This window comes from Silene latifolia, chromosome Y, assembly GCF_048544455.1.
Source record: "Silene latifolia isolate original U9 population chromosome Y, ASM4854445v1, whole genome shotgun sequence".
NCBI lineage: Eukaryota > Viridiplantae > Streptophyta > Magnoliopsida > Caryophyllales > Caryophyllaceae > Silene > Silene latifolia.
In genome coordinates this window covers 195456367-195528455 of record NC_133538.1, presented here as the reverse complement: position 1 = coordinate 195528455, position 72089 = coordinate 195456367, and the positions used below count along the sequence as shown (strand labels likewise).

At 38.5% G+C, this 72089-nt stretch overlaps 2 long non-coding RNA genes across 2 annotated transcripts; one reads left to right on the top strand and one right to left on the bottom strand.

Annotated features, from left to right (window-relative positions):
- The first annotated feature begins 17907 nt into the window (after nucleotides 1–17907).
- Nucleotides 17908–20066, top strand: LOC141626401 (uncharacterized). Its single transcript, XR_012535984.1, has 3 exons — nucleotides 17908–18477; nucleotides 19221–19283; nucleotides 19382–20066. It is a non-coding gene; the product is annotated as an uncharacterized LOC141626401 (long non-coding RNA).
- A 23317-nt stretch (nucleotides 20067–43383) lies between these two features.
- Nucleotides 43384–44577, bottom strand: LOC141627178 (uncharacterized). Its single transcript, XR_012536732.1, has 3 exons — nucleotides 44476–44577; nucleotides 44260–44339; nucleotides 43384–43460 (listed from the first exon to the last, which is right to left on the bottom strand). It is a non-coding gene; the product is annotated as an uncharacterized LOC141627178 (long non-coding RNA).
- Nucleotides 44578–72089: the final 27512 nt, after the last annotated feature.

Genomic DNA, 72089 nt, shown 5'->3' with positions numbered 1-72089 from the left:
TCAGCTATTCCTTTTCTCTTGTTTTGAATCATGTGGGGGATTGTTGGAAGTGTTGCTTCAAAAGAAGCTCTTATTATCACACATTGATAGAATAAGTTGGAGTATTGTAGTTTATAAATGATCATTTGTGTTTCACTACTAGATGTGTAGTAGTAAAGAGATTCTTTTTAGAAGTAAGCTCACTTATTCTCTATATATCTTTTTCACAATTTCAGAAACTGATTGTTGAAAGTTTAGTCTTCTAGACTGACATTTGTGGATTTTCTATATTGATTGTGCAATCTTCTAAAAACAATTTACAAGACGATATTTAATACGCCTCTAAAATCCTTCCTTATGTACCTATAAATACTACCTATTTTGTCATTTCAAAACACACAACACATTCTCCCATCTACTCTCTTTCAATCCACTCATTCTCTAATATGTTTCATTCATAGCTGATTTTGGCAACGTTCTGGTAGTAATCATCAATATGAATCTTTGTCGTACAGCTTAGACTCGGAAGTCGTATAACCCTGGGAAGTTGGTTGCTAAGAGGCCGTGTGTATCGAGTGGGGCAAATTCAACTTTTAGGGCAGTGATTCTATTACGCAACAACATCTTTCTCTTCAAGTTTTGTAAGTTTCTCTGTTCATTGTTCGTCTAATAGTCATACCGCCTATAATAAATATTTCAAGGGACCCTGTTCATAACTTTTTGTAGGTCCATCACTGAGGTCTGAGTAGAAACCCATACCATCAGAAATGTTTGAATGTACATACTACTAACTAGATATCCTTATAGGTTACCAACATTATTTTATTATGTGCGCTGAAAATTTAGCAAGATCACTACAAAAAAAATAGTGATCTTAGTTCTAGTGATATTGGTATTAGAATTGGAGCAGGGGTGGAGAAAATTCCATTTCTTACTTTTGCGGATGACACTATCATTTTCGCTAAAGCCTCTAATCAGAGTTGTAGACCTATTAAGTCTATATTAGATAAATTTTCCACGATATCAAGACAATTTGTTAATTTTGACAATTCTACTTTTCAATGCACTAGAAATATTGATCGCTCTCTTCGTGAATCTTTTAGGGGTATTCTTCGTATGAACGAAGAAGCTCATTTAGGTAAGTATTTAGGATGTCCTATAATTGAAAGCAGAGTAACTAAAAATACTTTTGAAAGTATTTTTCAATCTTCTTGCACTCCATTATCGAAATGGAAAGCGAATTCATTATCGCAAGCAGGTAGACTAGTTCTGGTAAATGCTAATTTAGCCGCGAAAACAACTTTTCAAATGCAAAGCTTCTTTATTCCTTGAACAATCCATAATAGATTAGATAAAATTAATCGAAACTTTTTCTGGAATAAGAATCCTTCTCAGCGCTCCCCTAATTTGATTGGTTGGCATAAAGTTTGTTTACCGAAATCGGTTGGTGGAATGGGGATAAAATCTTCTGAAGCAGCTAATAAAGCTCTTCATGTAATACCCCCATACTCCAAGTGCCTTACCAGGACCACTTAAGGCATGGAAATGCTACCATCTTGGTTACCCGAGGCAATGATAAATCAAATAGACCATAAAGAAACGTTCTTTAATAATAAAGTTTAAAGCGATACAACCAAATCCGAAACTGATAAAAAGAAATACAAATGTTCTCAAAATGTTAACCAACTAAACAACTAAAAGAATGTTCGACACAGCGGAAGACTTCTACGACAACATCGTGATGACTCAACCCAGCTATCCAATGCGTATCAACTCATACCTGCTCAATAACTGCTCACCATCCCCGAATGGATCACCACAGTTTTTAAAACATTTAAACGGGGTCAGTACTGATTACACAAACAAACAGCTGCAATAAAACAACAATACAAGCTAATCCAATCCACCAACTCCGTCGCACCACCACACACCTGACTACACAGTAAAGTGTGTAGTCCTGCTAGAATACTCATCGCAATAAGTACTCCACACTGCCAGTGGGGGACCGCAGGCGTTCTCACCTAAGCCCCGCTCATCTCATCCGAGCGATAAACCCATGTTCCTTAATGTGCACATCCCTTCTGTGGCGGGTTCCACAGAAGGAGAATCAAGGGCGTGAAACCACTCCCGCAAGTGACTCCACTCAGCCGAGGACGCACCTCGCAAACCACAGACAGTTATACGATAATCACAACACACTACCAACACTCACCAAATCAGAATCCACTGCCAATACGTTATACAACATCAACAGTTAATTATTAACACAACCATGTAATCAATACTGAGTAGGGAATAGCAATCACCACAGACCGCCTAGCAGCTAATCAGAACTTCTCCTCTACGAATGCTCCTCCTATAATATGTATACATACAATTGCCATATACTCATCATAATACCCCCAAAACCCCCAAAACTACCCAATTAGGGTTTAACCAAACTTAACAAAACATTATAAAAATTGTATCAAAAGCTTACTCTCGACACAACGATCATAATGGCGTAAAGAACGAGACAAACCGACGATCCTAGCCTTGGGATTTGCTAATAACGTGAGAGATGTGAACAACGTAACTTTAAATCTCCTCTTGAAAAGTTTTAGAATGATAAAAGTGTTTAGAAAAATAATGACGGAAGCTTTTATATTAATCTCGTGTTATTAACAAAACTCGGCTAATAAAACCCGTAAAACACACTTACTCGATCGAGTGCCCCTTACTCAATCGAGTGTCACACTTACTCGATCGATTACCCATCAGGCAGACTACTATTTTGCGTAAAAAGCTACTTACTCGACAGAGTAAGTCCCACTCGATAGAGTACCCATAGACATAGAAAACTGTAGTATTACACTCTATCCAAAGCAGCTGGTAAAGCTAACCGGTAAGCAACTTCACCCACACAATCTAAAATCTCATACGGTCCGATAAACTTCTGGCTCAGCTTCCCTTTCTTACCAAATCTCATGACCCCACGCATAGGAGACACTTTCAAAAGAACCTTGTCCCCAACCTGAAACTCTATGTCACGACGATGTAAATTTGCATAACTCTTTTGTCGATCCTAGGCCGCTTTCATCTTTTGTTTGATCAGCTTAACCTGTTCAACCATCTCTTGTACCATCTGTGGTCCTAAAACCACTGCCTCAGCTCTATCATCCCAGCAAATCGGACCTACATCTCCTCCCATACAAAGTCTCAAATGGTGCCATACCAATACTCGTGTGATAGTTGTTTTTATAAGAAAACTCAATCAGATCCAACCTCTCCTCCCAGCTACCACCAAAATCCATAACATAAGCTCGCAACATATCCTCTAAAGTCTTGATGGTCCTCTCTGTCTGGCCATCTGTCGCAGGATGGAATGCCGTACTCATCTTCAAGGTAGTTCCTATCAACTCCTACAACTCTTTCCAAAACCGTGATATGAACCTCGCATCTCTATCTGACACTATATCCTTAGGCACCCCATGCAAACGAATCATATGCTTTCTATAAGCCAAAGCTAACTGTATCTTGGTCCAAGTATCTTTCATCGGCACAGTCCAAGTATCTTTCATCGGCACAAAGTGAGCAGACTTAGTCAATCGATCAACTATAACCCATATGATGTTGTTAGCATGTTGACTTCTCGGCAAACCCACTATAAAATCCATATAAATTGACTCCCACTTCTATTCAGGTACCTCAAGAGACTGAATCTTACCTTGTGGTCGTCACTGCTCCCCCTTAACTCTCTGATATGTCAAACAACGAGCCACAAACTCAGCTGTTTCCTTCTTCATCCCAGGCCACGAGAAAGTCTTCTTCAAATCTTTATATAACTTGTCACCGCCTGGATGTACCGAATACGGTGTGCAATGAGCCTCCATCGTGATCATCTTTCTCAATTCCTCATCATTGGGTACACACCACCTACCATCAAATCTCACACTACAATCTGTATGAATAGAGAATCGAGACACTGTCCCTTTATCCACCCCAGCTCTCAACTCCTCGATCTTAGGATCCAAAGCCTGTTTCCTGCGAATATCACCATAAAGATCTGGCTCCACTGTTAAGTCCCCTCTAGCATCTCCTTTCTGTATCATATGTAACCCCATCTTCCCTACCTCATCTCTCAACCTCATCAAAGACATAGCTGTGCAAAGATAATGCACACTCTTCCTGCTTAGCGCATCTGCAACCACATTAGCCTTCCCTTCATGGTATATAATATCCATGTCATAATCCCCAATCAGCTCCATCCACCTTCTCTGTCTCATGTTCAACTCTTTTTGAGTGAAGATGTACTTGAGACTCTTGTGATCTGAAAACACCTTAAAGGTCGCCCCATAAAGTTAGTGCCTCCAAATCTTGAGAGCAAACACAACTGCACCCAACTCCAGATCATGTGTCGGATAGTTCTCCTCGTAAGGCTTCAATTCCCTAGAAGCATAGGCAATTACTTTCCCGTTCTGCATCAACACACAACCCAAACCATTCTTTGAAGCATCTGTATATACCCCAAAGTTCACACACCCCTCAGGTAATGCTAAGATTGGAGTTGTGGTCAAACGCTCCTTTAATGTTTGGAACGCCGTCTCACAACTTTCATCCCAACGAAACCTGTTCTCTTTCCTCATCAACGCTGTCATAGGTCTAGCTATATTGCAAAAATCTTTCACAAACCGTCGATAGTAACCCGCCAAACCCAAGAAACTCCTGATCTCCGCCACATTCTTGGTTGCTTCCCACCGAGTAACTGCCTCTATCTTTGCAAGATCCACATCAACACCCTTCTTTGAAATCACATGCCCCAGAAAAGCAACCTCCTCTAACCGGAACTCACACTTAGATAATTTAGCATACAACTGATTGTCTCGCAAAGTCTGCAACACTATCCTCAAATGCTCCTCATGCTCCTCCTTAGTCTTAGAGTGGACTAAGATATCATCGATAAAGACCACCACAAACCGATCCAAAAACTGACTGAAGACCCGGTTCATCAAATCCATAAACACTGCAGGTTCATTAGACAACCCAAACGGCATCATAACATACTCATAGTGACCATACCTCGATGTAAAAGCAGTCTTCGGTATGTCCTCATTCCGAATCTTCACCTGATGGTAACTCGACCTCAAATCGATCTTAGAAAAGACCTCTGCACTGTTCAACTAATCAAACAAATCATCTATCCTCGGCAAAGGATATCTGCTCTTCACTGTAACCCTGTTCAGCTCTCTATAGTCGATGCATAATCGCAAACTCCCATCTTTTTTTTTTCACAAACAAAACTGGTGCTTCCCACGATGATACACTAGGTTTAATGTATCCCCTCTCAATCAGATCATCCAGCTGTTTCTTCAGCTCCTCCAAGTCCTTAGGACCCATGCGGTACGGGGCCTTAGAGATTTGTCCCGTGCCTGGTTTCAACTCAACACTGAAATCTATCTCCCTCTTTGGTGGCAAACCCGGTATCTCATCTAGAAAAACGTCTGGAAACTCTCCTGCCACTGGTATCTGCTCAACTGTCGGACTCTCCATACTATGGTCTCTCACATGGTATAAGATCAACGGACATCCCTTCCTCAGATAAGACTTCAAGGTCACTGCAACAATCAACTTAACTTTGGGTTTGACAACAAACCCACGATAAGACACACTAACTCCCTTAGGACCTCTCAAAGAAACCCTCTTTTGATGACAGTCTATCTTAGCCTTGTACTTACCCAACCAGTCCATACCCACTATCATCTCAAAACTATCTAAGGGAAACTCTAAAAAGTTCACTGGTAGGTCAACCTGCCCAAAGATCATAGACACACCTCTATACAACCTCCCACAAGATACAGACTCACCCGATTGTATAAATACCTCCTCTTTTACAGACTCAAACTCTCTCAAACCTAAAAGCTTAGCATAACTCGATGATACAAATAACTGTGACGCCCCCAAATCAAACAAAACAAAGGTAAAGACTCCATTAACAAGAAAAGTACCCGTGATACATCTGCTTTCTTCTCCATCATGAACAGTTTACCACTGGTCTTCTGCCCACCTCCCTGGACAGTACTAGCTGAATTAGGCGGCTTAGCAGCCGACCCCTGGTTGTTGTTCGTTGCCGGTCTCTAATATGAATTACCGCCATTGTGGTTAGCCCCACCATTGTTGTTACTCTGACCACCCTGATTATTCCACGACCCAGCCGGTCTGTTACTAGCATAGCTCTGAGATGGACCCTGAGAGAAACTCCCATGTGACTGCCTCTGAAAACCCCTGCCCATAACACTGGTACACTCATGTATCTTGTGGCCCACACCGCCACAGTTAAAACAAAATAAGCCCCAGCTGCTACTACCACCACCACGGCCACGCCCGTAAGAAGCTCCACCACTAAATCCCAACCCCGAAGAGTAAGCTCTCACCTGGTTATGGCCGCCCCTCCTGTAACTAGACTGACCACCTCCCTCACTCTCAGCCTTCCTCTTCTCGGGAGCTCTCTCTGTTCTCCTTAGTCATCTCGACCAACCTCACAGCTCTCCTCGCGCGCTCATATACCTCCTTAACATCAGTAAGGACCCCTACCGGCAACTTCTCCATAATCTTGGGTATCAACCCCTTCTCAAATCTCAATCCCAAGTTCTCTTGGCCCAGTCCCATATCCTCTGCGTACCTAGACTTCTCGTTGAACTTGTGATAATATTCCGCAACTGTCATATCAGAAGTCATCTTGAAGTCATCAAATTCCTCTCTCAGCTTACTACGCACATGCTCTGGCACAAACTCCCGCCTCATAACTCTCTTAAACTCATCCCAAGGTATAGCAGATAATCCCTGTTTCACATATAGATCCAGATCACTCACCCTAACCTTATCCCACCACTTTCCTACTGTTTCCCTCAAGTAGAACGCAGCTTGTTCCACTCGAAAGTCCTCTGGGCAATGCACCATATTGAGTATGTTTTCCATCTCCCTATGCCAATTATCCAGCAGAATTGGCGCCCCAGTGCCCATGTACTGCTTAGGGTTAAACCTCGCTATATTGATACTCATCTTTGCGAAATCTTCACCCGCCTCCTTATCTTTTCCGAACTTCTTTAAAGCCTCAGTAAGAGCATCTTGGTGCTCCAACATCTTAACTATCTCATCTACACTCATGTTCTCAGCCATGGCATATAACGTGGTTCTCTTTGGCGGCATCTTGAAACTATATAAGATAAACAAACATAAACACACATCCCATACTCAAAACACGAAAACAACTTATACAGAACCCACTCGATCGAGTACTACAACCCACTCGATCGAGTTGAGGCCACTCGATCGAGTTGCCCACTTACTCGATCGAGTGCCTCGACTCCAGAACTTCACCAGAATGCATCCAAAAACATACTCGACCGAGCCACGTCCTTACTCGATCGAGCTGACCCCACTCGATCGAGTGCCCAAACCTACTCGATCGAGTGCCCAAAAACAGACTTCTGCCTAGAAACGAAAAACAACCCACTCGATCGAGTCATACCCACTCGATCGAGTCTCTCACCTACTCGATCGAGTGCCCCCCACTCGATCGAGTCATGCTGACTCGTATACTACCCGCATGCGTATCTCAACACTACCAACCAGCTATCTTTGCATATATATATAAAATGACAAACGACAACATAACACCTTATATATATATTTATATATATATATATATATATATATATACCACAAATAACAATCCTACTCCACATGTTTCTAAAATGCCACATTATAAAACATTCATCATACAACTTCATTATCTAACCAACATGCATACATACACTATCATCATCATCATTCACCTCAACACCTCTTATCCTCTACATGCATTCATCCACCAATTCATACCATACATTTCTATATAGATATACAACACACAAGATAAACACATAGCAATCCCGACACACACCCCATAGTGACCGGTTCAAAGTTGTAGGGCGAGATCGCGACTTTAGGACGTCGACCAAGTCTTTGCATTAACTTCTAACAACTCCTCCCAGGGTTCATTTTATTTTGACTCCCTAGATTCATTAAGTTCATTAGTTACAGGTTTTAAAATCGTCGCTCTGATACCACTTTGTAACACCCCCATACTCCAAGTGCCTTACCAGGACCACTTAAGGTATGGAAGTGCTACCATCTCGGTTACCCGAGGCAATGATAATAAAATATACCATAAAGAAACGTACTTTAATAATAAAGTTTAAAGCGATACAACCAAATCTGAAACTGATAAAAAGTAATACAAATGTTCTCAAAATGTTAACCAACTAAACAACAAAAAGAATGTTCGACACCTCGGAAGACTTCTAAGACAGCATCGTGATGAATCAACCTAGTTATCCCACGCATATCAACTCATACCTGCACAATAACTGCTCACCATCCCCGAATGGACCACCACAGTTTTTAAAACATTTAAACGGGGTCAGTACTGATTACATAAACGAACAGCTCCAATAAAACAACAATACAAGCCAATCCAATCCACCAACTCCGTCACACCACCACACACCTGACTACACAGTAAAGTGTGTAGTCCTGCTAGAATACTCATCGCAACAAGTACTCTACACCGCCAGTGGGGTACCGCAACCGTTCCCACCTAAGCCACGCTCATCTCATCCGAGCGATAAACCCATGTTCCTTAATGTGCACATCCCTTATGTGGCGGGTTCCACAGAAGGTGAATCAAGGGCGTCAAGCCAGTCCCGCAAGTGACTCCACTCAGCCAGGCATGGACCTCGCAAACCACAGACAGTTATACGATAATCACAACACACTACCCACAATCACCAAATCAGAATTCACTGCCAATACGTTATACAACATCAACAGTTAATTATCAACACAACCATGTAATCAATACTGAGTAGGAAAACCCTACCTGGAATAGCAATCACCACAGACCGTCTAGCAGCTAATCATAACTTCTCCTCTACGAATCCTTCTCCTATAACATGTATACATACAATTACCATCTACTCATCATAATACCCCCAAAACTACCCAATTAAGGTTTAACCAAACTTAACAAAACATGATAAAAATTGTATCAAAAGCTTACCCTCGACACAACAATCACAATGGCGTAAAGAACGAGACGAACCAACGATCCTAGCCTTGGGATTTGCTAATAATGTGAGAGATGCGAACAACGTAACTTTAAATCCCCTCTTGAAAAATTTTAGAATGATAAAAGTTTTTAGGAAATTAATGAAGGAAGCTTTTATATTAATCTCGCGTTATTAACAAAACCCGGCTAATCAAACCCGTAAAACACACTTACTCGATCGAGTAAGTGACTTACTCAACCGAGTGCGCCTTACTCGATCGAGTACCCATCAGGCAGACTACTGTTATGCGTAAAAAGCTACTTACTCGACAGAGTAAGTCCAACTCGATAGAGTACCCGTAGACATAGAAAACCGTAGTATTACACTTCAAATGAAACTCTTATGGAAAATTCTTATGGATAAGGAAAGCATATGGGTCAAAGTGATTACTAAATAATACCTGAGAAATTGTTCACTCTTTGATCATAAGCCTAATTCAGTCTCTTCGTGGAAATGGCTTAAACTTATGAGCCTTCGGGCTCTATTTCGAAAAGGGTTGAGATGGCAGGTAGGGAATGGTAGCAATATTAAATTTTGGACTGATAATTGGGTCTTTTCATACCCAATTACCAACAATATTGGTGATTACAGTACCAGCACAAGGTTTGTTCGATCAAAGTCTTGAAAAATGTGAATTTCACTGGATTTGGAAACTGAATATTCCTCCAAAGTTAAAATGTTTCCTTTGGAAAGCCTGTGTTGATGGCCTCCCAACGAAAAGCAGGCTTCTTAAAAGTCATATTAATGTCCCACCTACTTGTGTTTTGTGCAACCATCATATTGAAAACAAAGATCATTTCTTTTACGAATGTCCCTTGATTGGTTCGGTTATCCAAGACATGAATATTATTAGCTTTAACATTTTTTTGTCAATTTATGACAATATTACAAGTCAAAGCTTTCTTATGAAACTTAATTATCTCAAAGACTTAATTCCAAAAGATAATTTCATTAAAATTATCTTTATTTGGTGGAATGCATGGTTTTATAGAAATGACATTATCTTTAATAATGTTCATATCAATAGCAGCAAAATTATTAGTTTATGTAATAATAGCTTTAAGATCTGGAATGAGACTAGACATAAGGATCTCAACAATCCTGAAAAAGGCAAGTCAACTAGTATCAATTCTAGTAAGGAAGAAATCTGGTGGGAGAAACCTAGAAACAGTTTCCTAAAGCTAAATTTTGACGGTTCGAGAATAGAAGGCAATAAAGCTGCTTTAGGATATTGTATAAGAGATCATATTGGTAAAGTCGTTCTGTTAGGAGCAAAAAAGTGTGGATCAAATAGTATTCTTGTTGCGGAAGCTCTCGCTTTAAAAGAAGGTATTTTAGCCGCTAAACACTTAGGAATCTCAAAGTTAATTATGGAGGGTGATAATTTTATGTGTTATTAATTCACTTCGTAGTACTTGACAAATTCCTTGGAAAATCTCTAGTATTATCAAGGATGTGAAATTAGACCTTCATTTGTTCGATGAAGTGATAATTAAACATTGCTTTCGTGAAGCCAACAAAGTTGCTGACTTCATAACTTCTATTGGAAATTCATGTCCAACTCTTTCAAGGTGGTTTGAAAGCCGGTGGCTTCAACTTATCTCACTCATTCGAAAGGATGAGATAGGTTGGTCCTACCCTAGAGGATCAACCTAGTTTTTTTAACCTATAAAAAAAACATTATTTTATTTACATGTTAAACCCATTTTTTAAAAAAAAAATAGTTGCCTTATACTTATAATAATTATAATATCGGTAATAATAATAATTTTAAGTGTGATAATAGCCTTGAGACGTGTTTTAATGACATCCCGACTCAATTTGAACCTTTGGGCCTAGCTTGGCTATTGGGCCTTCCTCCTACTCTCTTCTTCTCATAAGACTCGTGAAATAAACCCTAATATCTTCATCACCTCAAAAAATTCATCATATATCTTCTTCTTCAGCAAGTCCATTAAACCTCCAACAAACACCAATATTAAGACGGATGCCATTTCTTCGTTTCTCATTGGAATCCGGTGATTTTCGCGCCTACTTCTTCCTCTCGCCGTCCTCCATCTTTCAAGGTAAAAAAGACGGGCTCTTGGTGGGATTTTCGAGATGCTCATCTTAAGGGGGATTTTGACGTTTGGAAGTTTGTAGAGCAAATAAGGTAACGGTGATGGGTTACTTGGTATTATGTCAAATTTGTTTGCTTTTCATGTTTGTTTATCTTTTTAATTGTCAAAAACTGAAATCTTGTTGTGTTTTATCCAAATTTGGTTGAATGTGTTCATATATCGATTTTCTCATATGTTTAGATGAGAAAATTCGTATCTTATGTTACAAGATGATGTTTGGTTATTGTTTTCGTCTCAAATTGATCTTGGAATGGCTTGTTTTGGGTCGACTATTGGAGGCCGAATTGGATGAACTCGGGTGTCGGAATTGGCTAATTTATATATATATAGAGAGGCGGGATCTCGTGAGTTTGGTTCTTATGTTGAGTTGTGAGTTTTAAAATCTAGACCATTGGATCATGGGAAACCGAGCGCTGAGATCAAACTTATATGAAACACAACCAAATCATGCAACAAACCCATTAAACACATCTCTTCAACCTCTTTCCATCCACAAATTACTGTCATCAAATCTTACCTTTCAATTTCTTAACAACATTATTATTTATTAATTATCAATTAAATCAATATAAATTCCAATTATTACAAATTTGATTCGATGCATCCGATCAAACAAATTCTCCATCAAATTCTCTAAATCAACACAAGAACAATTCCATACTAAGTGTAATTCATTTTCATATTCGAGCTCGCATCGGGATTGCTGCTTTGGTTGTTAATTTGTGTATAATGAAGTGATGGTGGACAGCCATGGCGGCTTGGTTTCGATTCCGAGTTCGCGACGAGGAGCTGGTGGCTGTCCGTCTAAGAAATCTGGGCTATTCATGTTCGATAGGACCAGCAGCGCAGGCGCACACTTCAGTGATCGAAATAACTAAGAAATCTGGGCTATTCATGTTCGTCTAGGAAGGCAAAATTGGGACAAGCGTGCTGGCGTTTGGACTTTGTGGTTATGGTGGTTCGGTGCCGAGTTCTCTCTGTTTGTGGCCAGAATAGTGATGGTGGTTCTGTGGTGGTTCGAACTTAGACGTAGATGATGAGTTTGATGTGGTTTTTGGTGGGTGCGTGAAGTATGTGGTGTATATGGCGGCTATATATCCGTGCAATTGGTCGCGGTGATTGATATGGTGGAGTATATGAGGTGCGGAATGAACAGTTGCGAAATTGATGGTGATTTCTGTAATTGTGTGGTGAGCAGTGAGCTTGATAATGGAAGGTGAATGGTGATAATGGAGAGCGAAGTGGAGAAGGAAGTCAGTGGGGGAATTCCAAAGCAAGGATCAATTAATCAATTGAATGAAAGTGAATATAGGAACGAGATGCTCGAAGCAAGGGTCAGGGATCAACTTTTATTTTATCCGTCTACAATGATTCAAGTTCTTATTTGTTGATATAAGATGAATGAATGCGACGGAGAAATAAATCGGCATATGTTTGGATTGTGTCGCTGTTTGAATGTTGAATGTTACTCGTACTACGCAACAAATGTTCCGGTAGGTAGAAAGATGCATAAATATAACTAGTCCATACGATAAGGCATTCAGAGAAAAATCTAAGAAATGGAGGAGTAATTCACAGTACACATTACTGTCAATTATTATCAATTAGTCATATTAGCATCTTAGTCTCTTGTTCATTACTTTGATTCCCAAGGTTTGAATTAAAAAATGTCCACCAACTCTATGATAGTAGTACTCACTTATATGTATGCCAGGTCTGATTAGTTATCATTTGGCTACTTTCACATTTGAAAGTTCAACTTGTTCATTAAAAAGGTACAAACTTGTTTTGCTGTATCTACTTGTCTATGCTCGTTCCGTTAATAACTTCCCTTTTTTTCAATATTGTTTTTTTCATTTTGGTGATCCTGGTAGATGTTAGGTTGTGTTTTGTTTCACTTATTGCAATTGTATGTATTAGCCACCCGTCTCTTCGCATTTGAGGCTCATACTTTGGTATCGGCAGTACGGATTCGAAAGTTTCAACCAATAAGGCAACCTTTCTCTTTCGAGCAATGGCGAGTTGGTTCACTGTTTTCTGGAGTGCATGATCAAGCATCCATTCTTCTGCATTTCTCCGCTCTTCCATGTCTTGGTGCCTGAGATCTACCTTTTCTGCTTCTTGCTCGGGTTCCACAGGTAGAAAGTTTGGTGGTCGCGGGTTGATTTGATTTTTTGCATCTCGTTGATCTCTTTAATTTATTGCAGGAGTCGAAAAGCTCATCAGTGGATTCTATGCCTTTGCCGGAATTGTTAAAAGTTAAAACAAGAGTTAGCCATCTCAAGCGTCGTGGAAATCGCGTCACTCACCTCCACCATTTTCCCACGTAATCTCACTTTTTTATCTCCATAAACCTTGATCGGGACAAAATCTGGGACAAAGCCTGATATTTAACACAATAACATCCGGCGTAACAGCACAATAACACCAGAATAACATCGGAAAAACACCAGAATAACAGCACAATAACACGTGGTAAAAAAGAGTAAAAAAATCAAAGTCGTAAAAAATACTTAAAGTGGCACCGGAATAACATCACAATAACATCAGAATAACAGCACAATAACATGCGGTAAAAAAAAAGTAAAAAAATCAAAGCAATAAAAAAAATCAAAGTGACACCGAAATAACATCACAATAACAGCAGAATAACAGTAGAATAACAACACAATAACACGTGGTAAAAAAAAGAAAAAACATCAAAGTCGTAAAAAAATCCAAGTGGCGCCGGAATAACATCACAATAACATCAGAACAACAGCACAATAACACGCGGTAAAAATAAGAGAAAAAATTCACAGTAGTAAAAAAAATCAAAGTAGTAAAAAAATCAAAGTGACACCAGAATAACATCATAATAACAATGAGAATAACAATGAGAATAACAAAGACAATAACACGTGGTAAAAACGAAAAAAAAAAAATCAAAGTCGTAAAAAATCAAAGTGTCGAGAATAACATCACAATAACAACTAATAACAATCACAAAGACAAGAACATGTGGTAAAAAAAAAAAAGAAAAAAAAATCAAAGTCGTTAAAAAATCAAGTTAAAAAAAGCACAATAACAGCATAATAACACGAGGTAAAAAAAATAAGAGTGAAAAAAAAATTCAAGCAAAAAACAATTTGGTACAAAAAGAAAAAGAAAAAAAGGTAACATAATGAGAAAATTAGAGAAAAACATAAGAGAAAAAAAAAATCAAAGTTGTAAAAAAAAGCATAATAACACGAGGTAAAAAAAGATATAAAAAAATTAAAGTAAAAAGCACTAGAAAAAAGAGAAAATAAATTAAATAACAATGCCTTTATATGACAACTAAGATTAATCTTGGCCACTCATCTCTAATTTAATCTAATGGTTGAGATTAATTCACAACTTTCCATAAGAACCAAAATCACCAAATTCATATATATATATATATATATATATATATATATATATATATATATATATATAGGCGGGATTTCGTGAGTTTGGTTCTTACGGTGAGTTGTGAGTTTGGAAAATCTCAACCATTGATTTAAGGGAAACCAACGCGAAACTAAAAAGAAAAAAAAAAAAAAAAGCCTGACATCGTATATGGTCTTTCTTCCCCATAATTCTATCTTCATTAAACCAACGCCTGATATCTCCTGCAATTTCACGAATTCTACCATTAAATTCAACAATATCGTCAATTTTCTACATTTTTGGTGCCCAAATATGGATTGTGTTGCCTCTTGCGTTTCTTCAAGTGATTTTTAAGCATTTCGAGTCTCAACATTGATGCAGTAAGAATTCAAACATCTGTCATCGTTGTTGGGCGATTCATAACTAAATTTATTTATACTGCCCAAGTCCCGATTTAAGATTAAGGAAGAGATTGGGTTTATTGTCTTAAAATCTGGGTTCGGTTGATGAATAATTGAAAGATTGGGTTAATTAATTAAGAAAGGCAAATGGGGAAGAGATTAGGTTTATTGTCTGAACCTTTTTGACGACTGATGACGGAGCTGTTTGGATCTAGGCTGCATCTGGACTCAATGACTTCGGTCTTCGATTGCAGCGTTGTGGTGGGCTTCAGAGGAGTGCGTATGTGAGCCACGGCTGGCCTCATCGTGGTGATGGAGCATGGGAGACAGGGAGAGCGGAGCCATGGTAGTAGCGTGGTTGAGTCAAGTCGAAGGTCGGGCTCGGAGTTGCAGGTGACAATTGTGGTTATCAGTGGTGTCGAGGCTGGGTTCAGAGGAGAAACAGGTGTCAGCCTTTCTGGTTCTTAAAAGAGTAGTTGTGAAGATTGCTGATGAGTGGAGAAAGCTACTGAAATCATGTCTGTAGAAATTAAACGCTCAATATTATAGGATGTGGGTGGCCAGAAAACGGTAAGAGCTTACTGGAGAAACTACTCTGAGTAAACTGATGGTTTGATATGGGTAGTTGAACTACAAAATTTTTGGTGTGACAAATCCGGGGCATTGCTTAGCAAGTACTTTGATTTTTCGCAACCTAATAGAATTGAACTTGCAATTGGGTACTGAAAGCGACAAGTTGCGATTTGGTAGTGGAGCTGATGGCCTGGATTCGTTCCCATTCGAGTTGCCATCTCAGAGCCTGCTATCTCGTGTCAATATATCGATTTTGTGCAAATGATACTATGTGGAACTAATGTTTTAGAAGTGCTAACTAGCTGATTTGATATGAAGTGTTTGAAGGAGCACGTGATCTACAAGTTCAATATATCGATTCTGTGCAAGGAAGATGTTAGCTACAATGACTCAGAAGCACTCTGAAGCCTTTCCACTCAATTGTTTTTTGCTTGCTCTAACTGCCTCTAAGTGACAATATCAAAGATATTAATTTCATTAAACGTTTTTTTCTTTTATCTGAAAAAAAACCACAGTAATGCCCACTCTTCAGTAATTTTTTCATTGCCCAATGTTTCTGGTGTAAACCTGCAAATTTGTCCAGTACTTCCCGTCAATAGATAATTCACTAATATACCTACTCCTATTTCTTTGCTCATAGGCTTTTCTTGATTTAAGGCGGATTCGTAGTCTCGTAGTTGAGGAATCTGTTCGCTACTTGTTTGCCCTGGCGTCATCCACAGTTTAATTAAGACACATCTTGGTGCTTCTTCAGAATACTCCATATACTTCTAAAACATAAATAGGTTCATCTATTTGTGTTTTGGTGACGTCTCCCCACAGTCCCACTCCCATATCTTCATTAAGTTATACACAGTCGGACACTTGGATTAGTACTTGTGTCCGATATTCGTTCTCTAGTCTGAGTCACGTATATTGTAGATTCATGGTTGAGTCGCCTGTCTACTGTGCCTGTGTTAGGTTCTGTCAGTGTATTCTCAATATAAAGATATTCTCAGTTACGAATGTTCCAGAATTTTACTTTGCTGCTATGTTCGTTTGCTCCTCCCCCTTATGCAGAACAAGCACCCTGTTCTTTGTAATTTGATGTTTGAACTATCTTCTACAGGTTTCTTTTCCTTACTTTTGTCTCATTTAGTATAGGATTTGTTGTTGATATGTTATCATGTACAATGTGTTGATTTACTGATTATAATTAAAATAACAAGATAATGGTAGCAGAATAACATCAGAATAACAACACAATAACACCAGGATAACAACACAATAACACGGGAAAAAAATGAGTAAAAAAAATCAAATTAGTAAAAAAAATCAAAGTGACACCGGAATAACATCACAATAACACCAGAATAACAGCACAATAACACGTGATGAAAAAAAGAGTAAAAAAATCAAAGTAGTAAAAAAAATCAAAAGTAACACCGGAATAACATCACAATAATAGCAGAATAACAGTAGAATAACAGCACAATAACACGTGGTAAAAGAAAAAAGAAAAAAAAATCAAAGTTGTAAAAAAAATCAAAGTGACAGCAGAATAACATCACAATAACAGCAGAGTAACAATAACAGCCCAATAACATGTGGTAAAAACAAAGAAAAAAAATCAAAGTCGTAAAAAAAATCAAAGTGACAGCAGAATAACATCACGATAACAGCGGAGTAACAATAACAGATAACACATGGTAAAAAAAAAAGAGAAAAAAAAAACCAAAGTCGTAAAAAAAAACACAATAACAGCATAATAACACGAGGTAAAAAAAATAAGAGTAAAAAAAAATTGGTACAAAAAGAAAAAGAAAAAAAGGTAACATAATGAGAAAATTAGAGAAAAACATAAGAGAAAAAAATCAAAGTCCTAAAATAAAGCATAATAACACGAGCAAAAAAAAGAGAAAAAAAATTAAAGTAAAAAAAAAGAGTAGCACTAGAAAAAAGAGAAAATAACACGAGAAAAAAAAAAGAGAAAAAAAGTTAAAGTAAAAAAAAAAAGTAGCACTAGAAAAAAGTGAAAATAAGTAAATGACATGGTTTTATATGACAGGTAAGATTAGATCTTGTCCATTCATCTCTAATATAATCTAGTGGTTGAGATTTCAAAGCACAAACTCACAACTCACCATAAGAAACCAAACTCACAAGATCCTCTCTCTCTCTCTCTCTATATATGTATATATATATATATATATATGTATATATATATAGAGAGAGAGAAATAGAAATAGGATCTCGTGCGAACTTAAAGTTCGATGCGAACTAATTTAAACACCCCCATATGAAAGATAATTAACAGGTCCACGTTTCATTTCTCAATATAGACTCATCTTCCCAAGAGTCAACTGCCCTCCTCTACTAATCTCCTCCCCTTCCCCGCAGTAAACTCTCGCCGGAGACGGAGGTCCAGCCACCGTTCATATTCCAGATCTCCGACGACAAGCCACACATGAGACTTTCCTCTCTCGTCCCAACCTCTTCATTTTCTGATGCCATCGACGAGCAACACCGAGCCGCCACCACCTCGCCTCCATGAACCTACCACTTGCCAGATCTTGTGCAATTTCATTTTGTTTTTGTTAGATCTAGCATTTAGATTTCGAATTTTGAAGAAAAAAATAAGATTAATGAGTGAAGCACAACTAACTCTGGCGTAATGTTCGGATGCGATGGTCGCCGACACATTACTTTGCTGACACATTACTTGGATTGTTGACTTGATTAAGTTTTCAGAGTGAATGTTGATATATCAATCTCGAAGTTTAGTAAACTTCTTTTGCAAATGAATGTGGATTGAAGTTACAGTATTTGCTGTCGAAGATGTGGGTACTGTATATCTTGACAGTCAGGCATGGACTGATAAACTCGATATCCCTGTTTTACCTGGTAAAATATTCATCTTTCTTAGGTTTATTTCATTTTATGTTTGCTTTATTTTATTCCTTGAAAACAAATTCGCTCAAGCATGTGTTCTAGTTGACTTCAGAAATTAAGGCATTATATTATTGATTGAACATTCTGTTCTTTGTCATGAAATGCAAGTATGACTCTTTTCCCATCTTTATGTGTTTTGGCCGATGAATGGTTTTGTATCTAGTACTGTAAATTTCGGTTATTTTGCTGATAATCTTATACAGAAGATAGATCATGCGAACCTAACCCAACCTGGACTAACCCGATTCAAACCCATAGTACTTTTTGATGTAGGATTAATGTCTCTAATCTATTTGATCCGACAGAAAACAACTCGACACAAAAACACCCCAACACGATAGATGCCTGTGAAACAGAAGCCTGAATACATATGACCTCAAAACGATCTTACATGTGAGCTGATGCTCCTTATTTGAACCATTCCCTTAATGATTGTGAATCCGATATGGCACAGCCAGAATAACCAATTAAGCTACATATCACAAAAGCAAGTATTTCCAATGGCTACTGCAATACATAAATTCACTAATGTTTTACAATGTTGTCTGATGTCTGATGTGCTACTTTTTTTTTGTCCTTTTTGGTTGTTTGTTAGAACAAACTGAAGATATTCGAAGGTTTTTCGTAATAAACAAAAGGCGGAAAATGATGTCTTGCTCTAATCTCTAACAATCTACTGTCATATTGTGTGCCAGTTTCAGTTGACATCAAGGACGACACCGTAACTCTCATGGACTGCCGACTATCTTATGCCTAAGGTAACATCTGAAATAGCATTCATTGTTCCACCAAAGAAAGATTTCGTTCATTTTTATATTAACACCGAAAGGAAAATATATAATTTCATATATTACAGGCTGATGGAAGTTGCGGAATGGTAGCAGGGGAGAGTTACAGTACTACTTTTCAGTGGACTAATGCTAGCGTCGCTAAGTCGCTGCAGAAGACAAGTTTATTGGATGCTTAATTCATAAACACTTATGCACCATATTGTTGTTGTTTGATGCCGCTACTATGTTAGTTCATTTCTAATATATGTTCCTAGGGGTTGTTGAATTGATATCTATCTGTTTTCACGTTGCCTTATCTTGGTCAACTAAGAATGGGTTCACTCGGTCCCCCTAGGATGTCTTTTTGTCTTGCGGCCTTTCAAATGCAAAAACTAAGGACAGCGGATTCGCATAATCCAACCCTAAACCCTTTTCCGTCCCGTTTTAAGATACTCCCCCTACTTCTGATCCCGTCCCCAAAAAAGGGTTCACTCGACCCTCCTAGGGTGTCTTTTGCTCGCTAGATACACACCTTCAACTAGCTAGATACACCTTACTCAGTAGCTAGATACATACTTTAAGTTAACTAGATACACTTTAGTCAGTTGCTAGATACACAACTCAAGCTAGCTAGATACACTTTAGTCAGTTGCTAGATCCACACCTTTGGGTAGCTAGATACACTTTTGTCTGTTGCTAGATACACTTTATTCAGTAGCTAGATACATAACTTAAGTTAACTAGATACACTTTTGTCAGTTGCTAAATGCACATCCCATGCATTAGAGCTGTTCAAATGCGGGCTTGGGCCGGACATGGGCCGGGTTGTGAAGAAAAAAGTTGCCCTTTAAGATTATAGTGGGCGGGCCGGGTCAGAATTATGGGCCAATTATCCTTGCCCTTACCCGCCCTTTAGTCAAAAGTCGGGCGGCCCATGGGCTAATGGGCCGTAACACTAAACTTTAACTATTAATTACGTATTCGGTATAAAATGACTTCAATTTAAACTATATTTTATATCTCATACCTTGATTTAATATTTGAAATTAGGTGTATAATATATATGTATAGTGAAGGAATACATATAAGGGTAGAGGTAAAAATTGGATGTATACATTATTGTAACGACTAACGTGTAATACACGGTAGTATGCGCTTATTGGAAAGACAATCAAATTTTAATTAGCATGGAGATATTTGGAAAGACAACGGTTTAGGTTCGACTTTATTAAATAAAAATATGCTTTTATTTTCTTTCATTAAAAAAATCATTATTTATGATATAGAACAATTAATATACACAAATAAATTGAAAATTTATTATCTTATATTTTTAGTGGGTCGGGCGGGTTGGCCCGTTTGATAAAGCTCGTGTCCATGTCCGGCCCATTTACTTAATCGGGTCGGGCTTGTCCAGCCCATAGGCCATTTTTTTAGAAAACTTTGTGTCCAAGCCCGCTAAAAATAAGGGCCGGATGGGCCGGGTTACTGGGCGGTATGACCCATGAACAGCTCTACCATGCATCTTAAGCTAATTGCATCACTTTACAATTCATTGTTAATTGTCTCTTAGAAGCATTCATTAAACTAATCTTTGGGTTTTTGCAGGTGTGCGCCGAGGAATGAGCTAGCCTTATATGTACAGAGTGCACCAACAAGCTTGATCCACGATAATTTGTAAAGACAATTAGTGATGAGTGAGAGGAACTAATACAGCAGAGTTAACTAAACTGTAAATAATGTGCCTAACTGCATACTTCGGAAAGCATATTAAACAGTTTATTGCTTTTAAGAAGGTATAATATGCTTGTTAATCACTAAAAGTGTTACTTTGGGCTATGTATGACGTTTCAAATGGTGCTGCCCCAACTGCCAGGTACTTGCGAATATAATATTAGTCGTTTTGACGGTTCCGAGTTTAAATTTGCAAGGTGAGAAGCAAATCGAGTTGTATACATTGTTTAGCCTAAGTACAATGTAAGTCTGTAAGCATGGACTGTTTGTTGATTTTAGACAATTAATAGCAGTTTGTCTTCGGTTAAAAAATAGTGTTGCTCTGAGCATTTAGTTTTCTAAAGTAAATTATTCTTTTGTCGATTGTTTAAAAATTTCTAGGAAAATTTGATCTTCCGTATAATACATACTTAATTATATCCCAGGATAGACGGACGGAGAAGGCATAGTTTTGGGATCCTTTTACTCAGTAGCTAGATACATACTTTAAGTTAACTATCTTTTGAAGTGTGATGTTTTATAATTATAAATTATAGTTGTCATAGATACATCCATTAATATCCCAGGATACACAAATCAATTTGTGTATTTGAGTTAATAATAGAGTAAATTATAAATTACTCCCTTTTAAGTTGCACTTTTCTAAACTTACTCCATTATAAGTTTTTTTTAAAAAATTACTCCCTTAAATTAACCTCAAACCAAAAGTTACTATCAAACTAGTTTTCAGGTAAAAAATTAAGTAAAAGGACGAAATTGCCCTTTGGAAAATTACCCACTTCATTCTCTTCCTCTTGCTCTCTTCATTATCTTTCCATCTCCTAGATCCACCTTACTACCACCACACCACCGCACAACCTCCACCATCATCATCACCCCAAACTACCTCCAGACTCTCCGGCGTATATCCCAACCAGCCCCACCGTAAGTCGACATAAATTCAAAACGCTAGCAAAAACGACGCACAAATTCAATAAGCTAATATATCCGGCGACGTTGTCGGCAAAATTAAAGGCTGAAACTGATTTCGTCAATATTTTTCGTTGTTGAATCGCCGAGGACGTCGCTCTCTAGTGGTCGTTATCGGCAAAAAAACGCAAAGAGGCAAGAAAGAATAGATAAAGGCGGATGGTGAGGTTCTCATGAGGGAGGAGAAGGGTGGCTGGTGGGGTGTCGGAGAGCAAGGTTAGGGTGGCGGCTGGTGGGGTGTCGGAGAGCAAGGATGGGGTGGCGGCTGGTCTCAGGTGATTTAACATAGGGTGATTTAACATAGAGTTAGGGGTATTTTCGTCATGAATTTAGAAAAATGGAGGGAAAATTCAAAAAGAGACGGAAATACACCCCAGAGTTCGAAAATGGTAGCAACTTTTGGCCTGAGGTCAACTTAAGGGAGTAATTTTAAAAAAAAAAACTTATAAGGGAGTAAGTTTAGAAAAGTGCAACTTAAAAGGGAGTAATATATAATTTAGTAATAAAGTGTATCTCGCTTATGAGATGGCCATTATGCATTATGTGTAAGCAAATCCCTGCATTGTTGATAATCAACTTTCTTAGAATCAAGTGTTGCTAAACACTAGGAGCATAATGATTGATTTGGGTTAATGACAGCTCTTTTGCATATGTAGAAACACAAAAAACATAAATGAGTGATGAGAAGGTTTTACACAAGAGACCACCTCATTAACTCTTTACACTCAAATGAGAACACACAACCATATGGGCAGTTTAACATGTGAGACATCTCCTACGAGATTTATTGCTGCAGCTCCTGGAAGAAAGCAAATACACAGGTAACATGTAATACTAATTCACGGAGCAGCACAGAACAACGTCAACAATCACCATGACACATGCTAATAATAACCACCACCAAAGACTTCTGATCACACTCTTTGATTAAGTTCTAGTGCCATCACAAAGAAAAAATACAATGCATTCGATCTTTCAAGGAAAGATACGCTCCTTTAATTTACTAGATACAATTCTTTAAGTTGCAAGATACGCTCCTTTAAATTATTAGATACATACATTTAGCTAGCTAAATACACTTCTTTAAGTTACTAGATACATTTATTTAAGTTGCTAAATACGCTTTGTTAAATTACTAGATACATACCCAAGTTATGAAAGACACTCCTTTAAACTATTAGATACATATCTTTAACTAGCTAAATACATTTTGTTATGTTACTAGATTCATACATTTATATAGCTAGATATACTCCATTAAATTGTTAGATACATTCATTTAGCTAGATAAATAAATTTCTTTAAGTTGCTAGATACAAACTTCTAACTTGTTAGATACACTCATTTTAGTTGCTACATACATACCTCTAGCTAATTAAATACACTTTTTTAAGTTACTAGATACATACCTTTAACTTTTAGATACACAACTTTAGCTAAATAAATATACTCTTTTAAATAACTAGATACATAGTTTTAGCATATTAGAGAGATACATTTACACAATTATACACACCTTTAGCTCACACTTTTCATACTCTTCACACATTATAGTCGTATATATAATATTCCACTTTTTAACAAATCATTTTAATTCCTCCAATTTTTTTTAACCCTCGTCATCAGATTAATTACCCAATACGATTTATATTTTCACTTGTTCTAGTATTTTTCGTAAATTTTAATTTTGGGTGTAGAAGGAAAAGCCAGTGTTTGCTAATATTAATGAACAATGACCCATGCTAATTACAGTTATTAATTAACATTACTTTTCTATCATCATATTTAACTAAAAAATTTCCAACTATGAACAATGAGCAATGCTAATCCCATCATCACCCTCATTTTTATAGACCACCATCAGACTTCATCTTCATCCGCCCTCACCGTGGCACAGCCCAGAGACGCGCGCAACACGAGCCAAACCACCATGGTCGAGCACTGACCTTCCTCTACCACGCACAAACCAGCAGCAACGGAGCTCCGTCCACCGGAAAGCCGTGATTAATAAAATTTGAAATTAGACGCTGTGATTAATCAAATTTAAGCCCAAAATCAATCACCCTATGAATCTGACCTTTTCTCTTTGTCCGTCCACCGGAAAGCCGCCACCGGAGCTCCATTCTAATAGCACAAATCTGAAAAGTAGTAGCTTTAGTGGAGGAAAAGAGTGTAGTATAAAATCTGAAAGTAAGAGAACGTGTTTGTGAGGGGTGCACCGGCGTCAGACGAACAAGGGCAACGTGGGGTGGTTGCTGATGGTTTTTGGCAGAAGGGAGATCGTGTGAGGGTGAAACTCCGGTGACAAAGGGACTAAAATGATTCGTCGGCGATGACCGGAACCAAAAGTGCGCCGGCGTAATGCGTCATAACTCCGGCGACATAGGACGTCGTTGCCGGCGGCTGGTGTTGACGGCTGCCACTATTAGGTGGTTAGAGAAGGGACTAAAAGAGAGAGAGATTTAGAGATAAAAAGTGATGTGCGGGTTTGGAAAGCGAATGGGCCTTTTTTCAACTAATTGGGCTTAGGTGATCTGACTCTTAAGTACACAGTTCGTACAGTTCGCACTGAACTTTAGTTCGCACGGGACCCCGCCCTTATATATATATATATATATATATATATATATATATATGTAGGGTCAGGATCCGGTGAGAACCACTAATATAAGGAGAACCGTGAGAACCCTTACTAAATCATCCTCAAATCTTGTTCCGAAAGTTTTGATGGATCATTTACCCCTTAGTTTAGTTTATTCCAAAACATTTTTACTATAGCTAAACAAAAATTTTTGATTTTATTAACAAAATATAAACTTAATGTACAAAAATACAATTAGGTATACTAAAATGGCTATAGATGCACTGAAACGAATACTCGGTGCATGAAGATTGTTACGTGCATGAAAATGATTACTAGGTGCATGAAAATATCAAGCTCTAGGTGCACGAAAATGAGTTCTAGGTGCGTGAAAATTGTTAAATACATGAAAAATGACTACTAGGTGCATGAAAATTAATAAAATGTTTCTCGTATCGATTCCGGTCAATAATTTTTACATTTTGGACCAAGAGATATGTTATCTAGGCATAAAATTCTATGTCGAATCCAAATATGTCGTTATTTTTAAGAAAAAAAATCTGTAAGGTGGAGTTCTCACGGTTCTCATTATGTTGGTGGTTCTCATAGGATCCCAATTCTATATATATATATATATATATATATATATATATATATATATATATATATATATAGAGAGAGAGAGAGAGAGAGAGAGAGAGAGAGAGAGAGAGAGAGAGAGAGGTGGGATCCGGTGAGAACGACCATTCGGTGCAAACGGTGAGAACGATGACTAATTAAATATCCAACACTCTATCACGTGATCTAAACCCAAATCTCACAGATCATAACATCAAAAATAACCCCCTTTCACTATTCTCTCTCCTCACTCGTGAAATTCAGCACCCACACACCAAATCCCACCGCTTGCCGATTTCACCGGCCACACCACTGCCGATTACGTACTCCACCGGCAATATTGACAACCATTTTAATCGACCTAAATCTTTATTTCATTTTTCGCGTATTACCTCAGGTAGAAAGACGATAATGGGGAAGTGCAGTAGAGTTGTGCGTTGATTATGCTCAGATTTCCGAATTCTTTGATTTCGGAATTCCTTGATTATGTGGTTTCATGGTGTGCTGATGATCTTTCTGGTAAAGGTGACCACCACTGGCGACTCTACAAACACCTCTCCGACTGGACCACTGCCCTTCAATCCCTCCCCTTCACCGTCGCAATAACTCACGATAAACCTCCTCCATTTTTCTGAATATCGACATTAAGATCACGGCCACTGGTCCTCTCAAACAATGTATCTACACCATATTTTCATGTATCTACAAACTATTCTTATGTATCTACCATTAATACACCAAAATTATTCCCAGATACATTAAAAGTGCTTTGAGATGCATCATTGTGAGGAGTATATACACTAAATTACTACAGGTTAATTAAATAATTTTCTTGAAGGAGGGTAGAAGGGATGGCATCAATCGGAAACAATAACGGAGGAAGAAACAGAATAGAAGAAAATTGAGTTAATCGGAAAGTACGCCGAAGACACACCACGTATGGTCGTCGTCGGAGTGACTTGTCGACGTTGATGTCGCCGGTGATGGCGAAATTACTCTTTCAATGGGAAGGACAATTTGGCAGGGGAGGTAACGTAAGAGGTAAGAGAAGATTGGTTAGGGTGTCAGTGCAGGCTGCCGGAATAGGTGTCGGTGGAGGCTGTCAGAGTTAATGTTGCTGGTAGTTGTCGGTGTGGGACTTGTATCGGACGTCGTGTGGGGTGTTTACGAGAGGGACTTAGTGTGTCAGTGTTTGATTTCTTTTTGTTTGTAAATGTTTGGTATTAAAGGCGTTGAATCTTTGTTTGTTGGTCGTTCTCACCGTTCTCACCGAGTGATCGTTCTCACCGGATCCTAGATCTATATATATATATATATATATATGTATATATATATATATATATATGTGTGTGTGTATATATATATATATATATATGTGTGTGTATATATATATATATATATATATATATATATATATATATATATATATATATATATATATATATATATATATATATAGAGGCCGGATCCGGTGAGGTACCTCATTATGGCGAGGCGGCCGGTCTCACCAAATGACTACCTTGGGTGATTTGCATTATACATTGATGGGCCGATTTTGTATTGTTGGACCGAAAAAACAAGGATGAAAATTAGGGGTCAACAAGAAAACTTTTCATTTGGTCCAAAACACTTTCTCTCTCTAAACTAAACAAAAGCCCAAATACCTTATTCTCTCTAATCTAAACAAAAGGCCCAAATTCTTTCCTTCCAAAACTAATGAGCTTTCACGTTATACAAAAACACTCAATTTGGGGCGTCGATTTCAAAGAGAGCTAAAATATCATCAAATTTGTGAGACGATTTCATCAAATTAATCAAATTCTGACAATCAAAGAGGCGAATTCATCAAATTAATCGATTTCTTAGAAGATTTCGAGGTAATTTCCAGGTAATTTCATATTATTTGATGAAAAATTGATTTTCTTAACTTCGTTCATTAATTGATGATATAATGATCAAATTTGAACAAAATCGAACTGTTTTGTAAATTTATAAGGATCAAAATCAAGTATTTCGTTAGTTTAGGGTTTGAATTCGATCAAAACGAGCAATTGAGCAATTTCGAATTCAGCGGGTGTAAAATTTGTTGATTTTGTTAATTCATTCATTAATTGATTATAATTCATTCATTAATAAGGCTCAAATTGACGTTGCGACTTTAATTTCAATGGAGATTACGGACATTACAATAATCGGTGATAATACTGCTTGAAACAGGTAATCTCCGTTTTTTTTCGCTATTTTATGAAGTCAAGTTTTGCTATTCTCCTGATTTTGTGAATATGTGAGGTTATATTGTGAATCTAAGAAGTTATTTCGTAAATCTGAGAAGTTATTTCGTTAATGTAGGCTATAATATCCTGAATTTGATCGAAAATAATCAATTTCGCCCTACTTATTATGGTATTACTGCTGATGTTGCAGGTCTAACTCCTGATACTGCAACGACTCCTGATAATAGTGCTATTACAACAGGTATTCTGTTTTGTCCCTATTTTATGAATTTGAGACGTTTTTTTGTTCTGGTTTTGTGAATCTGAGAGGTTATTTTGCGAATCTAGGAGCTAATTTTGTGCATCTGAGAGGATATTTTGAAAATATAAACTGTTCTGGTTTTGTGAATCTGAGAGGTTATTTTGCAAATCTAGGAGCTAATTTTGTGAATCGAGAGGGTTATTTTGTAAATATAGACTGTTCTGGTTTTGTGAATCTGAGAGGTTATTTTGCGAATCTAGGAGCTAATTTTGCGTATCTATAACATCCTGAAACTTGGATCGTGGCGGTGTTGTTTGACATTGTCTATTTTGTGAATTAGAGTGCTTATTTTGTGAATATAAGAGCTAAATATAATATTCAGAAAACTTAAAAATCTTGTAATTTTTCATCACATAAAATTTCGCAGGCAACATTCAAAAATAAAATAAACTTAAAACAACAACATTCAAAAATAAAATAAACTGAAAAGCTGAAAAATTAAACAAGATATGATATTTGTTTAGTTTATCAATCACCCCTATTTGTTCGAGGCAATGCACATAGAGCAATATTGATATAGCTATAGGTGCAGCGTTCATCTGCATCAGCGAGTGATCTTCCTGCATGTTTAAATGGATATGGGACTCTTCTACATACTGGAGTGTAGCTAAAATATTGTGAATCAAGCCTTGATGCTACCCATAGAAAGGGCCCCTGAACTCGGGAATAGGTAGCCAGCCATTCAGATCTAGTACGCCCAAATTGCTCGAACTTCTCCTGCAACTTAAAAGCCTGTTTGCAGCCATTGTCATTTGTGCCAAATTGTATTAGTACTATTCCCATAAAATGACAAGTCTGTCAGAGATAACGAGGCACCAAAGACTCTATCTCATAACCTTGGCTCATTAAACAATCTGCCAATTTAGAGAGGTCAGGACAAACATACTTCCCTTTTTGATTCATATAACCTGGAACATTCGCCAAAACACAAGTATAGGGAAATACAAATAAATGAGACATTGTGTGCAAGAGGGATTTTTGAAATGTTTTACAGAAGAGAGAAGAGAGGTTATTGGTATATACTATTATGTTTCAGAAATTAGGTATTTATAGGCCTGGTATTTGGCACAACTGTCAAAAGTGCCTGTTCACATTACCCATGTATTAAATTTTTTGATTGAATGCTTGATTGTTCAATGTCAAAAGTGCCTGTTCACATTACCCATGTATTAAATTTTTTGATTGAATGGAACTGTTATTAACAAATCAACAAAATATCTAGATACATACAACCTGACCTTTTCTTAAAAGTGAATTCATAATCTTCACCAAGTTTTTTTTTTAATTATTTGAACTAATAATCTGATACTTTATTTAGTGAATCTCGGATTTTATTTGGTGAATCTCAGCCTATAGTTAGTGAATCTTGGGCCTTATTTTACAATCTCTGTTGTTAAACGTTACTGATGCAATTTATTTATTTCTTATAGTTAGTGAATCTTGGACCCTAGTTTGTGAATCTTGGTCCCTAGTTTGTGAACCTCAGACCCTTGTTTGTGAATCTTGGGCCTTATTTTCTGAATCTTGGGCCTTATTTTCTGAATCTCAGCCTATAGTTAGTGAATCTTGGACCCTAGTTTGTGAATCTTGGACCCTAGTTTGTGAACCTCAGACCCTTGTTTGTGAATCTTGGGCCTTATTTTCTGAATATTGGGCCTTATTTTCTGAATCTCAGCCTATAGTTAGTGAATCTTGGACCCCGGTTTGTGAAACTAGAAGGTTATTTTGTGAAACTTAAATAACTAATATATACAACCTGGGTAAGATTAAAATTAAATAAGATGACAAATTCTGAAAAGTTTGCACAAGTCCGCACCATTGAATGCTTTAATTGTCTTGTATCAGTAATATTGCATGCTTTCTTATCTATGGTTGTCCTTGTATTCATACTTATTATGGTGTTCCTACTATTTTGTTAATTTGAAACATTATTATCGTGAAACTGTATTTGTTAATATAAGAGCTAATAAGGCTCAAATTGACGTTGCAGCTTCAATTTCAATGGAGATTACAGACATTACAGTAACTGGTGATAATATTGCTGTTGAAACAGGTAATCTCCTTTTTTTTCGCTATTATCCTGATTTTGTGAATATGTGAGGTTATTTTCTGAATCTAAGAGTGAATTTTGTAAATCTGATAAGTTATTTCGTGAATGTATGCTATAATATCCTGAATTTGATCAAAATTTATCAATTTCGTCCTACTTATTATAGTGTTCCCGCTAATGTTGCAGTCTAACTCCCCGATACTACAAAATGACTCGATAAGAGTGCTAGTGCAACAGGTATTCTGTTTTGTCCCTATTTTATGAATTTGAGACGTTATTTTGGTCTGGTTTTGTGAATCTGAGAAGTTTATTTGCGAATCTAGGAGCTAATTTTGTGCATCTGAGAGGTTATTTTGAAAAATATAGACTAATATCCCGAAACTTGGTTTGTGACAGAGGAACTTAGATGCTAATATTGTGAAACTTGATTTGTGAATCGCCTATGTTGCTCTGTTTGGCAAAACTTACTAATTGAACCGAAGAAACATCAATCTTTTATGAATTTGAGATGTTATTTTTTTGAGATTGTTTTGCTATTCTCCTTATTTTGTGAATCGATGCTTATTTTGTGAATATAAGAGCTAATTATGTGAATTTGATAGGTTATTTAGTGAATATAGACTATAAGATTATGAAGCTTGGTTTGTGGCAGAGATTGTTTAACATTGTCTATTTTGTGAATCAGAGTGCTTATTTTGTAAATATAAGAGCTAATTATTTGTATCTAGTAGGTTATCTATTGAAATATAGACTATAAGATCCTGAAACTTGGTTTGTGGCATAGATTATTAACCTTATATGCTAATATTGTGGAACTTTATTTGTTAATCTCCTATCTTGCACTTTTGGCTTATTTTGTGAATCTACAATTTTCAGTTGTTGATTCCAATGTTAATTGCGGTGAAGCTTCTACCTCTCTTGTTAACAAGCCCTACAGTACCAACTATTTCCACACCTACTACTCTTATAACTTACACACCGAGTGGCGGCCAACAATGGATAAATAGGATTGATGAAAAGTTTACACCAGCGATTGGGAAAACATTTATTGACTTAGACTCAATGATCTTTGTTTTATGAAACGTCGCCGTTGCTTGCTTGTGGGTTTAAATCAAGGAAATCTTCAAGCAAAAGGTTTCGTGATGATATTATCGAAAGAAAGTGCATGGTTTGCAATCAGGAAGGCTGTAATAAGAAGAAAAGACGACCTGCCCTAACGGTGTTGCGAAAAGGCGGATGAATCCGTTGCATCGAAAATAACAAAATAGGTAGTACAAAGAGCAAACCGAACAAACCAACTGCTAAACGTAGGGTGAAAAAAGGTGGAGGAGAGGCAGAGAGTTCCAACAAAGGGTCAACCACAAGAATAACAAAGATTAGAAGGTGGGGCTGTCCAAAGAATGATAAAGTTCAAGTTCCATGAGAACAAGTACATGGTTGACGTGTTTATTGAGGGTCACAATCACCCGCTTGATGTTGTGAAAAATAAGGAATTTGAGAAACTTCTTTGAAAATATCAATGAATTTCATATGCAAATGATTGTCAAGAATTCAAAAGCAAATGTTGGTCCTAGCTTAACACACCAACTATGCACTCAACAATTTGGTGGTTTTCAAAATGTCGGGCAACAATCAAGCAATTCAAAAATTTTCGTAGGAAATGAAGTGTCTAATGAACAGTCATGATGTGGAAATGTTCAAATCACGCTTAGACACCCTAGCTGAAACAAAAGGGCTCCACTTTGTTTATGAAAAAGATTCCAAGAATGCATTGACAAGGATTTTTACTCGGACGAATTGTGACATGCAAAGAGCGTATGCTCTGTTTGGGGATGGAGTTTCATACGACCCAACTTATGGTACAAACAAGTACAACATGACGTTCACGCCTTTCACGGGCATTGACCATCATAAAAGGTCAATCACATTTGCATGTGCGCTTATAGAACATGAAAACGATGAGTCATTCATGTGGGTATTTGACCGCTTTAAAGCAAAATATGGGTGGAAAGAGCCCAACTACATAATCACCGACGAAGACCCGGAATAATTAAAGCAGTTCTAGGTATGTTTATGAAATTTGCAATTCGTACCTATTAACTTGTGAAACTTCATATTAAATTGTGAATCCTACATTTGTTTTGTTGATTCTAGTTGGCACTCGAAAATAGGATGGTTGTAATAATTTGTTTGGTTTTTTGTTTATGTGAATCGTAGTGCTTATTATGCGAAACTAGATCATGAATTTGTGAAACTGGGGTAAAAATATGTTTCACGTACTTATATCGCGAATAAGGCACAAAATTTATATAGTCTGAATCCGAGGCTAAGACATGAGATTCACAAAATAACCCCCCAGATTTACAAAATAAGCTATAGGATTCACAAAATAAGCTATATGATGTATAGTCCGAATCTGAGGATAAGACTTGAGATTTACATAATAGTGCATCGTATGACTTTGTTATGTGAAACTGCGTGAATTTAGTTATTATAAAATGATGGTGACGGTCGATAATTTGATTTTGTTCATTGCGCTAAGTTCAAAACAAATGAAACATCGGTTTTGCATGTGGCACATCATGAAGAAAATAACCGACAAGGTTGGGAGTAAAATTTGTAGAGATACCGACTTTTTAACCCGTCTGAACGGTGTTGTATGGGACGATGACCTGGAGCCCGGGGAATTTGAAGAGAAGTGGCTTAAAGTCATGAACGATTTCTCCTTGGAAGACAATACGTGGTTGAATGGGAAGTTCACTGATAGACACACATGGATACCCGCTTATTTCAGAAATGTGCCAATGGGCGGTTTACTACGAACTACACAAAGGTCAGAGAGTGCTAATAGTTTCTTTAAGCGGTTTGAAAACAAATACGGGACATTAATCGAGTTCTTGGTGCGCTATGAAAGCGCCACCGACCACCAAAATGCACTGCTGAAGCTCCGTGAAGAGGAGAATGCGAATTCAATCCCGAAACACCGTATGGGTCAAAATGGGAGACACAAGCAGTGAGAAGCTATACCCATGCGATGTTCTATGAGTTCCAAAACCAGGTGAAGCTTTCAATAAATACCGCAGCTTGGTTGGATACACTCACTTGAGATCCTGTGACGAACTTTGAAGTGTCGTTAGTTGAGGATGCAAAGAAAGGACTAAAATTTGCGGTTGAGTGCGGTAGAAGCACGAATGATGTAAGGTGCACATGTAAACTGTTTGAAAGGAGAGGTATTTTATGCAGTCACATCATTTGGGTTTGTTCGGGAAAGTTTAAGGACATACCTGATAAATATATTTTGCAAAGGTGGAGCAAGAATGCACTCAAAAGTGACGTTTATGATTGGAATGGGAATCATAGAGAAATACAACAATACCAAGTACAAAACAGATTGGAATGTCTGTGGTGTGGTCCGAGATTCAGATTAATCACAGGTATGCTCAAAAGGAAAGAAGAGTCGGATGTGAGAGAGTTTGCCAAGTTAATCAAGGAATTCAGGACAAAACTAGAGGGAAACACTCAACCGTTGACAAAACAATAACAGATTGAGCTTCTACTGGGCTGCAAGGTTCCAGAAGAAACCAACATCTTACCGCCTAATGTGTCTAGGAACAAAGGCTGTGGTAAACGGTTGGTGAGCAAGAAAAATAAGGCAATCAAGAAGGCGGAAAAAGCAAAAAGGTTGTGTGCTAACTGTAAGCGCAAGGGCAACCACGACAAAAGGAATTGTCCATATGATTTTGCAGACCTTCCTCCAGTGAACCAGGTTTGTATTCATCTACGCAACTACATCTGATATTAATCAAGTATTTTATTTATCTGTTTATCTTATTTTGAGAATCCCAGAGGTTGCTTTGTGAATCCCAGGTCTTAATTTGTGAATCCTGGGTCTTGTTATGTGAATCACATATCTTTATTTGTGAATCACAGAAATGAGACTGATTGTATGTAGTAACAACCTGATATAATTCCTCACTTTTATTATTGTACATCTAATGTTTATAAACATCTTTCTAATTCCAGCTGTGTCTTTTACGTAGGGAGAGCTAGCGGACGAAGAAGTAGAAGAGGAAGGGGATGAGGATGAAGAATGAAGGAAAGAGTCTTCTTAAGCCTTGAGAAATAGATATGATGATTGAAGAAGACACTGACAATTTTGAAAGGAGCAGTCTTTTAGTTTGGCAACATATTATTTATTGGTTTCCAAAAATATGGACATATTTGTTTATCTTATTTTTGTGAATCTGAGAGGTTCTTTTGTGAATGTAAGAGGTTGTTTTATGAATCTTAAATCTTAATATGTACAAAAGACCTGGAAATCTTATTTGTTGGTATTAATTTGTGAATCCTTGGGTCTAATTTTCGCGATTATTAGGAAGATTCGTAATCTTATTAGAAAGGAACGGACAACTGGCTAAACGGTCTTATTTTGTGAATGACACAATTTAAACATTATTTCATGAATCTTACCGTGTGAATGACAATATATAAATCCGAGGTCTAATATTGTGAATCGACTTGTTTTGTGAATCCATCTTTTGTGAATATCGTCTTTTTTTTTTTTTTAATCTCAGACATTCTTTTGGAAATCTCAGGTCTCATTTTGTCGACTTGTTTTGTGAATCCATCTTTTTGCGAATATCGTCTTTTTTTTTTGAATCTCAGACATTCTTTTGTGAATCTCAGGTCTAATTTTGCGAATCAGACGCTTTATAAATCATCCACGTCAAATTTCACAAATTCAAGCGACTAATCAATTCCATTGATTAAAATCAACTATTACAAAAGGAGATCTACTAAATAAGCAGATTAGCACCCAACTAAATGACTAATAACATATTCACTAGAATACTTGATAGATCCTGCATATACCATCTAGTACTATACTAACATAATACTTGATTCACAAGTTAAATCTCCCTGCTTATACCATATTCACTAATAACATTCTTTTGTGAATCCCGTGTCTCACTTTGTCGACTTGATTGCATACACATCAAGAACGATCTCCCTGCTTCACATCATATCACCACCATAGACAAGCACATCTTGCTACTTATACTCCTATATCAGAAAACACATAAAATATTTCAAAATATATACACGGACAAGCATGGCTCGCTACTATTTTAAATATCGCGGATACTATGAATGAATGGGGATTTGATATGCAAAAGTTATTAAAGAACCGGGACTGTACCGTTCTAGTATTTGCATCCCATGAAAGTAGTTGCATCATTACGGACTTTCGAAAATCGGCATTCTCTCGCAATTGTAAGAAATTATAGATGAAATTAATGAACAACACGGTTTCAAATACTGATTTCATGTACGTATCTTGTTCAACTTGTTTCTTACCGATAATTGTCCGGATTCTACCAATCACCGAGCTCACAGTCCAACATACTCAAATACCTCAACACGTGAGCTCCACAATCAAAACTGAATGTAGTATAGTGTTCAACTGTTTAGTAAACAATATTTAATTTCCGTAAAGCGGACACATTAGGGAATAACTTATTTGATTGTTGAGGAACTTTGAGAGTTATAACCCTGTGAGAGTGCAGAAACCGCATGGGATAATATGACGGGGAACTACTTGCCAAAATAGGAGATAATTTGGCCACCTGAAAATGTTTCGAGTTAATACTGATTGTACACTAAAAATATTTTATATACTCTGATTCACAAACTGTCAAGGGTTAGATTAGGGAAATAATTAATACCATGTCTATGGTTGTATTATGTACATCATAAGACTCAGTCTGTTGTTGCTTGAGTTGAGGATGTAATTCGTTTTACTCTCCATATCGCATATACAAGCCCACCAATGTTTGTCTTTGATCATCGGTATAAAAACCTGATATAATAAAGATTAGTCTCCAATTTACAGCCCTACATGTCCACCACAAAAAAAAAAAAAAAAAAAAAATATTGTGGAGGGACCGGACCTTTCGGATTGTGGCACCATTCACCTGGTTTTGTATGTCCCACGATGTATTGATTCCAAATACGGGGGTTTTTCTTCTTTTACGATTCTACATACCACAAAAGGTGATTTTACGAACCATATCAATTTGGGATAAATCAAGATACTTGAATATTAAAACAAGTTCAAAGCTAACCACGATGACGATCGATGGCAAGTACGAAAGATCCGTCGATGAAGTGTCGTCTTAATCCCAAACATATCAATCACCTAAAAAAACAATATTAGGAATGAAACAAAAGATTACAGATAATACAATGAAATGAACGCTGATAGTAGTCTACTTACTTGATCCATAACCCACTGACGCGGTCTAAGCGTAGATAAACCCGCTCGTGTGACTTCCATCCACTCAGTACACACCATAGCCTCGCTGTAGTAAGGCACATTAAGAAACATTACTAGAATTATCCAAAATAAAAATAAAAATTAAAGTAAAGGGGGAAAAATACTTCTTGTATGACATCTCTTCCTTTGCGGTGCCAAATAAACTTCACAAGGTCGTCTTGAAATAAGGTAGACGCCGGTAGCCCCTGACAAATATTAATAAGACAACTTAAGATCTGTGATTCACAAATCAAGATCTTTGATTCACATAATAAGACCCACGATTCAGAAATTAAGAACAACAGATAAAACCAATAATAACATCTAAGATTCACAAAACATGATTAATAAGGGAATGGGTCATACATAGGCACACAATTCCACTCTTCTGCACTTCGTTCGACAGTAGCTTTCAACATGTTGTCACCGGAGGTCATAATTCGAAGGCATAACTTCAATGCATAGCGTTTCAGTTGACTTACCTATAAATGCAAAACAAAAAGTCCTTATAATTATTCCAAAGTTCACAAAACTGGCCCCAGGTTTCAGGAAATTAACTCCGTGTCCGACAAATCTAACTCTCGAGGTTCACAAGGTTAAGTAAAGGTATCTTACGAAGTTATAATTAAAGGACATCGTTTTGTTCCCTTTGTAATGCTCCAACAGGTGAAACAAATAGACGCCGGTATCCATTTCACCGGACTTCAAAATTGAAGGAGGGGATAAACAACTCGAGGCATCATGTCGGCCATCTGCGAATCTTGGTGAAACCCAATTAATGAGCCTTTGTCTTTACTCGCACGGACACAACCTAAATTAGCACTTAATTATGTGGATGTGTTACATGCTTGTCAAACACTTTGATCGTGAATTCACAGCTTTGCATAACCAGAAATGGAGGAAAAGACGCACCGTAGGTTGCACATAATCAGAATAGTTAACATCTACTCCATTCATAGGGTGTATGACTGTTAATTTATTCCATCGAAGGTCGAAACAAAAGAAGAACGGTGGGCATGATGTAGACATGATTGGAGTGCAAATCTGAAAACAAGACAAGATAAAATGAAAAGAAGAACATAAAGATGAAAATAGGTTTCACAAAACATAATAACACCAAACCAAAACTTACTAATTGAATCAAGAAACATCAATATTTTCCAGACAACCCAGGGGGAACTAACACCGTCATTGGAGTATGGAACAAATAAACGAACAGAGAATCCGGTGATTTCAACTTCTCATTCTTTGTTTAGGATCTCACACCAAATATTTACAGACTTGAGAACATACTCGATCACCTTCGGTATAGTCCTCAACATGCTCCTTGTCAATCTCTCGAGTGTTACTTTGAAAAAGAATATCACCGCACTCAACAATCAAAACAATCGATTCGCAAAACAAGCCGTCGATTCGCAAAAGCAGTCTATTGGATTCACAATATAAGCCCTACGATTTATAAATTGTCCGATTCACAAAATGAGACCTGAGATTTACAAAACAAGGTCATAGTCAAATACCTTTGTTCTCTTGTTGAGCAAAGCCCGAAATCCAACAAAGATTTTCTCCTCCCTATTAAAAGCGAATAACACCGATGTTTCTTTGGAGATACGGAGATCGATAGGCGGCAGCTGGAATTATCTCTCTTCTAGGACGCACAATAGCAGGAGTATTGACATCAACATTAGTGACATTAACATGATCAGAAACTGATGGTACCGATAATGTAGGAAATCTGGTTCCCTCATCCTCTTCCCTCTGACACTGAACTATTCTTTCCTCACCTTGTATGCTTTCCTCACTTGGTCCCTCTTCGTCTGCTTTACGCACGGACCGGTGGTTTCATCACCGACAAACGGTTTCCATGACGACGGCGAATGTACGGTGAGTGACCAATGGTTTTTCAAGCAATTGCTCGATTCTTCCACACACGATTTCGGAGATGGTGGACGGACGACGGAATCATTGAGTATCGGGTAAATCAATAACAATTGGGGTTTCGGCTAGTTCGACAACTGGTGTTGGTGTTGGCTGGGACTGAGGATCAATAGACCTGTCTTCTTCAGAAGACAAAAAATGATCGTCGTCTGATAGCAGCCTCCACCGTGGGCAATCTGGTGGGGTTGGCAATCTTGGTTTACGACGTTTCCGAATGGGTTTGCTTGTCACTTTGGGATCTGGTGCACGAATCGGTACAAAAGTGTCATCCATAATTTCCAATGCCGCACGTAAATCAAAGATCGGACCATCCACCCATCCTGTCCACATCGTCATTAACAACGTGATCATTCTCCACAACATTCGCTGCAATGGATAACGTGTTTCCAACGATATTATTGACCACGTTGTCCAAATTCAGTTCACCGTCCTCATCCTTCTTAGCATCCTCATTATTACCCATCTCTATATTTTCCTCCTTATTCCCATCATCGGCATTTTCTTCATCCCCAACATTCTCATCAAACTCATCTTGTTGGGATGAAATATACCCGTCCGCAATACCATTAACGGCTGCCACCATAGTAGAGACCGCCGAGGAAGGTAGCTTGTTCGTAGCTTGAATAGCAAGAGATCTCAGTACCTAGCGAAAGTCGCAGCCGCTACCTTTGCGGCGTCGGCAAGTTTGTGAACAATCTCACACTTACTCGTCACTAAGGCCATCGGTTTCCTTGTCACCGCAATGTGGAATGTCGGACCACATATCCGGTTTGCCTTCTTCGTGGTATTGGATGGTTGATTTGGACTGAACATGCTCAAGCTTTGTGACCGGTGGCTGAGGTGCGGGTGCGAGTGTGTGGTAGCTCATGACAAGGGGAGGCTCCACAGAACCTTGACCGAAACCTTTTTTGCCTTCAACTCCTGTTTAATTCTTTTTGCAATTTTTTCTTTCGTCCAATTACAACAAGTTGGAAACTTTCTTACGACCAATCTTGATTTGTAGACGAAACGGTCCAAGTAAATGTACACGAGCACCATAATGGGTCCACCAAAAAAATTATCTCCTTTCAAGCGTTTGACATCTCTCCACTCCTCCTTTTGCCAAGACTCAACTTGGTCACCAACTTTTGATGAAATTGCACCAATTGAATTCCGGAATCAATGAAGTATCACCTAAACTTTTTAAAATCCTCAAACTTGCGCGATTCCCTTGCACACCACCCAACAGAGACGAGAATATGTAAACGATGAAATTTCGTTTAAAGTCATCTCCACCATCTTTCTGCATGGATAATTTGTTCAAGACGTGGTGATCATCGATATATTTGTGTGGATATTGCTTTCGGAAGTTTTCCAACGTAGCTAAATAAGCAGGACACTTATCCACATGTGACGCTTCCTCAACAGGTCTTGAACCCATTGGAATGCTCATGCAAAGATGGATGTCCTCCTCTAATACGGGGAGTTTTTGTCAAATAACCATCCCTTTGCTGGGTTGTAATTTGACACTAGCCAATAAGCAAGGTCCCCGGGAACCTTGTCTGTTTCAATCATTAACAGACCGCCAAAGCCCATGTCTTTTATAGCTTGAATCTGTTGATCACTCGGTGGATTTTTCGTATCTTTCAGAAAGTTGTACAACCCTTTTGGCGACATTCGAGTCCTCACCGTAGGCGGTCCTCCGTACGCACCCTCTTTTTTTTTGGTGGAGGAGGAGCGACAGCTTGCTCAACAACCGCTTGTGATGGTCGCTTCATCTTGTAGCCTGTTTCACAATAATCATCTTTAGCGTCACAAAATAAGTTTGAAAGGATACACAAAAATAAGAACTAATATTTATATAGTCTATTTTGGGGGGGATAGGACCTGAGATTCACAAAATAACTCTCCATTTTCACGAACTAACCTCAAGGATTCTTTTCAATAAGACATAAGATTTATATAGTCTGAATGTGAGAATAAGACCCGAGATTCACAAAATAACTCCCGGTTTCACAAATTAACCTCTATGATTCACAAAATAAGGCATAAAATTTATATAGTCCGAATCCGTGGATAAGACCCGAGATGCACAAAATAAAACCCCAGTCTCACAAAATAAGCTATAGGATTCAAAAATAAGCTATATGATTTATAGTCCAAACTGTTCTTGATCCAACGCCAAGACCAAAAGACACCCTAGGAGGGGACGGGTGAACCCTTTATTGGGGGACGGGGTTAACAGTAGGGGCCGGGTGTCCTAAAACGGGACGGGAAAGGGTTTAGGGTTGGATTAGGCGGATCCGCTACCGCGGATCCGCCTAATCCAACCCTAAACCCTTTCCCTTGTACATAGTCATTCGACCAACGCCAAGACCAAAAGACACCCTAGGAGGGGACGGGTGAACCCTTTTTTGGGGGACGGGGTTAACGATGAGGGGCCCGGTGTCCTAAAACGGGACGGGAAAGGGTTTAGGGTTGGATTAGGCGGATCCGCTACCGCGGAACCGCCTAATCCAACCCTAAACCCTTTCCCTTGTACATAGTCATTCGACCAACGACAAGACCAAAAGACACCCTAGGAGGGGACGGGTGAACCCTTTTTGGGGGACGGGGTTAACAGTAGGGGGCCGGGTGTCCTAAAACGGGACGGGAAAGGGTTTAGGGTTGGGTTAGGCGGATACGCTACCGCGGATCCGCCTAATCCAACCCTAAACCCTTTCCCTTGTACATAGTCATTCGACCAACGCCAAGACCAAAAGACACCCTAGGAGGGGACGGGTGAACCCTTTTTTGGGGGACGGGGTTAACGAGGGGTCGGTGTCCTAAAACGGGACGGGAAAGGGTTTAGGGTTGGATTAGGCGGATCCGCTACCGCGGATCCGCCTAATCCAACCCTAAACCCTTTCCCTTGTACATAGTCATTCGACCAACGACAAGACCAAAAGACACCCTAGGAGGGGACGGGTGAACCCTTTTTGGGGGACGGGGTTAACAGTAGGGGGCCGGGTGTCCTAAAACGGGACGGGAAAGGGTTTAGGGTTGGGTTAGGCGGATACGCTACCGCGGATCCGCCTAATCCAACCCTAAACCCTTTCCCTTGTACATAGTCATTCGACCAACGCCAAGACCAAAAGACACCCTAGGAGGGGACGGGTGAACCCTTTTTGGGGGGGGGTTAACGAGGGGGGTCGGGTGTCCTAAAGCGGGACGGGGAAAGGGTTTAGGGTTGGGTTAGGCGGATCCGCTACCGCGGATCCGCCTAATCCAACCCTAAACCCTTTCCCTTGTACATAGTCATTCGACCAACGCCAATACCAAAAGACACCCTAGGAGGGGACGGGTGAACCCTTTTTGGGGGACGGGGTTAACGAGGGGGCCTAAATGTCAACGGGGCATGAAGTTATTATTGAAGTTATTATTGAAATTGTCATTTGAAGTTATTATGAAACAATAGGGAACGCAAGGATTCACAAAAAACAAAGAACACAAAGCAAACTTCATTAATAAAACATAGTAGTCATACATTATATTTATAAACTATCGACAATAGAACACGGCAAACAAGATAGCAAGTTCAATGCCGAAAATTACAAAGATAGTATTTTAGGAAAAGGGATACAAATGTAGGCTATAGGTCCATAATAGAAGGTAAATCAATAGAACATGCGTCTATACAATTGCGTAATAAGTTGACAAATAGCAATTGCGGTGGCTCGTTCGAAGAGACATCACTGGAGGTAAAGAACGTAAGTTCTCATAAATTGTAGCGCGATCAATAGCATTCAGAAGGTTCATGGCACTTGGATGGTTATATTGGTGAAAATGAAGGATGAATTTAGGCGACATATTATCGGTCGAAAACATTTGCACGTTTGGAATATTAGGTTAGCACCCCTATGAATAATTAGAATACCCTCCACTTGGTTGATTTCAAGAGAAAGCCAATATGCAGCGGTTACACCGGGAGCATTGGGATGAATAAGAAATAACTGAGACCAATTCCGACACACAATAGCCATATTTGCCTTGTCTTCAAAGGCATCAAGTTTAGAAAATATATTATGCATAACTCCTTGAATATTGAAAACAGAATGTTGTGAGTGATAGCGAGGGAAGATAATTTAACTTCGCCAAATCGCTTCCTTAAAAGACAAACTGATTGCGTTTTGTTTTTGACAGACATAAGCTGCACGAAATGACGATTCGTCTTCTTCAAAAGCATTAACGACACACCCTTTGCACCAAGACTCCATAATTCACTAAAAATAATAATAGGAACGCATAGTAGGTTAGTAACTAAATGAATAAGTTTCACAATGGCAGATCTAGGTTTCACAACAACTACTCCAAGATTCACAAAATCAAGTATACGATTCACGTAATTATGAATCAACATTACAAAGATCGAGAGACGAACGAGAATCTCATCAAGTGCATGCCAACTAAATTATTATGAAAGTTGTATTCGAAGTTATTATGAAAGATAGATGCTCGAGGATTGACAAAATAAAAGGAAAATAAACTTGATTAATAGAACATAGTATTCATACATTATGTTGATACAACATCCGAAATAGAAAACTACTGATTACATATTTATACAAGGGTGCCTTAGCAAGTATACAAACGTAAGATTAAATACTAACGGTGATAGACCTAAGTACACCGACCGACAACTAAACATAATAGGTTCATTTGAAATATAATTTAGTAGCTACATCCCTAACACGCAAGGGTACAACTTTAAGTCCTACAAACCGTGTTCATAAGGTATTCTTGTCCTCATATTCAGCCTGCCAGATACAATTCCTTGTGTTGTATTATAAGGGCATTGTAGGCAAGCTTTCTTTAGATGTACAAGAAAGCAAATATATCAAAGATGAAGATGAGGACGATGAAGATAATCGATCCCTCCAAAACAAGTCTTTCTCATGGCATATATGTTCGCCATATCCCACAATTTGGTGTTGCTCATTTAGCCGAAACAATCACAACTAGAAGGCCGGGCTAAATGAGCAACACAAATGTCGGATATGGCGTAAAAAATATAGGTCGTGAGAAAGGCTTGTTTGTAGGGATTGATCTTCATCGTTATCATCTTCATCTATGATACATATTCTTTCTACTAGTACATGGAAAGAAAGGTAACCTAAAATTCCGTTTTAATACAACCCAAGGAATTGTACAGATGAGGCAGAGTTTGAGCATAGTAATACCTTAAGAACACATTTGTAAGACTTAAAAGTGTACCCTTGCGTGATAGGGAATGTAGCTACTAAACTATATTTCAAATGACCATAATAGTCCCTACAATTGCAAGCTGTCCAAAGATAGCATATCCATGTAATGAGCTCAAACTTGCCTCTTCAAAGATATCGACTACCCGACCCGTACACCAAGTGTCCATAGTTGGCAACGTATACGCAGACATGAGCAATTGACCTAGGCATATAAATAACTAAAACAGTTCGATAAAAAATAAATGAAAATAACTAAAACATAATAAGTAATACATTTCATACACATACACAAAATGTCATGTTTCATATAAGTACATTCCAGATAAGTAAGATTAAAAGCCATATCAAAACAAGGTAAAGCATTCAGATGAAGTTTTACAAATGACCAACTATGGACAAAGTGGTCTATAGGTTTCGCAAGATAAGGTCTATGCTTCAGACAAGCATTCACATAAACTCATCATAAAAAGATGACAATCATGAGGCAGGTTTGACTTCCTGCATTATAATGAGAATGATTCGCAAAATATTCCACCAGATTCACAAAATATTCCACCGTTTCACAAAAAACGACTCCAAGATTCACAAAATTAACTCGGGTTTAACAACGACACATCAGTCCAATATTCACAATATCACCTCCAAGTTTCATGATACACAAACACAGGTTTAACTTCCTGCATTATAATGAGAATGATTCGCAAAATATTCCACCAGATTCACAAAATATTCCACCAGATTCACAAAAACGACTCCAAAATTCACAAAATTAACTCGGGTTTAACAACACATCAGACCAATATTCACAATATCGCCTCCAAGTTTCATGATACACAAACACAGAACTATGTCGCCATTGCAGAATCAACAGAGCACCACAACAACAACAACAAAAAAGCACAATATTAACAAAAACGAAACATATTAAGCAATGAACAATGAGAAAAACCTAATAAAAAAAATTGACGAAGTAAGTATTGAAGAGAGCGAACAGGACATACAAATAGTAGATCGAAAATGCTCCGAAATTGATTTTGTTGCGTTCGTACTGATCGGATAATTCTTCGAGGATGATTAAAACCTGCATTATAATGAAAATGATTTAGTAATACATTATCGAAAAAAATAGTAGATTGAAAAGCTTCTGAAAATAGTAGATCTACAATAATTGATCGAAAATGAAGAAAAATAGTGATACGAACGAGAATATCACATACCTAGATCCGAAAAAGGACGACCGAACAGGGATGATGATGATGATGACGATCGCGATCAAAATATCAGATGATGAACTGCGTGTGATTCAGACGATGATGAACGAAGTTAATCGGAAAACGGTAGTTGTTGAGTGTTGAGAGTTGAGTAAATGCGTGAAAGACAGAGACATGGAGAGAGAGAGAGTAGAGAGAGAGAGAGTAAAATGTCGTAAATGAAGTTGTTGGCTGGCATTTGCTTTGAGTGTATGATTAAATAGGGACACGTGGCAGATCTCAGTGCGTCTATAGTTATTAGATCTGACGGTTTAGAAGGTGTCCAACCGCCTCACCCTAAGAAGGGTGCCTCACATGATTCAATCTCTCTCTCTCTCTCTCTCTCTCTCTCTCTCTATATATATATATATATATATATATATATATGTATATATATATATATGTATATATATATATATATGTATATATATATATATGTATATATATATATATGTATATATATATATATGTATATATATATATATATATATATATATATATATATATATATATATATGGGATCTTGTGAGTTTGGTTTCTTATGGTGAGTTTGTGCTCACACTCTTATTGTAGTGTTAGTCTTAAGTTCTTATGTTTTTCTCTAATTTTCTCATTATGTTACCTTTTTTATTTTTATTTTTTCTACCACTTATTTTTCTGGTGTTACTTTGATTTTTTTTACTTTAATTTTTTTCTCTCTTTTTTTTACCTCGTATTATTATGCTGTTATTATACTCTTTTTTTACTTTGATTTTTTTTTTTACGACTTTGTTTTTTTTTTCTTTTTTCTTTACCACGTGTTATTGTGCTGTTATTGTTATTCTGGTGTTATTGTGCCTTTTTTTTTTACGACTTTGATTTTTTTTTCTCATTTTTTTTATCACGTGTTATTGTACTGTTATTGTTATTGTGATGTTATCCGGTGTCACTTAGATTTTTTTTACTATGATTTTTTTACTCTTTTTTTTACCACATGTTATTGTGTTGTTATTCTGGTTTTATTGTGATGTTATTCCAATGGTCACTTTGATATTTTTTCCTACTTTGATTTTTCACTCTTTTTTTTACCACGTGTTATTTTGCTGTTATTGTGATGTTATTCCGGTGTCACTTTGATTTTTTTTACTACTTTGATTTTTTTACTCTTTTTTTTCCCCGTGTTATTGTGCTGTTATTGCAGTGTTATTGTGGTATTATTGCAGTGTTATTTTTATGTTCTTATGCTTCTCTTGTTTTCTCATTATGTTACCTTTTAATTTATTTTATTTTTTGTGTTAGCACATATTATTCCAGTTTTTTTTGGTTAATACTTGTTAGTCGAGTGTTATTTTTTTTTGTCTTTTTTTTTGTTACACTAAAATATCACCTGTTATTCTCATGTTATTGTACTGTTATTCTAGTGTTATTCTGGTGTTATTGTACAGTTATCCCGGTGTTATCGTAGTGTTATTATGATGTTATTGTGTTTTTACTCCGCTGTTATTGTGTTGTTATTCTGATGTTGTTCTGGTGTTATTGTGTTGTTGGTGTTATTGTGTTGTTAGTTCAGTGATATTGTGTTATTTCCGATGTTGGTCTGGTTTTATTGTGTTGTTACTACGGTGTTAACAAATTTGAGTTGTGGGCTTGTAAGCTGAATCCAAAATAAGATTAAAATGGTAGATCTGAAACAAATCAAATTGAGGGTAGCAAAGTAAGACGAATCCAAATGTCTAATGAACATGACTATCTATTCTTCTATAAAATCAAAACTGGCTGTTTGTGGGCCCCTAAGATGAACCCAAAATAAGATCAAAACTGTAACTCCCAATTACACTCTTAAAAATAGCGTATAGTTTCCGACATCTCTTATATGGAGTATACAATACCAGTTTATAAAACCCCCAATTTTCCTAGTGCACAAGCACCGTCAATTGTGTCAATAACTATTGCTTTCATAACATAGGATCTGAAATGGCGTGCATCCCAAAACTCAGAGAACCGACTCCGTCATCTTAAGCAACCATAAAATATTATAAATGCATAGGTCAATCCTGCTACACTGGCATGAACTTCAGAAGTAGAGTATGAAAGATTTGAGAACTGCTTGATATTATTAATGAAGGAGATACAAGTATTTATATGGGATTACAATGCTAATGGAAGCTAACCCTAGAATAACAAGAAAGATACAATGAATAAAATCTAACTACAAAATAGGAACAAACTAACTAAGTTAGGAAAACAATAATATGAAGAATATTTACTAGATAATTACAATGAATAAAATCTATCAAGTAATATTCTTAACAGGCTCCCTCAAGATGGACGGTCTAAGAGATAGGCCAATCTTGGAAGCAAGTAGACGAAACCGAGCTTTAGGAAGGGGCTTCGCAAGTACGTCAGCAAGCTGATCATTGCCGGATATGTGGCGAACGCGAATGGTACCGAGCTGGACCTGTTCACGGACAAAATGAAAAGACAGGGCAAGGTGCTTCATACGGGAATGAAAGATGGGATTAGCGGAGTAGGATGTGGCACCAAGATTATCCGAATAAATGGCAGGGGCAGTGGAGACCTTGATGCCGAGTTCCAAGAGTAGATTGCGAAGCCACAGCACCTCGGTTGTCGTGTCGGCTACGGCTCTAAACTCAGCTTCGGTGGAGGACCGGGAGAGGGCTCGCTGTTTCTTGAACGACCATGAGACCGGATTACGTCCCAGATAGACAATGAACCCGGATGTTGAAACATAGTCGACATTGTCAGCGCCAAGGTCCGCATCACAATAAGCATGAAGACACAACGGAGTGGCGCGGTGGAGTTGGATACCGTGATGCAATGTACCGTTTAGATATCAGAGTAAACGTTTAAGGGCCGTCCAGTGGTCGGAGGTGGGATGAGTGATAAACTGAGCTAGGCGGTTGGTAGGATACGCAATGTCAGGTCTTGTTAAAGACAGGTATTGTAAACTACCAACAATGGCTCTATAGTTGGACTCATCCTCGATGGGTTTGTCGGGTTGTTTTGCAAAGCAAGGTTTTAGTGGACATCGGGGTAGACACGGGGCGGGAATCGGCCATATTGTATCGTGTTAAAAGGTCGGATAAGTATTTGGACTGATTTAGGTGAAGACCGGATAAGGTGGGTGTCACTTCTATCCCTAAAAAATAAGAGAGTGGGTCGAGGTCCTTGAGCGAGAACCGAGAGGATATACTAGTGACAAACCGTTCTATCTCAGGTGGACTCGACCCGGTAATAATGATGTCATCGACATAAACTAAAACATAAATATGAATTGACCCATTAGTGTATATTAATAATGACGAGTCCGAGATAGAATTTCGAAAACCATAGGTTAACAGATAAGTTTTTAACTCAACGTACCAAGCCCGGGGGGCTTGTTTTAAACCGTAGATGGCTTTAACTAACTTACAAACGTGATCGGGTTTGGCGGGGTCTACAAACCCAGGAGGTTGGGCCATGAAGACCGTATCCGAAAGAGAACTCTGCAAAAAAGCGTTATTTATATCAATTTGTCGGAGGGGCCAACCTTGATTGACCGCAATAGAGAGAATTAGGCGAATCGTTGTAGGCTTGACTACGGGACTAAACGTTTCGGAGTAATCAATCCCCGGTCTTTGATGAAACCCTTTAGCGACAAGGCGGGCCTTGTGTTGCTTGAGGGTACCATCCGGATTATATTTGACTCGGAATACCCACTTACAACCAACAACGTTTTGATTATCGTCTTTGGGAACTAAGGACCACGTGCCATTCTTAAGTAGTGCGTCGTGTTCAGCGATCATGGCAGCCCGCCATTGAGGATCGACGAGCGCTTGTTTGACGGTATTGGGCGTGATGTGAGGGCTAGGGGAGGCTAGGGCGATAGCTGTTTTGGCAGTTTTAACGTACTTGGGGTTTGGCTTGCGGATATTATGGGATAAACGAGTGGCATGAGGGTGAGGTGGAGGTGGTGGTGGTGGGGGGGGGGGGGGGAGGAGAGGAGGAGGGAGATGTGGGGGGAGGCAGCAGCTGGTGTTGTCGGGGAGGGTTGGGTCGTGGGACGAGGCTGGGGAGGGGGTGAGGGAGGAGCATCAGCGGGTGGGTTCGAGGTTGAGGGTGGAGTAGGGGATGGACCAATGAGAGGGAGAGTCAGCGTACACCATGTTTCAGGGGTCATCGGGGTCGTGGGTGACAGCTTGGAGAAGGGGAATTCCGATTCTACAAAGCGGACATGGCGAGAGACATAGATGCGGCTTGTGGTGGGGTCGAGGCAAAGATAGGCGGACTGGGTGGTAGAGTAACCTAGGAAAACACAAGGAAGGGAACGGGGATCGAGCTTGTGTTGGGTATAAGGACGGAGCTAGGGGAAGCACAGACAACCGAAGAAACGGAGTTTGTTGTAATTGGGATGTTGTGAGAACAAGCGATGATAAGGAGTGTCGTTTTGAAGAGTAACGGTGGGGAGTCGATTGATTAAATAGGCAGCCGTGGTGAACGCGTGAGACCAATATGCGATGGGCATGCGTGCGTGGCTGAGAAGTGAAAGGCCGGTTTCAACTATGTGGCGATGGCGACGCTCCGCAAAGCCGTTATGTTCGGGCGTATGCGGAGGTGAGGTTAGGTTCATGACACCATTGTCGAGGAGGGAGGGAGTGAGTTTCTTGAACTCACCTCCATTGTCGGAGTAAAAGGTTTTAATTGGTAAATTGAAGTATTTTTCGACAATGGCTTGAAATTGTGTAAAGACAGTAATAGTGTCGGATTTTCGTTTAATTGGGTATAACCAAATGTAGTGAGTAAAGTGGTCAATAAAAATAACATAATAATTGTAGGAGTCATGGGATGGAATAGGGGCACACCAAACATCAGAATAAATTAATTCTAGGGGAGCAGTAGATTTTAAAGTGGAAACATGAAAGGGGAGCTTGTGGCTCTTATTAATTAAGCACGCATGACATGAAGAAAAATGGGAAACACGGAATTGAAATTGCGAATTTAAAATCTTGAGAGCGGCCTCATTCGGATGGCCGAGCTTGTGGTGCCAGTGTTGAGTGTTGGAGGAGATGGCGGGGTGGGTTGCGGGTTAGACTGGACACCACTCGTAGGTGCCGTTAGTGCGACGGCCTTGAAGGAGAATCGACCCCGTGGAGATTTCCTTAATAACAAAAGAATCATGTGAGAAAGAAGCAACATCATTATTGTCATAACAAAATTGCGAAACGGAAAATAAATTACGGGAAATGGACGGAACATGTAAAACATTAGTGAAGGATAAAGAAGAGGAGTTAGAAGTGAGTGAAAAGGAACCTATATGAGAGATCGGAAGAGAAGACCCATCCCCAATGACAAGGTCATCGGGACCTTCATAGGGGGAGTGTAGGGCAAGGGTGTTTAGGTCGTTGGTAATGTGGTGGGAGGCACCGGTGTCGACTAGCCAGGGTTTCGATGAAGGGGCGGGTTGGTAGGTGGCGGAGTTGGCTTGTGGGGCTTGGGAACGAGGTGGGCGGTTACGGGTAGGGAAGACAATGGTAGGATGGTCACGTTTAAGATCAGGGCAATCGGAGGCGACATGCCCAACGATGTCACAGTAGTGACAACGACCCTTGTAGGGTTTCTTTTGGGAGGTGTTGGTGTTGTCGGTGTTGGAGGAGCGGGGTGTATAGGATTGGCGTTGGTAGTTATTGTTGTTGTTGTTGTTTTGGTTGTAGTTGTTGTTGTTATGGCGATAGTTGTTGTTGGAGTTGTTGTAACGAGGGTAGGCGGGGTTGGCAGAGGGGGGAAGGCAGTGGTGGTGGTGGAGGATTTCTTGTGGGTGAGAGAGAGCTCATGTTGAATAAGCTTCTCATGGAGGTCATCGAGAGTGATGGGTGAGTCACGGGCGCGTACAGCATCAATAATGGATTTGTAAAGTTCGGGGTCAAGGCCGCGGAGGACTTTATCAGTGATGTCCTCGGGGTCAACGGGTTTACCTAGTTGGCGAAGGGAGTCGGAGCAGGTTTTAATAGCATGGATGTAGTCGGTGATGGTGTCGGTATGGGTAATAGAGTCTAGGCGAGCCTTAAGTTGGAGGATATGTCCTCTAGACGGATTAACGTAGGTGCGGGCTAGAATTTTCCATGCTTCGCGAGAAGTTTTGGCATCGGTGATAAGGGAGGCAACACTCGAGGACAACGTACCGGTTAGGGCACCGATAAGGAGTTGATCTTGTCGGTACCAGGTGGAGTAGGCTGGGTTGGGTGAGATGGTGGACGTGGTGGCAGGAGGGGTGGGTTCGGTGGTAATAGTTTTGGACGGGGGAGTGAGTGTGCCGTCGAGATACGAGAACAGTTCGAGACCATTAAGAATGGAGCGGATTTGAAATTTCCATTGACGATACGTTTGAGCATCCTTTAGTTGGATGCAATTGGTAAAGTTGAGGAAGGTAAGCGGGTTAGTAGGATCATTTTTGTTTGGAATAGTGAGTTCTTTCGACATAATGAAGGTGGCGTGAGGCCGGGAGTAGCGCGGAGGAAGTCGTGGAGTTTAGATCGACTTTCCTGATACCATGAAAGATTTGAGAACTGCTTGATATTATTAATGACGGAGATACAAGTATTTATATGGGATTACAATGCTAATGGAAGCTAACCCTAGAATAACAAGAAAGATACAATGAATAAAATCTAACTACAAAATAGGAACAAACTAACTAAGTTAGGAAAACAATAATATGAAGAATATTTACTAGATAATTACAATGAATAAAATCTATCAAGTAATATTCCTAACAGAGTAGACATTAGATGTATTAATAAAATCTTTAAACGATCAGGTGTATTTATTTGTGGCACAAATACTACCGCTACAACTAAAGATGCTAGATAAATGGTGAAGTACCATGTTAAGATTATCTAAAGCTGCTTCACACAGTCATGTATGCATGAAGCCATGGACACATCTAGACTATTGGTTTCTTTTACAGATAATTGAGGCCTACATATTGCACCCCTACGTTTAGAAAGGCAATGGAACATTAATCCTAAATACTGTAAACAATTAAGAAGGAAAATTGCTGAAAACTAATAAAAGCATAACACCTATGATAACCCAATGTAACCTTCAAACAAAAGCATAAACAGTTGGATTTTCGAAAGATTTAGGGTGTGTTTGGATACCATTTTAGGAGGGAAAGGGAGGGGAGGGGGAGTGAGGGGAAGGAAAGGTAAGGGAGGGGAGGGGAGGGAAAATAAATTATGGTTGTTTGGATAACAAAAATGATGATAGGGTGATGGAAGGGGAGGAAGAGGGAGATGGTAGAGTGGATGGAGGATGATGATGAAAGGAGAGTCAAAAAAAAGTTTTCCTTCCAAATCTTGCCAATGATGAAAAGATTTTATTTTGGTCTAAAGGAGGGAAATTAAATCCTCTCATTCCCCTCCCCTTCCATTTCCCTCCTTCCAAATATTGTAACCAAACAAAGGAAATTAAACCCCCCCCTTTCCCTCCCCTCCCTTTCCCTCTAATTCTCTCAATCCAAACACACCCTTAGAAAACTGCTATAATGAAACAGAGCAATTAGTAGGTAGGGTAGACAGCTCAACTCTCTTTAATAAAAGAAGAAAAGGGGTGAGGGGTGAAAGGGGCTTGGTTTCGAGAAAAAGAACATAACAACAGAAGTTAGAACAGATACATTTCTGGCAAGTAGCATTGTCACAGAATTTTGTTTAAAATCGAGCAAAACTGATACATGTATGGGAGCGAAAAAAATTATAATAGTACTATCACTATGACTTTTTGCTTCATTGTTATTCCTCCCAAATATCCACCATACCCTCATCACCTCGTCATCGTCACACAACAACAGCGCACGTCCCCGACAAGCTCACCAATCAGCTACCAACCTGCAATTCCGAGTCCACTTCACCAATTTCATCTCAGACAGCCACCATCACATGTGCGTTCGCTAACCGCCGTCAACTTCCGACTGAAATCAGGCGAAATCCATCATGTCGATCTCATTTCCAGCAGCCCAGAATTGCCATACAACAGTTACGACTCCAGCTCAATTCGCCCAGCTGCCACCAATTTGACTACTACTGACCCTTGTCTCACATCGTCGATCACAACCTCAACACCGACTATCGAGCCAAGTCATGGTCCAAAGCGAGGCTCAATGGAGTAAACTGAAGGGTATAGAGTAAATAAATACAGGAGCGAGATTGAAGGGACGAAGAGAAACCATTAAAGGTTGTAAACCTAATTTATAATTGGATGATCGATTAAGGCATCAATTTTTAACTTCGAAAACGGTAATAGAATCGATTTAGGGAGATTTCAAAGATTTAACTTGATCCATGATTATTCTGTGTTGATTAATTTGCAGAATATTTAAAGTTCGTGACTTGCAAATTTGGGGTTTTCTTGTTGAGAAGTACGAGATTGAAAGTTAGAGAAAGGGAAAGAGTCGTTTCTATTTCGGGAGCGAAGTTCTTTTTAGATGCCGTAGGTGAGATAAAATCTAATGGTTTAATCTAATGGTCTAAATTTATGAGCACAAACTCACCATAAGAACCAAACTCAGGATATCCCGCATATATATATGTATATATATATATATATGCGGGATCTCGTAAGTTTGGTTCTTACGGTGAGTTGTGAGTTTGGAAAATCTCAGCCACTAGATCAAAGAAAATAGAAGGCTGAGATTGAATCTAATCTAATAATAATAAAAGGCAAAAGCCCAACACTGACGTCTTGCAATCCAATGAACTAGTCAAGTACACACCTCTCTCTTAACTTCTCTCTACAACCAACAAAACACAAATCATGCGATTAAACCATGCAATTTGCTGGTTAATTGGCCGATACGAAAAAAGAAAAACATATCACTGGAAAAATTAGGATTAAAACCTAGAAATTAATGCAAAAAAAAATTGTAATATCAATATTGTATCAATTTCACCAATTCGGTGTTGTAACATATCATCTCGATTTCACCAATTCGGTAGTTGAATTGAGGAACGATGATGTCGGATATCCGGCGGTGGAGATTAGCATATCCGGCAGCGGTGGTGGTTGTTCCTCGTAGTCGAATTGAGGGAGGAGGCAGTGGGACGAGTTGTTGATGCGTTTGGTGGTTTCAGTGCCGCGTTGATGCTACTGGCTCGCCATTCACTAAAAACTCTCCAACCTGCTCTAAAATGTTCAATCTAATCTGGTATTCAAAAAGACAATGGCCACAACAGAGCATGAAGCGGGAAATGTAAGCAACAAAATAGAAATTTCGAGAGAAAAAGCCTATACAAAGTTGAAAATAGAACTAACAAAGTCCGATCAAATATATATAACGGAATACCTTACGCTTGCGGCTTGCTCTTATCTTTGATTTCTAGGCACCAATTCATCGAACACAAAATCTCATTGAAGACGGCGATATCCGTCACAAGCTTGTGACGGATACCGTTTTCTCTCACAAAATACCCATGAGAGGTGAGTAGGGGAGCACATGGAGGTGCCCCACCTTGTCCCCTCTCCCTTTTTGTGAGAGGTCTTCAGCTTGTGACGGGATTAGCCCGTCACAAGCAAGATGCTTTGTTCATCGAAACCTACAAAGACAAAAAAAGTGGAATAAGAAAACAGAATAAAAGTAAGGAATTCAAAATCAAATCAAATACAAACTTATTAATAACAAAAAGCAAGATTAAGATCAAAAGAGTATTATGTGAGCCAAATAAAAAACCAAAAGAAACAGGGAAAATAAAAATAAATTAAACTAAAGATGATGGATAAAAAGAAGGCAAATCCTTCCAATCTTCAATTTTAGCGTAAATAACCTACAAAAAAAAAATGATTTTCGTAAAAATTTAGCACTGAAATAAGTGACTCCAGCTCACATGGAGTATAAGATAAGTTGAGGAATTGAGAGGTAATATTAATTTCGGAATTAAATAACGCAATTTAAGCGAGTCATTTAATTATTTTTCAAAGAAGCGTTTCAGAGAATTTGTGGGATATTGAAGAGTTTGATTAACGGGGTTTGTCATGATTACTAAAGAAAAGGTTAAAGAAAATCGTAAGTTTTCAATTATTAACGGGTAAATAACGCTCAAATTGGTAGGGAGTAGGTCTTTTGTGAGAATTCAGTAAAAAAGAGTTAAGTAGTAAAAAAAATCAAAGTGACACCGAAATAACACCACAATAACAGCAGAATAACAGTAGAATAACAGCACAATAACATGTGGTAAAAAAAAACAATCAAAGTCGTAAAAAAAAATCAAAGTGGCACCGGAATAACATCACAATAACACCAAGAATAACAGCACAATAACACGCGGTAAAAAAAAGAGTAAAAAAATCAAAGTAGTAAAAAAATTAAAGTGACACCGGAATAACATCACAGTAACAGCAGAATAACAGTAGAATAACAGCACAATAACACGTGGTAAAAAAAAAGAAAAAAAATCAAAGTCGTAAAAAAAATCAAAGTGGCACCGAAATAACACCATAGTAACAGCACAATAACACGCGGTAAAAAATAAGAGTAAAAAAATCAAAGTAGTAAAAAAATCAAAGTGACACCGGAATAACATCACAATAACAGCAGCATAACAGTAGAATAACAGCACAATAACACGTGGTAAAAAAAAAATCAAAGTCGTAAAAAAATTCAAAGTAACAGCAGAATAACATCACAATAACAGCGGAACAACAATAACAGCACAATAACATGTGGTAAAAAAAAGAGAAAAAAAAATCAAAGTCGTTAAAAAATCAAAGTAAAAAAAAGCACTATAACAGTATAATAACACGAGGTAAAAAAATAACAGTAAAAAAAATTCAAGTAAAAAAAAAATCTGGTACAAAAAGAAAAAGAAAAAGAAAAAAGGTAACATAATGAGAAAATTAGAGAAAAGCATGAGAGGAAAAAAAAAATCAAAGTTGTAAAAAAAAAAGCATAATAACACGAGTTAAGAAAAAGGAGATAAAAAAATTAAAGCAAAAAAACAGAGTAGCGCTAGAAAAAAGAGAAAATAAGTAAATAAGAGTGATTTTATATGACAGGTAAGATTAGATCTTGGTCATTCATCTCTAATATAATCTAGTGGCTGAGATTTTCCAAACTCACAACTCACCGTAAGAACCAAATTCACGACATCCCGCTTCTATATATATATATATATATATATATATATATATATATATATATATATATATATATATATATATATATATATATATATATATATATATATATATATAGAGAGAGAGAGAGAGAGAGAGAGAGAGAGAGAGAGAGAGAGAGAGGGGGAGAGAGAGAGAGAGAGAGAGAGAGAGAGAGAGAGAGAGAGAGAGAGAGAGAGAGAGAGATTGGATTTGGTGTTTTTGGTTCTTATGGTGAGTTGTGAGTTGGGTGAATCTCAGTCATTAGTTTAAATTAGAGATGAGTGGCCAAGATTAATCTTAGTTGTCATATAAAAGCATTGTTATTTAGTTTATTTTCTCTTTTTTTTTTTTTTCTTTTCTCTCTCTCTCTCTCTCTCTCTCTCTCTCTTCTTTCCCTCATTTACCTTCTAACTGTTTCTCTCTCTAATTAATATTCCACATTACTGCAAACCGTTTATATAATCATCACAACTGCAAGCGTTCCTCTATCTACTATTATTATTGTGTTATTCTTCTTCAACTGTTCGTCTCCTTCGCTTTTTCTCCCGTTTTCTCTTCGCCGTTCATCATCTTCCTTCCTATTGAAGGTAATTTCATGTCATTTTTCTCTTTTATTTTGTTATTTTTTTTATTTCATGCTTTTGTATGCTTTTTTATTCGTTTTTCAGTGTAATTATCGCTAGGTTTACTTAATCGAGTACTTTAATGTCGTTATTGCGTTTATGCAGTTTTTTCATTGTAATATTATGCTGCATTTTTGAGTTTCGATTTTTTTCCTGAACGATTTGCATGTTCTTAGTCGTTTCTCGATTTTCTATAGTTTTGAAGTGATTCGCATGTTCTATGTGACGCGTTGTGTTGAGAACTTTACTATTGTTCTCTACAGACTTTAGTTTTTGTGTTATTCCGCTGTTATTCTATCGCTTAGTTTGTTGTCAAGTTATTTGTCATGTTTTAATTGTTTAATGTGTTTTTCTAGGGTTTTTGTGTTTGTTCGTCTTGTCTTCACTTTTCAGTACTTCTGTTATTCCGCTGTTATACTGGTCCTATGGTGTCATTGCAGCGTTACTCTTGCTGTCATTGTAGTGTTTTTCCTGTGTTTAATTTTCTGTTATTCTTTTTCTGTTATTCTGCTGTTATTCTAGTGGTTTTGTTTGTTTGTCTTTGTTTGTTTGTAGGTTTCAGCATCACTAATGGACTTAGTTTGTGAGGGATGGGCAATAAATATAGTGAATGAAGATAAATTGTTATTTGCTAGAGAGTTCGCTACTGAAAAGAAAAATAAATTGGGTTGGTTATTGGAAGATAAGAGTGAGAAGTCCTTTGAAGTTAATGTACGAGTTCGTCGTCGTAATCAATCAATGTCGGCAGTTTTAAATAGCCAGGACCTAATGGAAAGAGTTTTCGATTTTGTAGAGACTACTTTGGACAATAGCAATATGTCTCTTGTTTGTAAGAAATGGTCACAAATGTTCCTATTTTATAAAAGTGCGCCCGGTGTTCACGCCGAATATATGAAAGTTCTAACAACAAGTCACAGTCAAGGTTTTAAGATTTTGTCAAGGGGCTCGACAAAGTTTCCAAACGATGCAAGTGCTATATGCTTGCAAGTGAGCCAAAGAAAGCGGTGTTGCATGCTTGCCGATATATACGATTATGACAAGATCCTTAATGGACTCAGTATCGAACGGATCGAGGCTAATTCACGAGTACTTTGACTCACTCAGGGATTATCCTGCTGCTTATGATCTTGCTCACGAATTGTATTACAAGTCAGTCGATGTTGTTGACGTTGACTGACTTTTTACGTTATGTCTTGTATTTTTGGAAGTACATTTTGGTTCTTTCTTGGATAGAATGTATTTTGGATTTTATGTAATTCGAAACCGTCTCTGGCTGTAATTTAGTACGTTATTTTGTTTTTTATGAAGGCTTATGTAGGCCGTATGTAATTTTAAAACTGTCTTTGACTCTTTATTCAAAGAGGCTTTTCTTTTGATTCTCTTTCGTGTTTTTGTTTACACTTCCATCATGTTCTTTTTGTGTTTTCACTGCTGTTATTAGTTTTACTAATTGTTAGTGTTCTATTATTCTGCTGTTACGGTACTCTCATTCTGGCGTCATTATTTAAAAAGTCTAGTTGAATACCTATTTATCATCGAAAGTGATCCTTATCTTTATTTTCTGGATAGTACAGCAGAAAATGAAGTTAAGAGTCAAATCCACCGCTTCTTCAATGTCCACTCAACCGTCATCATCAAATTCTCCTGGTCCGTCTCCATCCAAATCCCGTGTCACATCTCCATCAAAGAGCACTGCTTCTCAGAGAAGGAGTACTCGTAGTCAGGAAATATGTACAACCGAACCACCCACTAAAAAAACCAAACGAAAGGCCGAGACCCAACTTGCGAAGTTGTCGTCTAGTCCACCAAAGACTAGTAGTAATTTGGCTGGCAAAGTTAAGCATGAGAAGGGAATTGTGGTAAGTAGCAACCAACCTCAGGCTGGAGTTGCTGCAGGAAATAACCCACTGTATGTACTACTGTTATTCTACTTTTATTTTGCTGCTATTTTGCTATTAATATGTTACTTTTCGTGTTATTTTTGATGCTCTCCTGTTATTTTGCTATTATTCTGCTGCTTTTGCTTATGTTATCTTAAATGTTTTAATGCATTGTATATTTTTTCCCCTTTGTGTGCACAGTGCCGATCCATTTGTTAGCTGCTGTCGGCCGGTTTTTTTTTTCAAAGTTATTGAAGCCCTCACCAAGGAGCAGAAGGAGGCTGTTAGGGAAATGGGATTCGGGGGTTTACTTGAGTTGAAGCTTTTTTCCTCCCCCATACCATGTTCCGGGAGTTTATATATGATTTTAGGAGTGGGAAGTATTTTGAAATATCTGAAACGGAGAAGTTCGAGTTGACTGCAGATGATGTGCACGATGTGTTTGGTTTACCAAATTCTGGTCCGAAAGTGGATTTGGTTATTAGTGGGTTACCTGGTTCTGCAGACGCTGATGGAGAAGCTTTGAAGCGTGCTTGGCATGAGAAGTATGGTATCGCCAATAACAAAAGTGGGATACCACTTAACAAAGTTCAGGAGACCCTGCTAGAGTCTTTGGTTGCGGACGATGAGTTTAAGAAGACTTTTGTTCTGCTTGCCATGTCGTGTTTCCTTGCTCCTGTGTCGGGTTATGTGCTTGATCTTAGACTTCTAAGCGCCGTGGAAGATGTTTCTAGGATCAAGGAAGTTAATTGGTGTCAGTTTGTCTTCTCAGACTTGGTGATTTCTGTGCGTGAAGCCCTTATCGGGAGGAAAAATATTCGTTGTAGTGTAGTGTTGTTGGCTATCACCTATTTTCACCGTTATTTCTTTAGCGGTGATTAGGTGAATAATGAGCTGCCGCTCATTAAACATTGGGATTTTAAGTCTTTCAATGAGAGGTTGCGAGTGAGGCGGTGGCTTTGGTGCTCTGGGCACCGGGAGCGTTCGACGTTGCTTTCCCGTTGTCTCGTCCAAACATCGTTGGCTCGGTCAACGTACTCAACGCGTCGATGTCTTGTCTTTGGATCTACCGATGATATTCTTACGGATGAGCAAGTACAGTCCGCAGCGGTCGACGTAAGCACCTGTTTGATTGTTTTAAAACGAATCATTCTAAAATGTTATTCTCATTATTGTCTTTAAGCATTAGTTGTTCTACTGCTATTATTTTACGATTATTCCACTTTGTTATTCCTCGGTTTTCCTACTCGTCATTCCACTCACTCTAATATTTCCTTCCAACCTTACTCCACCGTTATGCTACTTTGTTATTCTACTACAACTTCACCGTCATTTATTCTCAACTTGTTAGTGTCTTTGTTATTCCTTTGTTATTTTATTACCGCACTTTGTCATTCTACTATTAATCCACTGTTATCTATTTTGCTTTGTTAGTGTACTATTATTCATCTCGTTATTCTACTATTATTGTTATCTTTTTTTAAGTAAAATTTTGGGATTTTATCTTGACAGGATGTTCATCAACTTATACTGCTTAATGAGAGGGACTCTCAGATTTTATGCCGCCGATACTTGGAACGGGCGGAACTTATAAAGTCGAAGATGATGAAGAAGACCCAGCAGGCTATGCGTCAAGCACCTGCTGCTAAGTTGCCCAGCCAAGTAACCCGACGAGCTGCTAAAGAAAGCACAACTGAACAGTCATAAAAAGTTGGTTTTGAAGGGTCAGAGAATTTGGTTGCCACCCCATCTTTCTTCACTGATCAAGTTATCCGTGAGCTGGACGAACGGGTAAAGCATGTATTGGCTATGCAAGCGGCCAATAAATCGCGATCAATCTGTTCTGAAGAACCACTTCCAAAAAAGCTAGACATGAAGATGTCATCATTGAACCCCCATCATTTAACCTGTTTTCTCAATTTTATGAGGAGTGTGTCGGGCTGTCGGATGTGCAGCCGACTATAGCTGAAAAGAAGGGTGTAGCTGAAAAGAAGGGTGTTGAACATAGTCCCGTCATTCAACAAAGTGCAAAGGTGGGGACTCCACAATTGTCACCACTCGGTTTAGATTCTATTACGATGGATATCTGTGCTGACATTCAGTTTCGTTATGGAGAGCCAGCTGATGTCGGTGAGAAAGTAGTTGATGTTAGGGATATTACCACTGACGTGGAGGATGTTAACAATGAGGTGAAGGACGTTAACATTCAAGTTGAAGACTATCTTGTTGATAATCCGCCAGAGGATGTGCCTAATACTGTTGAGTGTACACCGGTAGAGGTTCAAGCAACTCAAATTCCAAACACTGATGCTTGTTTGCCTGAGACGGAGGTGACGGTTACCGGTGCTGACATTCCATTGCGTAATGACACTCAGCATTCCACTCAAATTGGCAGTGAAGCATTCGTGATTGCAGAAGAGGAGGTAGCGGATGTGGTGATGTCTTGTCATGCGGACTTGTTGCTTGGGGTCGCGTCGTCGAGATAGATAAATCTGATAAACAGGATTCCGAGGTTGTGTCGGAGGCTGGTACTGTTTTTGGTGAGGCTGTCCGAGAGGACAATGGCGCTGCTGGGTTGAATGCTCCTACTATCTGTACAAGTTATTTGCTGCACTCTGCTGCACATGAGGAGCTACTATTGTCTGTTGTGCCTCAGAATTTCGGATGCACCTATAATTGTGGTCCTGTGGATCTTCAGCTACTTGTCCTGTCAAAATCAATGATAACGATGGGACATGTTTTCAACCCAATGCTATCCAAGCGGAAACAGGTTGCAGACTACTGCTTCTTGAATGATCATAACATTTCGCAAGGGTAAGAGCTTGTTTTTATTGTAAAAATTTTTTGCTTTCTGTTTAATATATTATACTGCTTTTTGTTCTTCAAAAATATATTCATGTGACTCTTATTTTGCCTGTTTATTCGGTTTTGAAGGGAGAATCTTGTCACTTGGGGTGTGAACAGTTACCTGAATCGAGAGGATATGGAATTGATGGTTCCAGATACAATCATAATGCTTGGTGTTGTGGACTGGTGGTCCCTCTTTCTTAATGATACTTGTATAAGAGGAAGTCCAAGTCGACTTTTCTTTGGGATGGGTGCAACGGTTAGTTATTCTATCTTATCTTTTCTTTTACTTTATTTTTCATGTTTGGATCACGTTTCAACTCTTTTCTCCACTTTTTGTTCAGTATCCATTGCGGCGACTTTGTATGCCGTCGAAAGATGATAAGGCTTCCAGGAGTGATTTATGTGCGGAAGTTATATTGTCATTTACTGTCTTTGTCAATAACAACAAGAGAGAGTGTGATCTTACTTCTGATATGGTATGTTTTCTGTACTTTGTGTGTTTTCTACTACTATTCTACTGTTAGTCTACTATTACTCTGCTGTTATTCTGCTTTTTTAAAAGAACCACATAATTAGTAACAATTATTTTTGGCCAAATATTTTCCCAGATTTTCATCCCAATTCTTTTGCATGAGCACTTTAGCTGTTTGTGCATCAATTTCATTTCGAAGAGGGTTGAATATCTTGATAATGTATTTCAAGAGGCGATGTTTGCTGATGATCAACAGGCGTGTGTACGTTTGGTGTATTGTCAAACTGTTGTAAGTCATTTATTGTGGGTAATTTTCTCTTGGTGTTTAGGCTAGTTTGTTTAAGTATTGTTAGTAATTATGTTTTCTTTTTCCTTTTTTTTTTAAAAGGTGAACTTGATGTCTGATTTCCTGGTCCACAAAGGAGTTGCCCGAGGTGGGGAGGTTAAAGATTATAAAATTGTCAACGTCCCTTTTACATGGCAAACCGCTGCGATTGAAAATTTGGACTGCGGTGTATATACGATGTTGCACATGCTCTTTTATCGTGGAACTGTTTTTTATTGTGACTTGGGTAATTCTGATTCAATAGCCCTTTACCGTGCTGAGATCGTTGCCTTGTTGGTGCTGTCTGATATGAACGAGTCCAGGGAAGATGTGTTGAAAATTTTGGAGGAGTTGAACAAGACGAGAAAGGAAACCCTGCGTGCGCTTGAAGAGAAACGGCGTATTGAGGATGCGGAAAAGAGGGCTTCTCAAAGCGGTCAGAAACGTCGTGGTTCTGGCAGGGTGAAAACCGTTGGTAAGAAGGTTAAGACGACGCAACCTTTTGTCGAGCCCGTCGCTTCTCGTACTGTCATTGACAACACTAAATTCTCTAGAAACACCCCTACTGCCAGCCGTCAAGTGGGAAGCAGGGGTGTGGATAGCACCGTGAGTCCAAAGTCGGCTTTGGGTAGTCGTAAAAGGGGTAAGGCAGACGACGACCTGGGTTGCTCTATGGATTGCGGGCCAGAGGACAGTAGGTTTGTTGCGCTGTAGGAGTTGTTTCGGAAGAACAAAAAACAGTTCTCTAAGATGCGGAAGGTGCGGAAGGAAGTGGTTGTAACACCCCCATACTCCAAGTGCCTTACCAGGACCACTCAGGTATAAGGATACTACCATCTCGGTTGCCCGAGGTACTGAATATCATAAGACAATAAAGAAACGTACTTTTAAAATAATTATAGATTAAGTGATTACATGTTCAAACCAAAACTAATAAAAGGAATTACAAGGTTCTCATACGGTCTACAGCTAAAACTATCAAAGCTACTAGACTTCGTCGACACGGAAAGACTTCTAACCGCCACGTGATGACTCATCCCACTATCTCATACGCGTCATGTCACACCCGCTCAATAACCGCTCACCACCCCGAATGGATCACCACGTTTTTAAAACATTTAAACGGGGTCGATACTAATCACACAATTCAATGCATATATCAACAATAAGATAAACAGACATGACTTAACTGTCACACACACACACACACACCAACCAATTCCCATCATCTCAATCCCGATCGTCCACCGGACCCATTACCACGCGATGGGGGACCGCAGCCGTTCCCACCTAAGCCCCGCTCATCATACGAGCGATAACCCTGTCCCATTAATGTGCACATCCCCTTTCGTGGCGGGTTCCACGAAGGGCGAAACTAGGGCATGAGATCACTCCCGCAAGTGACCCCACTCAGCCGAGAACGCATCTCGAGAACCATCAACAAACACAACCACAATCACAATCACAATCATAATCATCATATCAAACGACTAACTACCGCACATCACCAATATCCCATTATGGGACTAATACTGAGTAGGAAATCCTACCTGGAAAGCACAACAAGTAGACTGTATCTACAGCTGTATCAAGACGCCTCTTCTACGAACCCTCCTCCTATCATATAACACACATAGGCCATACATCACATACTACACATAAAAACCCCCAATTCCTAAATTAGGGTTTAACCAAACTTAACTAAACATTATAAAAATTACGTTAAAAGCTTACCCTTGACGCAAGGAACTCAACGACACGAACAACGACAAGAACCGACCGTCGACCTCCGGAATTGCTAAGAATGCGACTAGGAAGATGAATCGATCGCTTTCTCTCTTAAACAGGGTTTTAGGTTTTGCAAAAGTGATTTAAAACAATGACGATTATGTTTAAATACCTTAATCGCATAATTAACAAAACCCGAGAAAACTCCCCGTAAAACCGGACACTCGATCGAGTACCCAAGGTACTCGATCGAGTACCCCCTTACTCGATCGAGTACCCCAGCTACTCGATCGAGTACCCAACAGGTCAGAAACTATTTTATTTCGCAACTTGCCCTTACTCGACAGAGTAAGGGCTACTCGATAGAGTACCCCAAGACTTATAAATACGGAGTATTACAGTCTTCCCTCCTTAAAAAGAACTTCGTCCCCGAAGTTCAACCCATACATAAAAACAACCACACTGACTCGACCAAGACACAACAACTTAGCTAAGGACTCAAGAACTCGACCGAACATAGAACATGAACTCTTAACACCCACTCCACCAACTATGTTTACTTCCACCACATGACTCACTATACCGAATCTACCACATATATATCTCTCACGATACCAACTCCATACATAACCAACTACCATCCTCTAATGCTGCTAGCTCCATAATATCATCAACTATCAAATCCAATACTAAGACACTCATAGACATCAAACGGGATGTTACATTCTACCACCCTTAAAAGGAACTTCGTCCTCGAAGTTTACTCACACTCGTAACCTCATCATCCAACTGTCAATACTAGCGAAATATTCTCACACTCCTAAACATCACGCTACTACAAGCACGGTCATGACCTTTAATAAAATCACCCACAACACGAATCGATCTTTTATTCTACATCAAGACTCAATTTCCGAATATATTACCATATGTACAACCATCAAAATCTGTTTTATCGCATCCTACTCCTCTTAAGACAAATGTTACGTCCTCGTAACTCACTAATACCAAACCATATCTATATCTCATTACCCTCTGTACCACCACATGTCAAAGATAACCGTTTTTAAACCAAACACTCACCATTCTTATATCCAAGGCTCGCATACATAAACATTTCTCATTCCTCAACTCATTCGGCAGCGCACCTAACCTATACCATAAACTCGTAGCAAATCACCATACCCACTCTTCATTATTACTGCCAAACAACATACCTCTCTATGTATGGCACTTATCTCCCAGAAGCATAACTCACGGTCCGCACTCGTTACGTACACGTACACTAGATCCTCAAGTTCTTTCTTTTATTACCGCAAAATTCATACACAACTTAACATGGCACTAATTTCCCCAACACCCTACACTCACTGTCTCAACAAAAGATTATGAACTACCTGCCGCTTTCAGATCATTACAACACATGTTCCACGAATCATTTTCCATTACCATGTCTACCGATGTCTCATCTGAAAACAAGATCAAAATTATCAGAACAACCTCTTCACAACCGTGTCCCATCAACAGAATATCACTATCCCATGACAACAACGAAAACATATACAACTCTATTTCATATCATACTCTACCTCATTCCCAACTTAACCTGGTAAAGAAAACATGAATAAACAAGACAACTGTCTATCAGCACAAACTGAAACTCACAGGAAACAACAACAAACGAAACAACAATCTATGTATAATTGGTATGTACTTTCGAAACTCGAATCATAATCATCCCGCCTACTCCACCACAACCGGTGACGGCATTACAACACCGCCACCAACAGCCACACCGTAGTGCGAAAATACCCGCATCCCAACACTAAATATCGTGCCCGGATCACCACCCGAGGCACCACAACCGCATCGATAGACATCACAACATACACAATCCCATAAGTACTGACTCAACATAACTTCTTGAACAAGAAAAACTTACTCAAATCCACTTTATTAAATCACCACGCAACATATTATGTGGATAAACAGATAAGCATCTCATGAACATCATCTCTACCATTTCACGGAATACACATGTGTTATCAATACACATAAAATTATAACTAGCCATGTCAAATCAATCAAGTTATTACCTTTTTGGATATCATTCAATTAAATTACCGTGTCCAACATATATATTACAGAACATTCATAAAACAACTTTATAATTATCACACCATACCACTTCTTGTGAGGTCAGAACCTCACACAAACATTTACACATATCATAGACCCGTAATCACAACCAACTAGTCAATCCTGACCACGTAAGTTACCACTCGAAAAAGGTTACCTGCCGCCCGAGTTTAACTCATATGCCCCTCATAACATATTCCCCCATTCGCACAACCATCACTTCCTGCCAAATATAACCATACCTTCACTATTCAACTAATAGCGTCCGCCTCATCTAACCACATCTTATACCCTCTCACAATCATACACAACAATCAGGTCCCTACCAAATCAACCTCTTTAGAATTGCTACCTTTCTAATATACCATCACTCTTAACCACTAGTGATAACACCACAATGCCACCACTGCCCGTATATCAAATCTCTTACACCCATACCAAAATAACATGGTTTTTCTCCTATGTTTGATTAACATTGCAAATAACGAATATCAAACCCATCCACAAAATTACCTCAACATTATTCCCAATGCTATCTTATTTGTGTTGTCATTCACTCTCCACCAAATATCTCGTATCGTGCTTAGATACTCCACCAACTTCTTACTCCCTTAATTCCTCGAAACTCATTACCAATCATGTTGTCCTGAAACTCCTATATAACCTTTAGCTAACATCCTCGTGATACCATCACATATTTCGATGATTCCTTATCTTTATATCACATAGCTCCGGTGAACATTTTCCTCAGCTTACTTTTATCCTTCTTTTCTCTTTACACTCAATAATACCAATTAATAGTTCAACTCCTTATTCCTTCTAGCTAACTCTTTAGAAATCTGGTTACCCCTTCATTGCTCCAAAACTCAATTCCATTATTTGCTACCGACATCATCTCACTCTTTCTTACCATGGATCTTCTCTTGTTATGTTATCACTCATACTTGCCACTAATCTATCCATAGAACCAACGTTTAATGTTCAAACAATTGCATCTCCCTTTTTACATTTCTAGAAATCAGAATTCATTTAATACCGTTAATTACCCAAGGAAATCACACAGTAGTTTCATCTTTTAATAAACCAAACCTCCCAAACTCACTCACTGTCCACAAATACACCTCGCGACATGTCTCCACAAAGTTCACTATGTATTACTCTTCTCAACCCCTTTAAACGAACTTTCACTACATAAATCCATAACCCACACGACTCCTAACCATTTCCCTCCATAACTCTTTACACATCTCAAGTTGCCACTATCCACATTCTTACTTTCAATCTTTTCATTCTCACGTTCATTATACTCACATCATCCCTTGCCTATATTCACTTATTTTTACATTACTCAACACACCATCATATCACTCATCCCGTCTCGCAAAACGTGCGCCATGCCTCAATAAACTATACCAATCTTCCTTTTCTTTTTCCACCATCTATCATAATCACATATAACTCATATCCTCCCCACCGAACTCATACTCATCATAGTGCCACTCTTTACATCATAAGATTGGGTAACTTACGCTTCAGGACCAACACATACGTAAAACAATGCATAAAGAAGTAATACAACACCTTTGAATTAAACATAATATGCAACGAATGTCAAAAGATGAACATATGACCCGAAACACGCATATGACCTGCACAGACCCCACTCGATCGAGTACCAGAACTTACTCGATCGAGTTGAGGCTACTCGATCGAGTGCCCAACATGCTCGATCGAGTGCCCCGACTCGAACCCAAACAGGACCTTCCGATCTCGACTTACTCGACCGAGTAGCCCGGCTACTCGATCGAGTGACCCCATACTCGATCGAGTGCCCGAGGTACTCGATCGAGTGCCCAAAAACACGATTCTGGTCAAAATAACGACAAATACCCACTCGATCGAATCAAACACACTCGATAGAGTCATGCAGACTCGTGAATACTACCCGAATGTTATCTCACATACCCTAACGTACTATGCATTCATTATTATTTCAACATTATGATTACAACTACGCATTCAAATCTGCGCGACTCCTCATACAATTAACAAAATAATCTACTTCGTGTTATCAAGTGCCACGTTATAAACAACCGTCATGCTTTTCATCCAATTCGTTATATAAAACACATATCATTGAACCTCTATTCTTCATGTTACTACTTACCAAAGCCAAACATTACCATCTATCATGCTCATATAACATTCAACTTTCAATCATGTATTACCCGCGTGTTTTAAATTTTTATAACTTTTCATAACACAAACCACAAACCACACCCATACACTACAAATCCTATTCCCATGTTGCTAATACAACAACATTACAAATCCACTTCATCACACATCATCATATACGAACTACTTTCTTTTTCTACCATATCATTCATCATTCTCATATACTTTTCCAACGATTCCAACCAACATGTCAACCAACTATCATGCAACATGCTTTCAACAAACCATATACAGCACAATTAACATACACGTCGCACATATACACACGGACTCCACGTTCCCATACCATGTGACTGGCTTAAGTATCATGGGGCCAAGATTTTGAAATGAGGGCGCCTACTCACCCAAAACCTAGCATCAGCCGGGGCTCCCATTACACATACACCAGGTTCATTTTATTAGACTCCCTATGTTCATTATGTTCATTTGTTACAGGTTCCAAAATCGTCGCTCTGATACCATTTGTAACACCCCCATACTCCAAGTGCCTTACCAGGACCACTCAGGTATAAGGATACTACCATCTCGGTTGCCCGAGTCTTGAATATCATAAGACAATAAAGAAACGTACTTTTAAAATAATTATAGATTAAGTGATTACATGTTCAAACCAAAACTAATAAAAGGAATTACAAGGTTCTCATACGGTCTACAGCTAAAACTATCAAAGCTACTAGACTTTGTTTGACACAGCGGAAGACTTCTAACTGCCACGTGATGACTCATCCCAGCTATCTCATACGCGTCATGTCACACCTGCTCAATAACTGCTCACCACCCCCGAATGGATCACCACAGTTTTTAAAACATTTAAACGGGGTCAGTACTAATCACACAATTCAATGCATATATCAACAATAAGATAAACAGACAGCTTAACTGTCTCACACACACACACAGCCAACCAATTCCCATCATCTCAATCCCGACATCCACTTTGGACCACCCGACCAGCCGTGGGGGACCGCAGCCGTTCCCACCTAAGCCCCGCTCATCATACGAGCGATAACCCTGTCCCATTAATGTGCACATCCCCTTTCGTGGCGGGTTCCACGAAGGGCAAAACTAGGGCGTGAGATCACTCCTGCAAGTGACCCCACTCAGCCGAGAACGCATCTCGAGAACCATCAACAAACACAACCACAATCACAATCACAATCACAATCACAATCATCATATCAAACAACTAACTACCGGACATCACCAATATCCCATTATGGGACTAATACTGAGTAGGAAATCCTACATGGAAAGCACAACAAGCAGACTGTATCTACAGTTGTATCAAGACGCCTCTTCTACGAACCCTCCTCCTATCATATAACACACATAGGCCATACATCACATACTACACATAAAAACCCCCAATTCCTAAATTAGGGTTTAACCAAACTTAACTAAACATTATAAAAATTACGTTAAAAGCTTACCCTTGACGCAAGGAACTCAACGACATGAACAACGACAAGAACCGACCGTCTGAACTCCGGGAATTGCTAAGAATGCGATTAGGAAGATGAACTGACTGCTTTCTCTCTTAAACAGGGTTTTAGGTTTTGCAAAAGTGATTTAAAACAATGACGATTATGTTTAAATACCTTAATCGCATAATTAACAAAACCCGAGAAAACTCCCCGTAAAACCGGACACTCGATCGAGTACCCAAGGTACTCGATCGAGTACCCCTTACTCGATCGAGTACCCCTACTCGATCGAGTACCCAACAGTCGAAACTATTTTATTTCGCAACTTGCCCTTACTCGACAGAGTAAGGGCTACTCGATAGAGTACCCCAAGACTTATAAATACGGAGTATTACAGTGGTGGACTTTGTTCTTCGTGAAGACGCTCAGTTGAAAGAAGAGTATGTGTCGATTTTCATTTCTTTGATTGTGGTGTTGCTGTTCAGTTAGTCTTTCTGTTTCTCACTGTTAGTCTGCTGTTAATCTGCTGTTATTATGCTGTTATTTTGTTAACCTAGTCAGTCGTCTAATTCCACTAGTTAGTTCCTTTTTGTTATTTTGCTGTTATTTAACTGTTATTCTACTGTTATACCACTATTATTCCGCTGTTAGTCCACTGTAATCCCACTGTTAATTCCCTTTTGTTATTCTACTGTTATACCACTATTATTCCGCTGTTATTGTTCTGTTATTGAACTGTTACTCCGCTGTTATACCACTGTAATCCCACTGTTCTCATCATATGTTATTTTTTGTGAATGCAGTGAGATGTTAGTGTTGTACAACGACGACGTCGGCGTGTTTTTGGACAGGGGGGATATTGTTTCCATTGTAGATGCAGCTGCTACGATGACAACAAGAGTAGTGGATGTTTGGTCGATTCTTTTGAATTCGTTGGAGTTTGAGGAACGTTCAGAACCAAGCTCAATGTTTTTCGGAGTTCGTCATATGGTATTTTGTTTTTTCCTTTGCTATTTTGCGTTATTACCTACAGATTGACTCACAAGTATTGATATAAAGTTAACACTTGTGCACTATTTTTGGTTGTTTATGCTTTCTGTTTTGAAGGATCCTCTTTATTCACTCTTAGAGAACTTTGATTCCTCAAGTCCTCTTGACGGTCCGGGTAAGAAGCTGTTGGCATTCTGGAATGTGTTTTTCGATTCCTGCAATGGAAGATGTCTTCTGAACTCCGACCTTGTGTTTCTGCCGATTCTGTACAATGATCACTACTCTTGTTTCTGCATCAACTTTATGAATGAATCGATTGATATTTTGGACAACATGACTCACGATTCCAAGCAAATAGCCGATTACAGAAGATTGGCCGAGATTGTGGCAAACTATATGTATGTTTTTATGGAGGGTCATAATGTTCTGAAGTCTAAAGATTGCCGCAATTTCGAAATCGTTGACGTGCCTTTTAAATGGAAAAAGAAGGAACTGTGAATTCGGAGTCGGGGTGTTTCTTGCTGTACACGATGGCGGAATATGGTGGAAGCGTGTTTGAGTGCAATCTTCACAGCAAGATTGCTCGTCGAAGTTTCTGTGTTGAAATGTCGGCTTCCCTGATCTTGGCGGATATTAATCTTCATAGGCAAGTAGTTCTTGATAAAGTGACGGCTTGTGAGACTGAAAGGCCGAAGACGTTGGGTTTGGCGGTAGCAAGGAACAAGTTGCCAGAAGTGCAACCCCAATCATCTGCTGGTAGTGAAGAGTCAGGCATCGTCATGAATGCAGTACCTTTGACTGTTGTGTATCCAGGGAAGTCAGACTAAGTTAGTGTAAACTGTGTTGTTAAACAATTATATTAGTGTGCTGTTATTGCACTGTTATTCTGTATAATTACTAGTTTATTGTGCTGTTATTCCCGTATTATTCTAGTGTTATTCTAGTGTGTACTCTAATTTAATTAAGTTTTCATATTACTTGTACTTTTTTCAAACACCATCCATTTTTACTCTAATCCCACTGTTATTGCAGTATTATTCAGGATAATGAGCAGTTTGTTGTGCTGTTATTGTACAATTATTCTACAGTTATTTTAGTCTAATTAAGCTTTCTTATTACCTTTGTTTTCTACAAACACTATCCATTTCTATTCAAGTGTAAATTTAGTCAAGTGTAAAAGCAGTGGTTTAGACTACGTTTTTCCCAGTGTTATTCTACCATTATTCTCCTGTTATTGCAGTATTACTCCGCATAATAAGCAGCTACTCTGCTGTTATTGTACTATTAGTCTACACTTATTCTGCTGTTATTCCACTAGTTTAATTAAGGTTTACAAACACTATCCAATTTCTACGAAGAATATGTATTTTCTATTCAACTGTTAATGGCTGTTTTTTCTCAACTGTGATTCTATTCTTATTGCACCGTTATTCTGCTATTATTGCACTATTATTCCGCATAACAAGTAGTTTATTCAAATTGTTATTGCAGGTATTATTCCACAAAAGGACTAGTTTATTCTCATTGTTATTCCACCGTTAGTCCAAAGATTATTTTGTTAAAACTATTCATTTGTATCCAATCAGTAAATTTAGTCAAGTGTAAAAAAGCGTGGTTTAGACGCTTTTTATTCCACTGTTATTCTACCATTATTCTCATTGTTATTGCAGTATTTTTATTCTGCATAATTTGCGTTATTATCTGTTATTGCACTATTATTCTGGCAAAGACTTCTGTTATTCCAACATTACTTAAACATAGTAGTAAATAGTAGTAAAAGATAGTAAT